We start from the raw sequence: 72,089 nt of genomic DNA on the forward strand, positions 1-72,089 counted from the left end.
TGTAATTTGCTATAAGCAACAGGAATGGACTAATACAGTGGTTAATTTGTTTTATTGTAACATAGTTGGTTGTACCTGTCTGTGGGGTACAGAGTTGAAATTCATTACCTGTGTGCAATATGTTATGCTCAAATCAAGATAATTAGTATGTTCAACATTATACAATGTAACGTTTTTTTGTAGCATTTTACCAATTCCTCTCCCTTACTCTCCCCTTCTGTCACCCCTTTTCCAACCTATGGTAACCTCAGTTCTCTTCTCTCCTTTTGAAAGTTCAATGTATTATTGTGATTGCTGTATATTTCTTTTTAATGTAATTGTTTATTTTTCAGCTCCCACTTACGTATTTCTCTTTCTGTGCCTGGCTTATTTCACATAACATGATTCTCTCTGAGTTCATGTTGCTGAAAATGGCAGAATTTCATTCTTTTTCATGGCATAGTAGTATACTATGTGTATATATACCACATTTTCCTATCCAGTTGTCCATCGATGAACATTTCGGTTGGTTTCAACTCTTTGCTATTGTAAATAGACCTGTGATAAACATGGGGTGCAGGTATCCCTTTGACTTGATGATTTCCATTCTTTTGGATAGATACCCAGCAATAGGATTGCTGGATCATATGGCAGTTATATCTGTAGTTGTTTGAGGAAACTCCATACCATTTCCTATAATGGTTGCACCAATTTACAGTCACACCAACAGTGTAAGAGGGTTTCCCTTTCTCCACATCCTCACCAGGATTTGTTATTTTCTGTCTTTTTGATGATAGCCAGTCTAAGGGTGGTGAGATGATATCTCAATATGGTTTTGATTTGCATTTACCTGATGTTGAGTGATGTTGAGCATTTTTTCATGTGTCTGTTGGCCACTTGTGTATCTTCTTTTGAGAAATGCCTATTGAGCTCCTTTACCCATTTTTAAATTGTATTATTTGGTTTTTTACTGTTAAGTTGTTTGAATTCCTTGTGTGTTCTGGATATCAATCCTTTGTCAAATGCATAGCTTACAAATACTTTCTCCCACTCTGTAGGTTGTCTTCTCACTCTGTTAATTGTTTCTCTTGCTGTGCAGACGCTTTTTAGTTTGATATAATCCCATTTGTTTATTTTTCCTTTGGTTGCCTGTGCTTTGAGGGTCAATTCATAAAGCCTTTACCCAGTCCTACTTTCTGAAGTGTTTCTCTTGTGTTTTCTTTTAGGAGTTTTATAGTTTCAGGTCTTATATTTAAGTCTTTAATCCATTTTCAGTTGGTTTTGTTATATGGTGAGAAGTACAAGTCCAGTTCCATTCTCCACATGTAGATGTCTTGTTTTCCCAACACCATTTATTGAAGATGCAGTCTTTCCTCAATGTATGTTTTTGGTGCCTTTGTTGAAGACCAGCTGGCTGTAAGTATGTGGGTTGATATCTGAGTTCTCTATTCTGTTCCACTGGTCCAAGTGTGTTTTTATGCCAGTACCATGATGTTTTAGTTACTATAGCTTTGTAGTATAACTGGAAGTCAGGTAGTGTTATGCCTCTGGCTTTATGGGGTTTGTTGTTGTTGTTGTTTTTTGCTCAGGATTGCTTTAACTGTTTGGGGTCTTTTCTTCTTCTATATAAAGGTTAGGATTGTTCTTTCTATTTCTGTGAAGAATGTCATTGGCATTTTGATGGATATTGCATTGAATCATAGATTACTTTCGGTAGTATGGATATTTTCATAACATTAAATCTTCCAGTCCAAGAGCATGGAATATGTTTCCATCATTTCGTGTCCTCTTTATTTTCTTTCAACGGTGATTCATAGTTCTCATTGTAGAGATCATTTGCCTCCTTGGTTAAATTTATCCCTAGGTATTCTATTGTTTTGGTGACTATCACAAATGTGCTAGCTTTCTTGATTTCTTTTTCTGCTAATTCATTGTTAGATTATAAAAATGCTTCTGATTTTTGCATGTTTATTTTGTATCTTGCAACTACACTGAAATTATTTATGAACGTTAAGAGGTTTTTTTTTTTTTTTGTAGACTCTTTAGGCTTTTCTGTATATGGGATCATGACATCTGATAATATCTGTATATAGGATCATGTTATCTGATAATTAAGATCAGAGAAGAACTAAATTAAATAGAAACCCCCCAAATGATACAAAGGTCAATGAAACAAAAAGTTGGTTTTTCAAGAAGATAAACAAAATAGACAAACCATTAGCTAGGCTAACTTAAAAAAAAAAAGAAGAAGAGAGAAGACCCAAATAACAAAAATTAAAAATTCAAAAGGAGAAATTACAACCAATACCATAGAAATACAAAGAATCATTAGAGACTATTATAAACAACTATACAACAACAAATTCCAAAACTTGGAAGAAATGGATAAACTTCCGGACACATACAGACTACCAAGACTGAACCATGAAGAAATCGAAAACCTGAACAGACCAAGTGACATGATTGAAACAATAATCAGCAGTTTCCCAACAAAGAAACACCCAGATGGCTTTACTGCTTAATTCTCCAAAACTTTTAAAGAAGAATTAATACCAATTATCTTTAGCTTTTCCAAAAAATAAAACAGAGGACATTCTCCAAACTCATTCTGTGAGGCCAGCATCACCCTGATACCAAAACCAGAAAAAGACACAATGAAACAAAAGAAAGCTATAGGCCAATATCTTTGATGAACATAGGCACAAACATCCTCAATAAAATATTACCAAATAGAACACAGCAACACATCAAAAAATATATATACACCACAATCACGTGGGATTCATCCCAGGAATGCAAGGACGGTTCAACATACACAAGTCAATAAGTGTGATACACCACATCAACAAAATCAAGGACAAAAAACATATGATTATCTCAATAGATGCAGCAAAAGAATTTGTCAAAATTCAACATCCCTCCATGATAAAGACTCTCAGAAAATTGGGTATAGAAGGAAAGTATCTCAACACAGTAACAGCCATATTCAACAAGCCCACCACCAATATCATCCTAAATGGGGAAAATCTGAGCTTTTCCCTTAAGAACAGGAACAAGACAAGGATGCCAACTCTCATCACTCCTATTTAACATAATACTTCCAATACCCTAGGGTGGGTTTTCTACAAAAGCTAGAAATCACTGAGCATCTATTGTGTCTGCAGCTTAAATTTCTCAAGTGATAAGATACTCAAGCACAGGACAGTACAGAAGCTACACTTTCCACCAGATACATTTTTCCTTCCCTGAGAGCCCCCTCTGGTCAGCACAGGAAACACAAGTTCACAGGCATGTGTGTTGAGGACAATGGTGGGTGCAGTGGTTCATGGCTCAGGAAGACCCAAATGGCCTGTGGACGTTTGCTGTGGCACTCCCTCCCTAGCTGCCATCCCTGGTTTCTCTGTGAGATCATGACCCTCTGAGAAGCATGCAAGTGACATGCTGTGTCCCACACTCAGCAGGAGTCCTGAACCAGCACATCCAATGGAAGGCACCAACATGCACACCTTCCTGGGTTACCTGGCTTGGCACAGAGTGCCCAGGGGGCATTTACAGCAGCTTCATGTGACAAAGAAAAAAAGGCCCTTTCCTTTGCTGTCCTGGGAAAGCAGAGTCCTTGCATATTTGAAGGACCTCAGGTTAATCAATGAGCCTGGAGCCGTGATTTGGTGGAGGGGAGAGTTAGGACAGCCAAAAATAAGTGGGAAAATCAAATTCTTAAAGGTCCTAATTCCTTGGTTGTAGATGTCATAATTTTTATGAGGAAATAAAGAGTCCTTAACAGTTTGGGAACCTGGGTGTGGTGATCAAAGTGGAATTCTGAACTGGCCACAGCAGACTGGATAAACATGAGTGATGGGAAGGGATAAAGAGGGGCAGAAGGAGTCTGGGAGGGAAGCTGGAGGGACAGTAGCCAAGTCGGGAATAGTTAAGGAACACTGGCAATGACTGGAGCATCAGGGTTTTGGAAGGTGAGCAGAAATTACAAAAGGAGAAGAGGACGTTGAAAAATCTCTGATGTGGAGATGGTGAGTACGGGGAAATGCTGAGACAAAAGTACTCCAATGAAGGCAAACCCTGGTAATGTGAAAAATCCCAACCCGGTGGAGGAAACGACCACACAACTGACAGGGCAGGGGCTGGTGGGAAATGGATTCAGCCTTAGACTCTGGATGTGAGGAGAGGGAGGGGTCCTGGCAGGTTAGCCTTGCAGGGCTGATTGGTCAATGCTAGAGTCAGAGATGGGTTGGAACCAGTGACACTGTGGGTGTGGATAAACTTTCTCAGGGAGAAATAAAGAAACAAGAAAGAGGTCTTGTCCCTACCAGGAACATGTGCAACTACCCATGATAGGTGTTCAATAAATATTTATAAAGTGGTGACCTAAGTGCAATTATTTCTAAATTCAAAGTCTTTCACTATGTTAGGTTTCAATAGGCTTACAATGCTTGGGACTATTGTGTTTTTCCCCCTTATACAGTTTGGTAATTGTAATTTCTTTCTTTAAAATTATTTTTATTGTATATATTTGAGGTGTACAACACGATGTTTTGCTGTACATATACATAATGAAAAGATTACTATAGTCAAACAAATTTTATGTATCCATCATCTTCCGTAATTACTGTGTGTGTGTCTTAAAAGCACTTAAAAGCACTTAAAATGTACTCTCTTAGCAAATTTTCAGTTTACACTACAGTATTATTAACTATAGTCTCATGCTGTACATTAAATATTTAGATTTATTCATTCTACCTACCTGAAAATTTGTATCCTTCAACCTATTTCTCTCCCTTTCCTTCCCTCAGGCCCTGGAGACCGCTGTTCACATTCCACATATATTTGAAAGTGAGGATCATACAATATTTTTCTTTCTGTGTCTGGCTTATTTCACTTAGCATAATGTCTGCCAGATTCATCCATGTTGTTGAAAATAGCAGCGTATCATTCTTTGTTAAGGTTGAATAATATTTCATTGTGCATACATAGACCACAATTTCTTATCCATTCATCCGTTGATGGACACTTAGGTTGTTTCGATATCTTGGCTACTGTGAATAATACTGAAATGAACATAAGAGCTCTGATATCTTTATGAGGTGCTGATTTAATTTCTTTTTGGTATATCCCCAACAGAGGGATTGCCAGGTCATATGATAATTCTATTTTTAATTTTTTGAGAAACCTCCACATTGTTTCTCATAATGACTTTACCAATCTACATTCTCCCCAACAATGTATAAGGGTTCCATTTGTTCCACATCCTCAACTCTTGTTCTCTCCTAACTTTTTTATAAGAGCCAATCCAATACATGTGAGGTGGTATCTCGTTGTGTCTTTTTTTTCATTTTTTATATTTCCCTAAAGATTAGTAATGTTGAACACCTTCTCATATAACCTTTAGCCATTTTTAGATCTTCCTTGTCAAATGTCTTCAGATATTCAGATCCTTTGGTCATCACACCAAAGCTCAGGCAACAAAAGCAAATAAATAAATAAATAAATAAATAAATAAATAAATAAATAAATAAATAAATAAATAAATAAATGAATGAGTGGGACTGTATCAAATGAAAAAGCTTCTGCACAGCAAAAGAGACAATCAGCAAAATGAAAAGGCAGCATATGGATTGGGAATAAATGTCTGCAAAACATTTATCTGAGAAAGAGTTAACATAAAAAATATATAAGGAACTCACAAATCAACAGCAAAAAAAAAAAAAAATGTCAAATAACCCAATTTTTCAAATAATGGACAAAGGAATTTTGATAGGGATTGTGTTGAATCTCTGTATTACTTTGGGTAGAATGGCTATTTTAACAATATTAATTCTTCCAATTCAAGAACACAGTATGTCTTTCCATTTATTTGTGTCTTCTTCAATTGCTTTCATCAATATTTCATAGCTTTCAGTGTACAGATCTTTTTACTTCTTTCGGTAAATTTATCCCAAGAATTTTATTCTTTTTGATGCTATTGTAAATGGGATTGTTTTCTTGATTTCCTCTTCAGATAGATCACCACCATTGTAAAAAAATGCAACTGATTTGTATGTATTCTTTTTATACCCTGCTACTTTACTATTAAATTAATTTATTAGGTCTAACAGTTTTTTTGTTTTGGGTTTTGCTTTTTGTTGTTGTTGTTGTTGTTGTAGTCATTAGAATTTTCTAAATATGGGATAATGTCATCTGCAAACAGGAATAACTTTATTTTTTTCTTTCTCATTTGGAAGCTACTGTGGATTTATTGAACTGTGTCACCCAAAGTTCATATATTAGAAACTTAATCCCTACTGTAACTGTTGAGGGTGGGAAATCCTATTATGGTAATTGAAAGGTTGTGCCTTGAAGAGGTGATTAGATTGTAAGACTGTGCCTAGTGAATGGGTTAATAATGGTGGTCAGGGGTATGGTTCTGAGGGCTCTCAAATGAGAGTATGTGAGAGTCTCTCTCTCTCTCTCTCTCTCTCTGGTCTGCTATTTCAGACCCCTGGGTCACTATTGCCACCACCAAGATCCTCACCAGATGTGTTTTCTTGGACTTTGGACTTCCCAGCCTCTGAAACTGTAAGCAAAAAATTTTGTTTTCTTTCAAAGTAGTGAGTTCCAGATATTTAGTTATAAGCAACATAAACAGACTAAGACAGAAGCCTTTTATTTCTTTTTTTCATCTGACTGCTCTGGCTATTACCTCCAGTACCATGTTGTATAGAAGTGCTGAGACTGGACATCCTTGCCTCCTTCCTCAGAAGATCTTAGAGAAGAAGCTTTCAGTTTTTCCTCACTGATTATAATGTTAGCTGTGAGATTTTCATAAATGACCTTTATTTTTAGACACCATTAATAAGTGAGGTTTATTCCTGGGATGCAGTTTAACATATACAAATCAATCAACATGATACACCACATTAACAGAATGAAGGATAAAACCACATGATCATCTCAATAGATGCAGAAAAAGCATTTGACAAAGTGCAACATTCTTTCAAGATAAAAACTCTCAATAAAATAGGTATAGAAGGAATTTTTCTTACCCTACTAACAGCTACTTATGAAAAGCCATTATAATAAATCAGTAAAAGCAGAAAGCTTTTCCTCTGAGACCAGGTACAAGGCAAGGATGTCCAATCACTTGCAACTTGTAATGCACAATTTCCAAGGGATGTGGGTTCTCTATGGTGTGAAGTAATCCATTCCACTCCTGTTTATTCAACCCAGAAGATCAGGGATTATGGAGAACATTGGCACATTGAACCCAGGACCCCTGCAATTGTTTAAAGATCTCACACACATAAAAGATGGCTTTGTTGAATACCATCTGCCATCATTCTTCTAGAACATTTGAGTTTCATGAAAGGACATTTTTTCAAAAGATAGGAGGAAAAAAACTATAAGACCATTAAAAACTGTTTACTTTAAAAACTAAAGCTGCTATAGAAGTTTACAATTGCATTGTATAGAAAAAAATGAGCTAACTTTACCTGGTAAAATTATTACTACATGCAAAGATTGGTTTAGCTAAAATCTTTTATCATAGTCGCAGTCAGTAAGGATCTAATATCGAAACTAAACTGGGTAACATCTCTGCTCTTTGACTGAAACGATCAAAGCAGAGACAGAGCCCTGAGTGACTGAGATTCAGCTTGATGTGGTGATAGCCTCCTCACTTCCTAAATCTTGTTGGAGGAGGCTCCTTCTCCTTGGACAGACCTCACTGTGGGCTGTTGGCAGGAGATGCTACAGGTCTGAGGACAGCTCCGGCCCTGATGGCCTCTCAAGGTGGAGGGAAGGGGGCCCTCTCAAGACACAGGGGATCGACCACAGAAGCAAAGTAATGCATTTGTACTCTACCAGCCCGATTTTCTCTGCAGTTAAAGTGCATAAAATGGACCTGCAGCAGCTGTTCCCACACCTTGAACGTGTTACAAAATCGCTTTCCATTCTGCAGTTCTGGGGACACCCTTATGAGATGGGGGTCACTACAGCCACAGCAGAGGCAGAAGAACACACACTGGGCCCAAGTAAGTAAGAAACTTCTGGGTTTGAGATACTTAGTGTAGAACTCTACAAATGCATATACGTTGTAAATTCATGCTGTTTAAGAATATTTAACAGAACCTCATATCTATCTGCTCTCTTATTTCAACAGATAAGGTTCAGTGTATTTCAAACCAATGGAGAAGTTTCAGGGTTTATATTGTTGTCTACAGGCACAGAATTGAATGTTTTTGTCTACACCAGCAAGTATGTCACACAGAGGTGAGCCTCTCCTAGTCTCAGAGAACAGTGTGATGCCCAACGTTCCTAAAAGGGGGCACAGTCCCTCAGGGGTGGTGCTATGATGTAGGGCACTTTAATATTATATTTTTACTGTACATATTTCAGGTGTACAACATGATGTTTTGATATACATATACATAGTGAAAATATTACAGTCAAGCAAATGAATCAATCTTTTTATTAAACTTCCCCTTGCTACCTTTAGACACCAATTTGCTTCTTTTGTCCTAAAGAAAAGGTATTTGTTGAGTGACTACTACATTCACAGAAATCTAAACTATGAATTATAACTCAGAGTATGAGACAGATAAGAAAGTTGACAGCAAAGCAAGGAGATATAAACTAACAATCGTGTACCAAAAGTAGTGCTATTATTAAGCTTGCTATTTATTTGTGAAACCAGTAAAGACTCTTAATTAACTTATAAAAACAATCTATAGAAAAATATAGGGATATTATACTGATTTGTATCTGTCTAAACCAGTACATCTATATCTATACATCACTTACCTGATGAAGTTCAATCCTTAATTCTGCTTGATCTTGGACATAAATCTTCTCATCTGTAAAATGAAGATAAAAATATAACTAACATAGATTAAATAAGAAAAAATCATTAAGACTGGAACTGGTATATAGTAAGCATAAAATAATTGCTATTGTTTTAGGGTAAAGTGCTAAAAGAACTGCGACCCTGATGGTTTAAGAAGCACGAATGTGTGGTCAGTAATGGAGCAAGGGAGCTCTCAGGAGGGGGACTGGGCTCGCTCCTGTTCACCCCTCAACGCAAGAGGAACGATCCCCCTCACCGTGGTCACTAGATGCTGCAGGACATAATCTGGCCATAGGGATGAGGGATTAAAGTGAAATTCCAGCAAGACTCAGAGATAGAAAGGTCATTGAACCAAGAGGCTTAGATGGACTTTTTCTTCCTACAACATTCCTTATTTTCAGAAGAGCATTTTCAGATCACAGAGAAGATGTCATGTTTGACATATACTCTCAATTTTTTCTATAGCATAAAAATAAAGACTTGATTGTTGTGCTGCTTTAAAAAAAAGAAAATACAAATAAAGAAGAAAAGCAATCCCACTTCCCCAAATAGTCAGACCTCCTATATTTAGCCTAGAAAGAGACTCTGAGAGACTCCTCGAAGTCCTACTGAACTCAAAACTAGAGGCAAGGAGGAAGGTGGGTGCCATGTTTGCCCATCTCACAGCCTTGTTCTATTGCTGAGGGCCAAGCAAAGTTCCAACAGAAGAAAAATATGATGTTACTAATACATCAGTTTAAAGGCTCATTGCTGTGTTCTTATTAAGGAAATGGCGATGCAGTAGCTTTCTCTAATTTAACTTAGCTGCTCTTAGGAATACTTTCTGGGAAGAACTACCTAGATTTGTGGTGCTTTCTGGGGCAGGCATCAGAAATTTGCATCTTTGAGAAGTTAATTGAGCCATACGGGATCCAAATTTCAGAGGGTCCCTAGAGCTAGACTCTAACCCACCGAGCAGCTGACCATGTGCAGATAGGCATAAAAAGGGACTTAATCCTGCTGAGAAAAGGGCTTGCAATTTTGTTTAGTCCCATTTTGTTATAATTCTAGTCAGTCCCTGCATAATTCGAAGTTGACATACAAGCTTGTTTAGGAATATTTTTACATGATCATAAGTAAGAGTGAGTCCTACAGCTTGATTCCAGCTTAGCCTGATTTCCAAGGTGTGCGTAGCACGTGGCACTTGAGGGCTAGGGGAACCATATGTGAAGAACCATCATTAAATGGAACACACTAAAAGCAGTCCATTTTATATTAATTTGCAGAAATTAATAAAAATCCTGTGAAATTTTCCTTACTTAAAATGTATATATCATTTCTAAATTAAAGAAAAATCTATGCACAGATTTTTCTCCAATGATAGTGTATATCTGAAACCTGCAGTTCTGCTTAGAGTTTTTTTTTTTTTCCTGTAGAGATATTTTTCATAAGGAGAAGCCATAGTTTAACTTCTGAGACATCAAATCCATCCTTATTCATATAGGGCGTGTGATTCATAAAGACATCTGTTTTAGTTCATCCCAAGGTATTGGCTAAAGAATGCACCGTCTAGGGAATGGTAGGGGAGGCAGGATCTTCAATTCATAGGAAAGCTTTCTTGATCTTGTCACTGGCACTAAACCCTTGGGCTACATTCAGCATAGATGTCCCCATGGAGCTGGGGGACCATACCGGGTCAGTCTCTCTGTCGCCAGGGAAATTGTGCCTCTGAGATCCAGGGTGCCTGTAATTAGTGTGCAGTGTAAGGCTCAGCGCTCTCCTATGTAGAGCTGGAAAAGGAAAGATTCACATGCCTGGGGGGAATCCTGAGGGCCAGCTGAGGAAATAAGCTGGGAAACTTTACTCTGGCTTTTTTTAATGATTAACGTTTCATTACTTGGAAAACAAATCAGTGACATTATGGATTGTGTATCATGATTACTATTCTGGAATTATAACCACTAACACCAACAGGTGGAGTAGTTGCTACATACTGGCTGATTTTTAAAGCCAAGGGAGTAAGAAAATTCCATTGTGGTTGCTAATATGGCCAAGAAAACACAGACAAGTGGGCTATTGGTGACAATTTATTGAAATGATCTTGTCCCTACATTCTGAGGCAAATTCAGTGACACACTAATCTGTACCCCTATTGCACTCCAGACCAAAGCAGTCACTCTGTGACTGCTTTCCAGAAGGTACCATGACCTGACGTCATGTGGGGCTCCAGAGGTCTCGATTCTTCTTAGCCAGATCACAAGTGATTTCTAGTAATACTCCAGCAAAAATTGTCTGAAAATAGCTTCAACAAATTCAGTGAAAGAAAAGAAAACTACTTTGTTATTAAATTCCGTAGCAATTCTCCTAAAATGTGATTCAGTCCTTTCTCATACCTGCCATATAAGGAAACAAATAAAGCAACACGTAAAATGTGAAGTGTTATTTTAAACCAGCACTGTAAAGCCCTTTCACTTCTCGTGTCAGACACTATCTAGGGTCCTGCAAATCACTTTTATTTAGACAAAATGCAATATGAAAGCATTGCCATATTTGTCTGAACTCTCATGCTTTCCTACATGACAACATTCATTTTAGTCCCCTCCTTGATGAAGCTATGAAGTTCCTCAGAATAATTTACTCGGTATTTCTAGGAGTTCTACCAGCTCCCCAAACCCAGATGCATGAGTGGTTCATTTTAGATTAATTATACTCCATGGTATGTGTTATAGTTTGGAAGAGTTAGAGAGTAGGAACTGACCAGACCAAGCCTTGGGACTTTGTGACCACATATCCCTTCCCATGAAAGAGGGTGGGGACTCTGTCCTGCTGCCACGTGAAGTAAGAAAACTGTGAGCACACACTCCTACACAGCTCTTTACAGGGGAAAGGGTGTGGGGCGATGGAGAATGCATCTCAGGTGTGACATCAAAAAGAGATTGCTGTAAAGTTGTCTGAGGTCTTTATATATTCTGGATATTATTCCCTTGTCAGATGCATATTTTGCAAGTATTTTCTCCCCTTCTGTAGGATGTCTTTTCACTCTATTGATGGTTTGCTGTGCAGAAGCTTTTTAGTTTGATATAATCCCATTTGTTTATTTTTTCTTTTACAGTAGGTAGGCGATGGAACCAATCTAAATGTCCATTGATGGATGACTGGATAAGGAAATTGTGGTATATATATATGATGGAATACTACTCAGCCATAAAAAAAGAATGAAATTCTACCATTTGCAACAACATGGACGAGCCTGGAGAAAATTATCCTAAGTGAAACAACCCAGTTACAGAAAGAGAAATACCACATGTTCTCACTCACAGCTCATAGTTGGGAGCTGGATCCATAAATAAACAAATGAACAATAAAGAGAGACAGAGAGAAAGAAAGAAACAACAATCATAGTAATACATTGAACTTTTGGAAAACTGGAAGTGGAAAAGGGGAGGAAAGAGAGACAGGGAGGGGGACTAAGGAGAAATTGGTCAACAGACACAAAGAATGATTGTGTAGTGTAATGATGAATAAGCTACCTATACTGATCAAACCACCACACATTCTACATAACTATTGAAAATAAACCTTGTACCCCACATGTATGTATAATAAAAAAATTTATAAATAAGTAAATCAATAATGAGACTGCTCATGTTGGACTCCTGGCTCAGGTAGAACCTCCACGTGGTGTGGATGGAGCTATGGCACCACAGGCCCTCTTGTGGTGGAGAGGGGGTCGAGTAAGGGGTGGTAAAGGCCTCGTAGATGGTCTGTGCAGGCAGCACATTGGAGAAAAGGGGAACAAGGTGGCTCTGACTAGGGTTTCCTCTCACTTTTACTCTCCTGCTCAGAGGAATTTATGAAGCGGGAGGTCAGAGACCCAGCGTCTCCCTCTAAAGATCTAGCTTCACATGAAAGCAAACTCCAAGGCTGGATAGTAAATATTCACTGGCCTAATCTGTATCCTCCAATGTTCTCCAGCCTCTTGTTCTGTCAAATCATCGTGGTTATCGTCAAAGCCTGTGGTGAAACAGGGTGTGGTCCTCTATGTTGGGTGAAGGGGTGAACAGTTGACCATGTCAATGCTACGCCCACCTTTATAAGCCCACTCCCCTAATATCGACCCTCCTCCTATAAGTATCCCATCTAGGGGTTCCCTCAAAAACACTAGTGGGCACACATATTTGTGGTTTACAAGCCCCTGAAATAAGTCCAAAGTGTACAGTAATTAAAATAACATCAAGACTATTCTGATCCAGAACTAAAAATTCACCCCTTTATTCTATTTCCCATTCCATATGCCGTATTGTTCAAAATAGTCCCTCAGTGATTCTGCAAAGAGATCCAACTACAACATCAAGAAACTACCATAATAAAATGTGTAAAGACATTTCAATGATAAAATTGTAACTCTAAATTTGAATATTGCCCTCCCATTGTTAAAATTTTACAAAGCTGTTAGAGTTTACATATTAAATCCCCTTGGAAGTTAATATCTTTAGGTTAAATTTCAAGTATTTTGTTCCTGCAAGTTACAAGTCCAAAGAATGAAGTTCTAATTTTGTATTCCACTCAGTCTCACATCCAGGGATTTTGCTGCCTTTGTGAAAGGCTAGAAGTTTGCTGGTGTAGAAGTCTGAATAGCTAGGTCTTATTGGAAGTGTTCCTTTTCTATGAAGAATATTTGTTTTCGGTTGTACCTGCCACTGGCTGTCCAACACCGGCACTGATATTTTAAGCCTAGGGCTTCACTAATGCTTTGTGCTCTGTGTTGCACCCAGAATTCAGCCACTTTGCACTCTCAGAAGCACAAATATTGCTCTTCCCACCAATGCCTAAAAACCCAGTATATGGAAAAATTATTTCTTCTTTGTAATTGCTTTCTATCTTTGGCTGCACCAGCTCACTGAAGTCTGTATGGTTCTTAAATGTCTGCTGTTGTCCCTTCATGGAAGAACGCATGGATGAATTACACTGCCCCTGTCATGTCAGTCAAGAATCAACAACTTGCCTCCCCAAGCGCACACAATGTGGAATGGTCACCACTTCCTTAAAACCCACCCTTTTCCTAAGACTGCAGTTGCGTTTTGTTGAAGCCTGAAAGCTTCATCTTTGTTAAGGCCAATAGCCCTCATATCTCTTGAGTTAGTTCAGGTTCTCCACAAAGCAGACTCCAAGGTGGGGTTAGACATGCAAGAGATTTACTGGGAAAAACCTCCGTGTGGGCAATACAGAGTCAGTCCTACAGATATGTTTAAACCCTCAGAAATGGAGGCTGTCTTCTCAGAACAGAGTTTTAAGGGAGAAGAGTACAGGATCCAGGATTTAGCCTTTCAACGCTACCGTTTAGAGGTGGAGTAACTGAAGAGGAGTCTGGAGGATAAGAGGAGAGCCAAAAACAACAAACAAACAGAAAACAAGAGTGGATGATAGCACAGAAGTTAGGAGAAGAGGCATATGTTCAGCAGGGCAAAATCTGTGAGATGAAAAACAAAACAACACAAAGTGACCCTTGGGTAGCAACATGGAGACTGTCAGTACAGTGTAGTGTCAGAAGAACAGTGGTGATTTTAATGGCGTTAGTCTCCTAGGAAACTGGGTTTTTGAAAGCTGGAGATGAAGTAATGGTCTGGAGGCCGCACAGGGAAGCCACGAGGACCCTAACCCCTCCTCTGGATTTCCTCGGGGTCGGCTGCCTGCGCAGAGCATCTGTTCTCCTCAGATTCTGCTTACTCAGTCCCTCTGTCCATCATGAGGAAGCCCGTGGTGCCTTAACCCCATCCATGCTGGTGTGGAAAATTCTACCTACGCCAGACAGAATGAGGTGTTCTACCTTGATGTATGGTGAGTGTGAGGGGAAAATTATCCTCCATTTGAGAAGGGGGGTCTCAATGGGCAGTTATGTTTCAGTCATGAACCTGAGGTTGACGAATTACTTCAAGAAGAGGAGTTCTACAAATCACAGGCGAAGAATTTGCCAGGGCACAGAAGGAATTTGGCAGGAAGGGAGGGTCAGAGGATGATTTGTATTCAAGGGTATACAGAAATGTGCTGGGGAGAGGGTAGGAAGGACGACGCAGTGCCGGAGAGCCTCCTTGTCTTGCTCAAGCGGGACAGGAATGTGTGGCATGATGGGGTGGTTCTGGCAGATGCTACTGTGAGGCAGGGAAGCACTGGCTGGTCAGGTGGCAGGGCTCCCAGTACTCACCCCAGGGCAGGCAACTGCCTGAGGGAGCCTGGGGTGATGAGGCACTTGAAGTCATGCAAGATCACAACTGCTGTCAGTGACACAATTTTATTAATGAACACTTTATTACCCCAACTTCATTCATGATCAAGAAATGTGTTATTTCCTAGCAGTCATATCTTAGTAAACACAGGTCTGTTTCTTTGAATGTTAAATATAAATGATTTTCAGTAGATGTTTTAAGAAATACACCTTGTTCTTTAGTAAGTAGAGCTAAGTACACATAGAATATTCTATTCTGATAACTGAAAGCCAACAAGTAGAAAGCGAACACCTGTATGATGCCCACGGGTCACATCTTGGGAACAGGATGTGGCTTCTCCTTGCACTAACTGCCTCTAGAGAAGCTACTCAGAGGGGCCCATGGGGTTCAGCATTAGTGTCACCTGGGAGCTTGTTAGAAGTGCAGATCCCCAGGAAATCTACCAGAACTATTGCATCCAAACCTTCTAGGTTTGGTCCTGGCACTCTGCATATAATTCTGGTGTTCAAAATAGTATGAAAGTCACGTTCTTGAACAAGAATTTAGAAGCTATTTGAGATCTCAGTTTTTAGAAAATATAAAGAAAACTAGTAGCCCCCATGAAGAAAAAATGCAAACACACACACTCAATTTTGCAATCAATTTCAGGGGCTTCACTGCCACTTTAAAACATTTTTGCATCTTAGGAGAGAAGTTGCCCTGGGACTGTCTCTGTGTCTAGGGAAACCACTAAAATTTTTGAAAGATAAGTATAATTGACACTTTAAGAAAGGAGATAAAATTAAATAATAGAAAATGCTCAATTAAAATGGAAAATGCATAAAAAATGGGGAAACAAAACAAAAACAAATTTAAGGAATAGAGAACAGTTATAAACATGGTACATAATAATCTAGCTATTACAATAATAATAATTTTAAATAAAAATGGTCTAAACACACTAATTAAAAAACAGAGACTGTCAAAGTAGATTAGAAAACAAGACCCAATGATATTCTGTCTATAAGAAACCTACCTTAAATATACAGACGTAGATAAGTTAAAAGCAAGTCTATGAAGAAAGATATGCCATGGTAATATTCATCAAATAAAAAAGCTAGGGTAGTTATATTAATTTCCGAAAAAGGAGATTTTAGAACAAATAAGGTTATTAGTGGTAAAGAAAGGCATTACATAATGACACAATTGTCATTTCTCTAAGAAGATATAACAATTTAAAATGCGCCAGACTATAGGGCATCAAAATGTACGATGCAAAAGCTGATAGACCTTAAAGTAAAAGTAGACAAATCTGCTATTTTAGTTAGATATTTCAACACCCCTTTGGTAGTAATTGAAGGATTAAACAGGTGGAAAATCAGAAAGGTCAACAGATGAATGGATAAACATACCATGGTACATCCATACAACGAAATATTATTCATCAATAAAAAGAAATGAATTATCAAACCACAAAAGCTCATGGATTAATGATAAGTTAATATCGCAAAGTGAAGGAAACCAGTCTGAAGGCTACACACTATGATTTCAATTACATAATATTGTGAAAAAGACAAAACTATAGAAATGGTAAAAGGTCAATGTTTGACAGAGGTTCAGGAGGAGATTGCATGGTTCTAACGGGTGCACTATTGAAAATATTATAGGGTAAAATGAAACTATTCTGTATGATACCTTAATGGTGGACATATGACACTATGCCTATGTCAAAACTCATAGAACTTTATGACACAAAACGTCATCCTTAATGTATGCACATTTAAAAAAATCATTTAGAAGGGTGTGATGGTTATTTTTAGGTGTCAACTTGACTAAATTAAGGAATACATAAAAACCATGTAAAGCATTGCTTTTGAGTGTGTCCATGAGGGTGTTTCCTGAAGAGGTTCGCATGTAAGCCTGAGTTGATGGAGTGGAAGAGACCTGCCCTCAGTATGGGCTGCACCATCCAATCCACTGGACACCCAGAGAGAACAAAAAGGAGGAAAAGGTGAATCTCTTGCTCTATTTCCACTGGATCTGGGATACACTTTTCTCTCAGATGTCCGTGGGCACCTGAACTTGAGACTCTTCAGCTTTCGGTTCCAGGGCTTATGCCAGCAGTACCCCTGGCTCTCAGACCTTTGGCCTCTGACACCATCAGCATCCCTGGTTCTGGGGCTTTTGGACTTGGACTGAGCCACGTTACCAGCATCCAGTTTGCAGATGGCCTGTTGTGGGAATCCTCAGTCTTCACAGTTGGGTGAGCCAATTCCCCTAATAATTCCCCTCTCATATATTTAAACAACTATCCCACTGGTTCTGTCTCTCTGGAAAACCCTTACTGATACATAAGGCCAGACAGCACATGACTGAGGTCAGAATGTAACAAAACAACTTAACCATATATATTACAAATGTATGAAAAAGTCCTAATTGAAAAATCTTGGGAAAATAATTATGACCTAAGTAACTTTGGAACTGAGTGGCGTCTACAAAACTAAAAGTAAAGGAAAGCGTATGTGAGCTGTGCTCTACATGATATAGTTGTTTCCTACAGGGTCACAGGTTAAATATTCTAATACTCCAACACATATGTAATGGAATCCATCAGTTAACTAAATGGATGGCAGATGGTAAGATCCAGGTTCCTTAGGTGGAGTGGGAAGTTACAGACAAACAAGAAGAGAACATTAGAATGATCCATGTGATAATTAATTAGAATTGGAAATATCAGTATAAACCCATGTTTAGTTTGATATAGATATAGATGGCTACATATAGAAATATTTATAGATATGTGCATGCACACATGTTGGTATCCACACATTCATTTCCTTGATCTACAACTAAAAGGGCCTACAAGCAATGACATCCCAGTAGTAATGAACACACCTAGCACCAAATATTGGTTTCTAAGATTATTCTTCATTTAGAGGGACAAGGGCTTCTGGGATAAATGAGTGACCCTATGACTGGGGCAGGAATATACATCATGAGTATAGAGCATTTTGTAGTGCCAGAAAGTAAGGAATGGAAAGAAAGAGAGAGAAAGAGAGAGAGGTAGTGAGACAGAGAGAGAGGATCCTCCATGATTAGGCTCTGTCAAAGAGACACAGGAGCCAACAGAAAGAGCTACCAACGCCCAAAGTTGGAATAACTTGAACAACAAAATAAATAAAGTAGTTTGGATTATAACCCAAAGTATGGAATAAATATTCATGAATCCATATTGACATAAATAAATAATTGAATGAATAAATAAATGGGGAAACAGATGAATCTCCCATGCAGAATAATTTAAAATAATTTATGTAAATACTTCGCCCTCAGGGAGGTAAAGCATAATTCCCCACTGTCACTGTGCTTAGTGACTTCCTTCCAAAGAGCACAGTATGAAAAAGGGAAAAGAAGAGTAACTTTATAGTAGACAAATTTTAACAAACGACCAGCTGATAAAGTATTACAGCAACAGTATTGAGTCACATTGACACTATGTAGTCTTGATGCAATGTGATGAGAACGGCACCTTACCTCCACAGGTTCCTCCTCCAATCACATAACCCCAGACTAATAACGAGATGAAAAGGCAAATCCCAAGTGAGAGACATTCTGCAAAATACCTGAACAATATTCCCCCAAACTGTCAAATCATCAAATCCAAGGAAAGTCTGTGAAACTGTTACATTCAAGACAAACCTAAGGAGACAGGACAACTAAATATAGTGTGGCATTCTAGATGGGGATCCAGAAACGGAAAAACAACAAGAGGTAAAAACTAAGAAAATCTTTAAAATAATATGTAATGTGTGTGTGTAATGTTGTAAAACATGTAATTATGTATAGTGTTAATAATAACATGTTAATATTGGTTCATTAATTTTGACAAATGCACATACTAATGTAAGATGTTAACAACAGGGGAATTGGGTGTGGAGTATATGGGAATTCTCTACATTAACTTTGTAATTTTTCCATAAATTGAAAACTGTTTTAAAATTAAAACTTTAATTAAAAATGTATATCTTATGGAAAAATATTCAATGTTATTTTTGTGCATGCAACTTGTGATGTCAGGACCAACCAAAATCAAGTTAAATAAGGTGGGAGCATTACCATGCAATGCAAAACATTTTAAACTTGACATCTCTTCATCTGCACATGGACCTAACTCTCTTCTCCTCTGACTGACTTTTCTACAAAGACCATAGAAGCTGAGAGGGGCCCAGGCAAGGGAAGGGTTGCTGCGATGTGAGGAAGAGGGGAAGAAACAGCAGAAACTCTTGAAAATGAAAGAGAAAAAGATTTTAAAAAGCCTGGACAGTCTTATGTTGCTGATGACCATGATGACTATATACATATATATGTAATATAAATATATGTGTTATAAATATAGTTTTTACATATAATATAAAACATATGTTAACATATATAATTATATGACATAATATAATATTATAATACATATAGTCATCATTATAATATGATGTATTGTCATATAATTATATATTATATGTTAATATATGTTTTAAATTATATATTATTAAAATATTAGCAATAATATTAATAATAGCAGTCATATATATTGTTATACTTCTCTGGATTGTAAGTTTGAATTTATATTGAAATTACAAATGCATGTAGGCTTTGATCACATAATTTCTCCTCTGAGAATATTCTGCTGAGATTCTTACATATGTGTGAAATGACATATGTACAGTGTTACCCTCTATAGCATTGTTTGTGATGCAAAATGCTTGAAACAACCTAAATGGGCAACAAAGGATTAGTTAAGGTGAACTAACATATAATGGAATACCCTAAACTATAAAAAGGAATTGTTCATCTATGTATATCTTTGTGTCCGTGTGTGTATGTATGTATGTCATATAAACTTATCACCAAAAACTAATATAAATTAATAAATGAGCTAGTCCCCTCCAAGATGGAGAAGAGACAAACAGGGTGTTATGTGTGTGCAGGGGACGGGGTGGGGGGGGGAGTTAAAACTGTCATATTTTAAAAATGAAATGTAAGCACTTTACTTTTTTATTGAAACGTATTGATTATACATATATATATATATATATATATATATATATATATATATATATATGGAGTACAGAGTTATATTTCAATGTATCTAATGTATTCATTGCACACACATGTATGCAATGTGTGATGATCAAATCAGGGTAATTGGCATATTCATCACTGCAAACCTTAATCATTTCTTTGTGAAGTGGACATTTGATCTCCTCTCTTCCAGCCACTTGGTAACATGCAGTAAATTATTATAGATGCCCAGCTTGACTGTATACTGAGAGAAGTTATTTTTCCCATCTAGCTGTAATTTTGTGTTCATTAACTAACCTCAACTATCCCCCTCCTCCTCTCCTCTCCTGCCTCTAGTAACCTCAGTTCTATTCTCTCCTTCTACAATTTCAACTTACTACTTTTATTATTATTTATTTATTTAAGAACTTTATTTCAAGACATATGAGGTAGTGTGCAAAATTCTTCTTTAAACAACATTTCCAGTTGGATTAATCAAAATCAACACAGTAAATACACTTGGATTTACTGTGGTGCCGTTCCAATACTTATTTTCCACTTTCCCTTCTTACTGTTATGAATAATGACTTCAGTCCTTTGTTCTCTACCTTGATATCAGTTAAGAAATGTAACATCCTTGTCAACAATTTGTTAGGGTGTCCTTAAGCCAACTCTGAGTGAAAAAGCAACACAGTGAGTCAGTAGCTTTAAACTCTTTATATAGATTAATAAAATGGTTCAGAAAACAGTACAAAAATTCATTTCTAGGAATGCTAAAAACCCCTGGAATAAGTAATTGCATAGAAAATAGAGGGCTGAAACATAATTTTAACGGTACTGTCAGAGCTTGCAATTACCCTGGAGAGAACATGATGACAAATAAATGTCTTCAATTTTTATAAGACAGTGTAAAGGGAAAAACATGTAAACTATTAAAACACAAGCCCTTTTGTATCTTTAGAAGATGTGAACAAAAAGAAAGGAAATTGACATTAACCACTTCCAGTGATGTGTTTGTGGCCATAAAGAATTATCTGCATGATATTTTACACAAGACTCCGTACATTTTCTCAGAAAGAATAAGCTTTCAAGACAAGTTGTTCTAAGAAACAAACAATGTTATAAAAATAAACTAGAATAAAGTCAGCTGATAAATTATGCCTGGGAATAATAAAAGTAACTTGTCAACTAGAAGTCATACATAAGAAACACAGCTTAGTGAAAGCCAAGGAAAGTTGACTTGGGTTAAAATAGAAAACAAATTATGTCGTCTTTGACTCCAGCCTTATTGTGCTACGTACAGATGAAAGGTTTTACATAACCTCCCTTCCTTCCCCCACAGCGCCTTCATCACACCATGCCCTTCAGGCTGCCAGGTGCTTTGTTATCAGTGCAGTGAATCAAAACATCAGAAATCCCAAAGAGTCTGTGGCTCCAAATATACCAAATTAAAGAGAATTTTTAGTAAGCTCATTCCGCAGCCACTATTATCTCAAACAAATTATCTGTGAATCTCCTGCCCAGGGCATGAATAAAATATCAGCTAAAAATGGCTATTTCTGTGGGAATGAAGGAAGCGAAGAAGGAAGCTAGGTATATAATACAGATTAACCAGCATGTGCGCGCGCGTGCACGCATGCACGCACACACACACACACACACACACACACACACACACAATCTCTTGGAATCCAAGGACGTGATCAGTTTTGACCACTACAAAATGGTAACTGGTCTGTTTATAGACTCTGTGGCCAATCTTTCCTGTCATTTGTATTGCCCGTGTAAACCATAAGGTTTTCCTTGTTTTCTTGCACAAATGGCCTCCAGTAGAAGTGCATTCAAAAGTAAACGTTAGCATATTTGGAGATCATTGAAGTAATGAATCCATATCAATATGATCACATATTGATGAACATTCCAAGCATTTGTTCATTCACTCATTAATCAAATGTCTACTGCATGTCCAGTCTGTGTGGGGCCTTCCTGGAGCTATATACCAGGGATATTAAATGGTTGGCAGCGTTCCTGCCTTCAAAGACTTCACCATCTAGTTATAGGCATGACCACATAATCTAGCAATTACAATACACAGATAGGTTCTGACTGGCAGGGTTAGGATAGATCTCCTTAAGAAAGCAAGACTTTAGATGTGTTAGAAAAGGAGAGAATCGGGATTCAGGGTAAGAGTGGATGAGAAAAAAAACTTTCTGAGCAGAAACACGGTGTGTATAAATACTGCAGAAAAGAGAAAGCCTGGACTGCTGAGGAAGCCTCTAGCTTTGATATAACTGGGAATCAGGGTTTTAGGAAGCAGAATTTGGAGAGATAAGGGTTGTATTATTTGTAATTTTCACAAAAGCAGGATATAATTTACCTTGTCAAAAGTAAATAGGGATGAGATAGCACAGTCACAAAAGGAGGCTGTGAAACCAGTACTATGATCTTGCTATTATAAAAGCAAGACACAGTGCAGGACAGAAGCAAAGCCTGACAGTAAAAACAGGGAGGAAGAGGTCATTTTGAGAGGTATATATGCAGGGTAACCAGCAGGAATTGGGGACTAATCTGATCTGGGATGCAAAAGAAATGGAGTGAGGGATAATGGGAAGGCCCCCAGATTGGGTGACTGGCCAGTGCCACATACCAGATAAGCAATTCAGAGAAAGGGAATATTGTGTGTGTGGGGGGCTGATGGATGGAAGGTCAAAATGTGGGTACAGTACAGTGGGGGTGGGGGTGAAGGGTGCAGGAAAGGGTATGAGTTTGGTTTTAGACATGTCAAGTGTCATTTTCCACAGGAGATCTGCTATGGGTTAAATGTGTTCCCCAAAAGTTTATGTCTTGGAAAATTGATTTCCATGGTAACAGTGCTAAGAGGGTGAGAAATCCTGTTATGGTAATTAAAAGATGGGGACTTGGAGAGGTGATTAGATTGTGAGGACTGTGCCCTTGTGAATGGATTGATCCATTCCTGTAGTATTGGGACTGGCTTTGATGGTTTTAAAAAGAGAGTGAGTGAAAATATTAGCTCTCTTGCTCAACCCATCCTTGTCATGTAATGCCCTGTGTCATTGTAGAGTCACCATGAAGAATAAGGCCCTCACCAGATATGTTCCCTAGACCATGAACTTCCCAGCCTCCAAAACTGTAAGAAATATAAATTTTATTTATAAATTACCCAGTTTCAGGTATTCTTTTATAAGCAGTAAGCAACAGAAACAAATGCAATACAGAAGCTAATACATCATTCATGTAAAAACTGTGAATTAATCTGGAAAATAATTCAACCTGGAGCCAGGAGTATGGTAGATTGAAGGAAGTGCTACGAGATAGTTTACTAAACGTATGTAGAGTCAGATGAGAAATGAATCTAGGATGGAATCCCCAGCAACTCCCACAGTAGGGGTGGAGGAAGAGGGGTCCTCCGCGGGTCTGGGAAGAGCAGTCAGAAGAACGAAAGAAAGAGCTGGAAAAAGAAAGAGGTGGGCTCGTGCCTTCAAACCGGGAGGACACAAATATTTGAGAAGGAGGAGTAGGACATAGGGCCAATTCCTGCTGTGGATTCACGTGAAACAAGGGATAAAACCCAGGGGCATATGACAACCCAGAGGCCACCAGAGATCTTAGAGAGAACAGGTGCATGGAGACCCTCTGCGAGTGAGTGATAAGGAGGTGAGAGAGTTAGAGATCCAATTGAATCTGGAAATTAAAGCAAAAGCTTTGAGCAACAAGGAGAGAGAAGTGGGACTGAAGGGAAATATTTCTGAGATCAGGGGTCTGTAATGGCCTACGAATAGGCTGAAGCAGATCGGGAATTAGAGGGGAGAGGGGGAAGATCCCTGCAGAGTGGGGACAGTTCCTGGGGTGCAGTCACTGAGCAGGCAGAAAGAGTGCACATCAGGAATGAAGGCCGAAGGTCAGTCCCTGGGCTGGGGGACAGACTCCTCCACTGAGCAAGAGGAACGCAGTGATGATGAGAGCAAGTGCCAGAAAGGGTGAAATTAATGGTGCGGAGGGAGGTCCAGGACTTGGGAAGCTCCTGCTAATTCCTCCGTTTTCTTTGTGAAATTATAGGTGAGAGAACTTACTGAATGAGAAGTGTGAAGTATAGAATAATGATAAGACATTGCATGATAGGGATAATATTTTGGAACTCATCTTAATGGGAAATCATAGAGCAAGCCACCAGGACACACAGAAGGATTGTCAGGCAGCAACAAAGAAACCATGAATTTTTAGGGGCCCTAACATATAAGTATAGATGTTATTCTCCAATGGTGCGCACAGGCCAGAGACTGCAGAGGAAAGATTTGGAGAGATTGGGCTATCCAGAAATGGGGTTTTCTCTTGGGGGTGGTGGTGAAGGGATAGTGAAAACCCATCGAGGTCGGAGAGTTGATATAGTGACACGAGAGTGGTGAGTACAATGAAATGTGTGGTCTAGATGGACAGGAAGATAAGATAGGACAGGACTAAAGAGAGAAAGTAAGGCAACAAGATCTTAGGCATTCCAATGAGTTTAGAAATAAATTGGTGGGAGAAGGGATTAGGGGAGATGGGAACATAGAGAAGTGTGGCTGAACAATAATTGAGTTTAAAGGTTCACTGTCAATATCTTAGCAAGCTTTGAATCTAGCTGTGAGAGTTTGAGTCTGCCCACAATCCCTGTGGAACTGGCAGCAGGTAACATGACCCTAACCTCCCCAGGCACAGGCGATGGACCAGGGCAGGACACATGACCCCAGGTGCAGCCCACTGACGATTAGCTGGTCCTTAAGCATATTTTCTTCCCAAGATTGAGAGTCACAGATCACAGTACGTGACTGATGCTTGAGCTGAAAGGTCATGTAGCATTGTGTTCACATTGTGTTCATGCTACAGACAGTAAGGGATGCTGGAGGAAAAGCGAAGGGGAGCAAGAGCTATGGATAAGCAGAGACAGGAGACCTACTGGCTGAGAGGCACACAGACGAGGCTCTAATGCCCTCCATCCTAGCTCCAGTCTCCATGAGGCCTGACAGACTCTGATGTCCCACGAAGCTCATGAACCTTTAGCTTCAAGCCCCTTCACACACACGGACCCCTTCCACGGCCCTAGCAGTTTGTTTCTATAGTAACATGTTTAAGCAAAATTTGTAAATTAAGATATTAATACTGCAGTTGTCTAAAACAGCATTCACTTTCCACGTGTTTCTATCACACTATCCACTTGCTTATTTGTCATACACGTTTATGAAATCAGCTTTGGTGAGGCTGACTATTGAGCAAGGGTTACATCTGGTCTGGGGGTGTGGAGATGTACATGTGAAATTCTCAGTTATGTCTGTGTACACTTAAGCTATTGTCAGCCATTGCTGTGTATAAAGAGTACTCAGGAATATGTTTTCCTGGAGCTGTGATATGACAGTACAGGTGATATCATATCAAACGGTGATATGAACATGTCCAAAAGCTCCAAGATTTAAAGCATGTGGGTACTGAGAAGGAAAGAAGGCTTAAAACATACAGAGCCAGAAGCTAGTCTCAGGAACGTTCTTCCAACCATCAGATGTGATCAGAGGATGTGGGTCTCGATCATGCCTATTCAAGCAAGTTCAGGTAAGTTCTACCTTTTCAGGAATAAACTCAAGAACACAACATATAGGATAATAAATACACTATAGATATTTTCACTTTTCAATGGGAATTGCACAAACTACCATTTATCAGAATCTGAATATAGCACAAAACTACATAGCTTTACTAAACAATTTAGTAGAGATTTTCCCAAATTTGACAAAACCAAAAAATTGACCTGACATTGCCGACAATAAGTTGTGAACCTGAAACAAAATTTTTAAATTATCAATGACACAAAACCAAATTTCAATCAGCAATTCTAGAGGAAATAATTATCATCACAAGCTCACTAGAGAAAATGTTACAAAATAGTTTTCACATGAAGAGGATTTAAAAAATACAGCCAAAGATAACAAGAAAAATATTGTGGAAGCATGCCAGGAGGTTATAAATAAAACATTCAATCATTGCTATTTTCCTACATCTTTTGGCGTTTCTAGTATTTTCATATTTGTATTTTACTTCTTTTTTATCTCATAAAAACATTTGCTTTTGTTTCTGTTTTGAATTCTTTATTGTACATCAGTATACTTTAAGAATGTACTTTATTAATATACTTTATATTAGTATACTTAAGTATACAGAATGAGTAAGCTCCAGGCCCCACAAACCTGGATTCACCCCTAGACCTAACTATTCCTGACCATCACCCTGTCCCCTCACAAGTGGAGAGGCTCTGATGAAAACCAGGCTGTCTCAGGTAATGTGGGGACACAGGACGGCCATGGTCACGGGGAGCTGAAGTGGAAGAGAAGTGAACGTCCACAAACAGAACAAGGACTCACAAAACACAGGTGTAGGTTGGGTCACTCAAGGGTACTTACATGTTTATCAGTAAAGCAAGGCTATCAGATGGTCTCCAATCAAAAATCAGTACTTGGGCTATGATCTTTTTAATCTTATTGTTTGGTCATTTATTCAGCTATAGAGAGATGCCTAACATACACTAGATACTATATTTGTGTGTGGGTTTGAATCTGTATATGTGTGGATGTAGGTGTGCTATGTTTATGTATATTTAGTGTTTAATTATCCTAATGATCTATTTTAATTTTGTTAATCCTGGAGCTTAAGGGTTTGAGGAAAGATTGATAAAGACAAGGAACTATAAATATGAATAGAGACTTCAGCAGATTTAAATATTAAGGAGAAAGTGAAGTAAGCCAACAAGAAAATAGTTAGAGTTTGCCATTTTCAGTACATTGTCAGGGATTTAATACAGATATTTTTATTTGTTTATTTATTTATTATTACATACATTTAAACTTTTTATATATAATAAATTTATTTGTTTATTTATTTACTTATTTAATTTTAGTGGCTGGTCAGTATGGGGATCTGAACCTGTGACCTTGGTGTTATAAGGCTGCACTCTAACCAACTCAACTAACCAGCTAGCCCTAATACAGAAAAATTTCAATTTCTGGACATCTGCATATAGACTTCATTTTTTGTCTTCTGGCTTTAGAGCTAATTATTTAGGATATACTTGGAATCCCACCCACTCCCCAAATATTTATCTTGCCTGACATGATCCTGATAGAAAGGATCCTCCCGAAAGCACACACCAGACACACACAGTTGCCTGCACACACACACATACTCATACCCCTACATGCCACAAATCTTGGGGGATCTTGGCAGCAGGATGCGTGAGATCACCAGAGCCCAAAAGCAGGCAGAGCAAACACAGATTGTGTGGTGAGGTCCTGGTTTGGACTCAATAGAAGCATCCTTCTGTACTCACGGTCCACGTGGAATCCTGATTTATTACCCCAAATCAGGAGCCCATCAGGAGAAGCAGCGTCTGTCCAATTAGGATGAGAGTTGATAAGAACTTTTCTTAGTGATCACTTTCTCTGATGGTTTGTCTTTCTTCATTATTTTAAACCCACTGGTCAGTTACCTCAAAAATGTCCAAGACAGTAGTGTCACACTTGATGGATGTGGTTTATATAGACACAGGCGGACAGTTTTATTCTGTATGTGATGGAGCATGGGAGAGTGTATCAACACAGGTATATCTTTTTCCATATAAATGTGTGTGTGTGCTCCAAAATCACCAGGCTTTCTTTGTTTCTTTTATATGACACTTGTTTATGCTAACAAAGCTGAAATCAGGAGGTCCGGTTCATCCAGTCTGAACCTACAGTTCAGTTTCTCAAATGACAATAACTCTCTTTAAGGCAGAAGAGGTATGTGCCTGTAGCAACCTGATGAAACAGAAGATCTATATTCACTTAGGGTTTTTTTTCTTGCTATAATTTGGAGAAGTCACTTTAACAGACAAAATATTTATCACTCTATGTCCTACACTGAGAGTTGGAACTTAAGAGTCCCCAGGAGACATCTAGCAAAGCATTAGAGACATGGTTCACTTCCAAATAAACATCATATTCGTCATTTACTGCTTGTTTTTAGTTATAGAACAACTCACTCACAGAGCAGCACTGGGGAGGGCATTCAAACTGTCTAGCAGTGGACAGTCCTTGTGATGAATGCAACTTTACCATAAGGATGATGAAAATAACTTATAATTGAATTAGAATCTCAGGCAAAGTCTTTCCATCAATAATTAATAAGTTGCTGGGTCAATAAGATAGCTGGTTGTGATCAATATTACATCATAAGGCAGTAATTGCTGAGCACTTCAATATAATTTTAAAGATCCAAAATGGACTGTAATATTTCATTTCCCAAAGCAGTAAGTCAGCATTTTGCTGAAAGATGAAGTTGTATGTAACTGCTTAGTTATTTGCTAAGGACACTGAGAAAATCAGTGACAAAACTGGAAATACAATTCCTGTCTCAGAATCTAGTGCTGTGCTTGTTCCACAGGGCATTTATTACTAGTAACTCTATCAGCTTAGGTCAGGCTATGGGGAAGCAAACAAAATGACCTTACATTAATGATTCTCAAAGTGGGGTGCCTGGAGTAGCAGCATCAACATCATCTGAGAGCCGATTAGAAATGCAAGTCCAGGGGTTCTTCCCTGCACCTACTAAATAGGAAACCCTGGAGGTGGAGCCCCTAAATATGTACCTTAAGAAACGCTCTGGGTGTTTGTGATGCTTGCCAACATTTGAGAACCAGTGGCACACAGGAAATAATGATAACACCAGAGAACAAGGAGTTACACATGGTCATGCCTAGCTGATTCTGCTATCGTGACCCCAAAAGATTGAGATTTCTAAATAAAGATCAAAAGAACTCATACTACAGCTTACAGTCTAGAGGGAAGGAAGACAAACACATAATTACACAGATTTTGCAAAGGCAAAGTAGCAGGTGTTATGGGATTCCATAGGATCTGGAGGAATTCTTTCACGGGTAAATGAAGGGAGTGACATTTGCTTGCGACATGAGAGGTGAGTAGCAATTATCCAGGTGGTGCATGGCAGAGAACCATCCAGGTAGATGATCGTTGTGAAAGAATTAGGTAATGAGAGGAGATACTGGGAGTTTTAAGAAATAGACTTAAACAAGTAAGTGGGGCTTCATGAGCAAAGGCTGAGTGATGGGAGAGAGTTGATGGAGTAAATAGAGGCCAGGTGAGCTAGGCTGATTAGACCCTAAGATTTCTCTCCCTGAAAATTTGAATATTAATAGAGAAACAGGTTAGATTTTTTGTTTGCTTGCTTCTTATTTTTGCTTTTTGCTGTTATTTTGGTTGCTGCATAGAACGTATGCAGAGGAATAAGGATGAAAGAGCGGAAAACAGGAGACAATGACGTTCATCTAGGTGAGTGCTGGTGGTGGTTTGAAATGAAGTAGCCCGTCCAAAAAATATCCATGAAGTAAAATCAACAGGACTCCATGTATTGGATTTGTGAGGTGAAAAAAAAAAAAAAAAAAAAGAGGTTCCTGAGCTATGAACCATTGCTGATTCAGAGAATTTTTTTTTATATTAACTAATGGAATGTTATTTATCCTTGGGAGTTCTTTGCAAATAAATATGCCACACACACACATGGCTAAAATATGGTGGATGGGAGAACATTGGGTGCAAGTTACATGTTCATTATGAATTTTCTTGAGATACAGAAATTCAGTACTGAATTTCTAGTTGAGCAAGCACTTCCAATTTTTAAGTTCATTGATAATAGAAGAGTTTATTGTGAAATAAAAAAAGTATTACCAAAGAATGAAAATAAATAAATGCTAAATTCATTGAATCAGGAGTGTTCAGGTTATTTTCCACCTGTTCTTGAATGGATTTAATGAGGTGGGATCAGTTCTCAGAGTATGACCCCTTTGGACCAGGAAAGAGAACCGAAGGACTCACAAAGTAGAGGGTCAGCCCAGGTGGCTTTCTTCTAAATAATCCACCTAAACCATCAGGTGCATCATCCCCTTGTTTGAACAAGGATGGGGCTGGAAAATAAGAATATTTTAAAACCATATTAAATGATGCTGATGCAGGTGGTTTGAGGCTCTGAAGGGCAAAGATTGAAACTTACAACTATTATTTGTTTACTTATCTAGTTAGTTAGTATTCTTTATTGCAAATGACAGATAGCAAAAAGACATCCCCATTGAGATTCCCCATTGAGAATGGAATGGCACTGTCATTAGCAACGTCAAGGAGAGGCCCTGTTTCTGGTGGGGCAGGAATGGCGACTGAAAGGAAAGAACTTTCTGCCTTCAGTGGAATAGCTGCACAATATTCCAATGACCTTAAAATAACTTTCTCAAGATTACAACATAGTTACATAGCTCAAGGAAATTACTCTGGAGTATATAGAAATTGTGGACAAAAAGGTGTCATTGAAAAGTCATTTGTAAAAGGTTTTCAACAATGTAATGGTGTAAATTTGTACCATTCTGCTATCAAGTTGTAGTTTATTCCCAAATAGCATGGAAATTCCAGTTACTCTCTGAATCTGGGGTTATTCAAGTGGGACCTTGTGCCTGACTAAATGTATGAGACAGAGCGCTTTCATTGAAGACTGTCTTAGTGTCAGTACTGACATTTTCTATCCCCAAGCTATCACCAAGATCCAAAGTTTTGATTAAGGTCTTTGTCACTTTCATCTCAAGGTAGGTGTAGAAAGAGATGCTAGAATTCAAAGACTTATTCAATTTGTTCCCTAAAGGGATTGATAACTATTTCCAATCTGAAAAGAACCCTGTGTGAGGTTGAGTATAGAGCATAGTTTAAGTCTTCCTTGGGGATTTAAATCTCATGAAAAAGTCTCATGATCTTTTTCATGTTTTAGCTGTGTGTGTGGCATATTTCTTCACCAAGAGCTCTTGAGGGTGAATAACATTCCGTTAGTTAATCTAAAAATAAAAATCCTCAAAATCAGTAGTAGATTATAACTCAGAAACGTTCAAAATAGTTTGGACTTGCTGAAAGTTGCTCAGGATTAAAAAAAGAAAGTGACAACTTAAAATGCATGCCTTCTTGAAGTTGGGGGAATTAAGAAACAGACCTTTACAAAACATATAGTTATCTACAAACGACGGAATTCAGAAACTTTCTTGTATTCCAAAGGCTGCAGTTGATAGCGAATAACCAAAAACTAATTTTTGTTTTTAATTCAAAGCTAGTATCTACTAATTATTGCATTTTTATATGTCCCCAAAATGTGACTGAATGCTTTACATATATTATCTCATTAATTTTTAAAACAACAGTATTAATTAGGCATTATTTTTTCCTTTTTTTACAGGTAGGGAAATAGAGCTTTAAGAGGATAAGTATCCTGCCTGAGTTTACACTGGTAGAACAACCTACTACAGAATGCTGTCTTTGGTTCTATTTTTGTTAATTTTTAAAAATCAATAATTGAAAAAAGTGGAGATGTCATAATAACAAAGGAGAAAAGGCAGAATTCCAGATCTAAAAATTATCATTCAGTTTAAGGGGAAAAACACCATCAGACTTTCAGGGATCCAATGTCACTAACAAAACCATTTTTTTTGTTTGTATGTAGCTAGTTTAAATAAAAAATAAAAAAATAAATAAATTCTAATTTTCAAGTCCCATTGGTAAATACATTCCATCCTGGACTAAAACTTGAAACATTCAAGACAATTAAGTCTCCTTATTCTAATTCCAACTCAGCAAGCACCCTTCTTATTCTATATAGGCCTGTCTATGTATAATTTTTAAATCTAATTAGCTTTGAATATTTTGACCATGTATTTCCAAATGAATAGCTGTCAATTGTCAATGAATAGCTTCTGACTATGATTTTGTTTTCCATGCAGCCTGATGAGAGAGAGAACATGCTGACAGACCATGACAACACAACAATTTCCAGTCTTCATGGGAGTTAAATGATATTGCAAAAGCATGAGCAGGCGTTTGCTATCCACTCCAGATATGCTTATTGTGCATGCGTCAGTCTCTCTCAGCCTGATGTCCTCAGGCAACAGCAAGATGTTCACGAAGCAGAGGGTCAACCAGTTGGCTTTCCTCTAAATGGTACTTTTAAACTCTGGGTGCTCCTTGGACTAGTGCCTATTGTATATACAACAGGAATAACGTCTATGGTATATACAACATACTCCTACTCTTGAGCCTTTCAAATTTGGGAAGTAGGCAGAACCTGTACCTCCCACATTTACAATTAGGGAAGCTGAGGCTCATGGAGATGAGTGTACTTTAGGTCTCACATTCAGGGCAGAATCTGGAACAAAGACTGTGTGCTTAGGCAGAGCTCTTTTACACATTCCATGTGACTCTTCACTTAGTCATCCTTTTAGGGTCATCCCTGTTTCTCTAAATTCTCATGTGCCTCTCATGTGTTCAAGAACCTCCTGGGTGAAGATCGTGGTATCATTATTATTATTAGACAGAGCCCGAGAATATGCATATTTTATAATCCCAGCTGATGATGAGCATATACAAATTCTGAAACTCACCGAGCACCTTCATGATATTCCAAACAGCTTAAATATGAACAAAATATGAAAAAATATTACTTTAAAACTGTTCCTTCTGACTGGAGACTCTTAATCATTTTTGTTGTTTTGTTTTTAATGGGAAAAGGGAAGCATGGAATTCAGTCAACATGAACATTAAAGAGAGAACTGGGATAAAAAGAGATAACAGAAAGTCAGCTAGCAGCTTGAAGAACTGTGGAAAACATAAAGATAGTCCCATAGAACTTACCTGGCCAGATTTCAAGAGTTTTTCCTGCCCCAGGTTATGCCTGGGAGATGGACTAATGGGGTAGGAAGCATCCAGTGTCACAGCCTGCAAAGCAGCCGTATTGAAGTCTGCAATGCCAAAATGCAGTCAGTAAATTGGCATCAGAATGATTTGCTTTTGTAAATTGGATATCCAAGACCAAAAGAAGTTGAAAGTGAAAGGTGGGGTAAAAACCAAAACTTCTGATCAAAAAGGCTATAATCAGGGCCTGGCTAGTCAGCCAAGATGTGTAACCTTCAGGTATGGAAGGAGGACTGTAATGAGTATGAAAACATCTTTTCTCCAAAGTCTCAAGGCTGACTATGGTTACAGCATTTTTGCTTATAACATTGGTTCTCTTAACACAAATGATCTCCATACCAGCCATGCACCAAAAAATAAATAAGTAAATCACAGAGGCAGAGGCTCTCTGCCTTGGAAGCTGGTATGTTGGTGAATCTCAGATGTGAACCCACTCTTCATGTGCCCTAGCCAAACAAGAAATGAGAAGAAAATGAGGCCCTCACTGAAGCTCCTGTGGGAGGCAAGGGCTGGTTCTCTTTTGTTCTTAAAGGGGCTATACCTACAGAGCAGGAGAAACAATCCCCTTGGTCCTCACAACATACATGAGTGTTGGTTCTCTTTTTACTTCAAAGGCAAGACCCAGTTGCTTTCTTCTTCCTCAGGTGGTTGCTCTCAAGCAAATTCCTCTTTTAAGACATGTTTTCACCACCAAAACCCTGTTGAAAAAAACACTACCATGACAAAGGCATATGCTGTTAATAGGAAAATCCAGGAAGACCATACTAACCCAAAAAAGGCAGGACTGCAACTTGAGAGCTGTCAAAGAACGTTCACTGACCAAACCAGGTAGAGCTGCATCAATGCATAGGACATTGTGGGATCTCTACAGAAAATTGCAGTTTATTAGTTCACCCCAAGGTAATCAAGTATGGAAGAAGTATCTCAACTTAATACATTTTCAAGTCGTGGAGAGAAACCAGAGTGACAATCAAGGTGGTGGTATTACCAGTGCCATGAATTTTCTCAGAACACTCCCTTCTGTTCTATGAGTTCACTCATGAGAATAGAATGTCATCTAGAAAGTTGCTCAGTGAGCAGAACTGGTTAGAATGGAGAAATCTGAATGATTCACAAGAGATATTTCCATCAATCCATATAAGCTTCAAAGTTGGTTATCTGTCTGGATCATCAGTAGCAATGCCCTAGTATCAAAGTGCCTTTTCCCTGGAAGAATCAGGGTAAATCTAAAAAATTCTTCAACCATTTTCTTAACCCCTTAGAATCTATTTAAACTTTTCCCATCCTCACTTTTTGACAACAAAATAATTATTGCACTGTATTATGCTACTGGGAATGCTACAGTTTTCTTTTCCTTTATCACCCTGTGTTTTTCATTATGGGCACCCTAGTCCCATGGACAGCACAATGGAAACCACCTGTCATGAAAGTTCCTTCTACCTCCAGTTCGTGTCCCTCACTGAGTGTAGACTTCTACTTTCCTGGTTCAGAAGTAAACTTCATCTCACCTAGAAGCCTCCAAATTCCATGAGCAACTTTGGAAGCCCCATCTCTGTGAATTTCTTAGTTAAACTATATTTTTGAAGTGAAAACAATGTAAAAGAGCATCAACAAGTGGGTCATCATGGCCAACACTGATCTTCCTCTTGTCTGATGGTTGTGCCATGACCCTTCTTTCTTAGGAGCATAAATATTGTTCCTTTTCACTCTCTGTGCACTTGACAGGATTACCTATTTTGCATTTTGATGAGGCAGGGATTCATTCAAAATACTGAAATAAACAGAATACAATGTTTATAATCACACAGAGGCAGGGAAGTCTCTTGTCTGTGATGGCATATGGAGTCCCCCCACACTGGAACCCAGGAATCATCAGTCCATTTAGCAGGTCCTGGGGGTATGTCTGTGAGGAACCCTAATAGTAGGAATGGCCCAGAGGCATCGTGACAGAATTGCATATATCTTTCAGAATTGATTCTTCCAGAAAGAGTTGCTATCTTACGTTTCACTCTAAACATGAATGAGCCTTAAAAGCAGCTCAAGGTATTTTGGGGGATGTATGTAAATTATATGTCCCACATATTTGATCTTGAGAAGAACTAAGCATTTGAAGGTCAAAATAACCTTGCTCTAAAAGAGAAAATAATAGTGCTCACAGGTAGATGAATCAGAAAATTCCAACAATTACGTTTACTAAACCTCCACATTGGAATATTCAATCAGCCTGCAATACATAACACTCTACAAACTCTCAACAAATTGAAAACAAAATAAACCACATTACCCTTACTACAGATAAGGTTAAGTTGGAGGTGTCTCTTGATCTGAGAGCCAAAGGAGACTGTTCTAGAATTCTTGGACTTAGACTGACTTTCCCACCCAGTCCCAGGTAATGCTGGGCTGGGGCAGTCCCAGCTGAGGGACTGTACAGTAAGACTTGCAGCATAACAAGCCATGATGATCTCATGTTGTCCCTGGATAGACCTACTCTCAAGGCAGAAAAGAGCAGAACCCAGCTGAGCATGCCCAGTTACTCTCCCCACATTGACAGGAAGAATCACTTACCTCTGGCAAAGACAGATCACATTTATACCACATGGAGTCTATTCACAGGGAGGAAACTTCAGGAGGCAGGAGCAGGTTGCCCCTAACAACCCACATCTATACAGACACGATTCCATCCATATTCTCCTAAACACCAGAACTTTAACATATCACTAAACGGTGAGATTCCATACCAGATTAGGAGAAGATGGTGATGTTGTCATGTTTCACGTCGTATGTCAAAGCTAAGGCTGAGATGATGCAGGACGAGGAGATGATGTGAGATGTTTCGTTTGGATAAATTAGGTATTGAGAGTGGTGGAAAGAAGGCACAGCCCTTCCTAGTTAAAATCTGCAATGAATCATCCAGGGCCAAGACCAGAGTGGCAGTACTGTCTTTAGAGAGTGAATGAAAGTGTGAACAGACTGCCAAAACATACCTGAGGAAAAAACCAACCCCAGGCTCACACCGGGCAAGATGGGCAAACATGTTGGAGAAGCACTTCCTGCTAAAAGCTAAATCCAGACCTTGCTCAGAGGGAGCAGGCTGGCTTTGCAGGCTGGGCAGTCCCTAACAGGAGGGAGAGTTGGTGGCACTAAAGAGTCACAGCTTGCCTTGCTGAAACAGCTGGCTTTCTCTGTATCTGGTCCACCTCTTTTCCAGACTGACAGATGCTGCAAACCCAGACTTCTGCAGAGTGACACTACCCTGCTCTGACCTTCCTCTTATTGTTGACCTCAGATAAGGTCCCCGACCTTCTACCTGGGAGGGGCTTAGCTGTGTGAACACAAGGAGGAGGGCCACGTTCTCATTCTTATGCTGAAAGTGTTTTTGATCAAACCCACTTCTGTTGCAGGTTTATTGGCTTGGCATGTCTCTTTTTTTTTTTTTTTTTTTTTTGTCGTTTTTTCGTGACCGGCACTCAGCCAGTGAGTGCACTGGTCAGTCCTATATAGGATCCAAACCCGCGGCGGGAGCGTCGCCGTGCTCCCAGCGCAGCACTCTACCAAGTGCGCCACGGGCTCGGCCCGGCATGTCTCTTTTTATTTGTTTATTTATTTTTTAATTGAAACACAGTTGACTGTACATATCTGTGGGGTACAAAGTTGGATATCAATACCTGTGTGCATTATATGACACTCAAATCACAACAATTAGTATATTCAACATTACACAATGCAATCATTTTTCGTAGCCCTTTATCAGTTCTTCCCTTACCCCCAGCCCCCTCCCCCTTCCCCAGCTCTGGTAACCTCAGTTCTGTTCTCTCCTGAAAGTTGAATGTATTTTTGTGATTGTTGTGTCTTTCTTTCTTTTTATTTATGTTTACATTTTTAGCTTCCGCTTCTGAGTGAGGATGTGGTATGTCTCTTTCTGTGCCTCATTTCACCTAGCATAATTTTCTCTAAGTTCATTGATGTTGCTGCGAAAGGCAGAATTTCATTCTTTTAATGGAGAGTAATATTGCATGTGTATGTATTTTCCAAATTTTCCTCATCCAGTCATCTATTGATGGACATTTAAGCTGGTTCCACCTCTTGGCTATTGTAAATAGTGCTGAAATGAACATGGGAGTGCAGCTATCCCTTTGCCATGATGATTTCCATTCCTTTGGGCATGCAGCAATGGAATTGCTGTATCATATGGCAGTTTTATCTGTAGCTGTTTGAAGAAGCTCCGTACTGTTTTCCACACTGGCTGCACCAATTTACAGTCCCCCCAACAGTGTAGGAGGTTGCCCCTTTCTCCACATCCTTGCCAGAATTTGTTATTCTCTGTCTTTTGGTAATTACCAGTCAAATTGGGGTGAGATGATATCTCAGTGTGGTTTTGATTTCTGTTTCCCTGATGCTGAGTGATGCTGAGACTTTTTTTATTTTCATGTGTCTTTTGGTCATTTGGATGTCTTCCTTTGAAAAATGCCTATTAAGCTTCTTTGCTCATTTTTTAATCTGGTTATTTGTTTTTTATTTGTTTTATATTAACTCCTTGTCGGATGCACAGTGTGCAAATATTTTCTCCCACTCTGTTGGTTGTCTTTTCACTTTGTTAATTATTTCTTTTGCTGTGCAGAAGCTTATTAGTTTGATATAATGCCCTTTGTTTATCTTTCCTTTTGTTCCCTGTGCTTTTGGGGTCATATTCATGAAGTCTGTGCCCAGTCCTACTTCCTGAAATGTTTCCTCTATGTTTTCTTTTAGGAGTTGTATAGTTTCAGGTCTTATATTTAAATCTTTAATCCATTTGGGGTTGATTTTGGTATATGGCAAGAGGTATAGATCTGGTTTCATTCTTCTACCTGTGGATGTCCAGTTTTCCCAGCACCACTTATTGAAGAGGCAGTCTTCTCCCAGTGACGATGTGGCATGTCTAGAGTTGGGAGAAGTTTCTTGATGTCCTCTAGCTAAATATCACAAGGAACATGCTTCTGGTCAAAGAATTAAATTTTTTGGTTTATTGCAACAAGGGAGACAGCACACCATGGAGAAGCTTGGAGCATCTCAGAGGGCTTGTTGAAAGTAGTAGGATTTGGATATGTTATTTTGGAAATGGTTCAATGAGCCATGATTTTGCTCCAGATAGGTGCCGTCAGAAAGCAGAAGTGATCTTGTGATAGAGATTCCCAATGAATCTTATCTAGTAGGTGGGTGAAAGCAGAAATCAGTCATATTACCTGGGAGAGGTTGATGTTTGGTCGTATTTTGTGGTTTGGGCAATGTTCTTGCTTTTGTCTGTGTTCAGATACAATTGCAGAGAAGTCTTGTTTTTCCTTGCTCCATCATGGTCAAGGAGTGGCCTTGTCTTATGTTTTATGAAATTGTTTATGTTCGACAGGAGACTCTCCTGACTTAGCTCATAAATACATACCTGCTTCAAGATGCTTTTTAATTACTTACAGTTTATGGTAATTATGGAGGGAATACACTCCCTTAAAGCCACTCACGGAATCTCTTTCCCTTCTCTCCCAACCAGCTCGTATATCATATGACATGGCATCCCTCTTCATCTCTTGAAACAGTAACAACAATAGTAATCGAATTGGTGTTAACTCACACGCTGGGAGGCTGCCTGTGCAGGCCTCTCCACACACTCTCCAGGGCTCTCCCAGCACATCCCTTTTGCTGGCCAGCCTGTGGCAAAGTCCCTTTAGGTGAAGAGCCAATGGCACCCAGTTCCAAGGGTCATAAACACCTAGAGACGTGTTAGAGAGCTGTACTCAATATCTTGTCTCACAGACAGAGGAGGGAATTCTCGTCAATTCCAGGTGCCCAAGAGTCAGCTCTAGAGACGGTGCCTGGAAAGTCATCATCACCTTTCCACCATGCTCATACGTAACCTGGGACTTAGCTCCGCTCAGCCCAGACTCATGAATTGATAACTTTATCATTGGGAGGGAAAATATTTGCTGGCACAAATGAATAAAATAAGCTGGTGGCAGTTTCAAGGAGAAACACTGAAAACACACAGCAGGCTGGAATAATTTTACCAATCATTAGATTTGTTTACTCTATAAAATACGCAATTCATTCAGAGTAATTAATCTGAAAGGGAACATTAGTTAGAACTTATTTATCACGTTCAGGTTCCTGAACAACTTAAAATCATACCCCATAAGAAAAGAAATTAGATCTGAGGTGATCAAACAGGAATATTCTGTGGATTAGGCACATCTATAGTTTCGTGCAACAGCTCAAGCATCCTCCTCCTCTGCTGCTTAGTCTGCTTTTCTATTTCTCTCTGTCTTCCCTGCCCCATTGCTCTCCAGATATATGCGTGTGGGAGAATTGTCTGTGCATGCTTCCTGTGCCAGCGTCCAGTGCCCCTAAAAAGAAAGCTAGGGTCTTGTCATCTCTCAGTGAAACAGTGAGCTGAGGAGTCTGACCCCATATGCCTTTCATTCCGCTGCTACTGTGCTCATGGGGACCCAGGGGCATGTCGTGTCAACTCATCCCTTCAGCCCATTCCCCTCCAATTTCAATCCAAGCTCAACTGTTGATGACCGGCCCCAGTATTTACTGTTTAAACTCTGTTGTTCACACAGTTTATCAGGTGATCAGGAATCCTGCTTATTCAAGATCATCAGGTGTGTGAGCCCCAATCTCATTGCCCATCACTCCGGTCCATGCACCCCACACTCCCAGCACACAAGATTTCCCACTGGTCCTTAGACCAGCAATGTTCTTGGAATCTCTTTGCTTGGCAGATGCTGTTCCAACTGCCCAGAGGACCTTCCCACTTCTCCTGACAACACCTGAGCAACTCTTAAGGACCAGACTAAATCTTACCTCCCTTTTGAGATCTTTCCCAAGGCCCCTGGTCTCTTCATCTACTGTCTCTCACGGCATCTTTAAATGTCTCTATGAGATCATGGGCCACAATTACTGTGATTATTTGTGCACATATTTTCCTCTGTCAGGTTACCTACAAACTCTGTATGGCCTGTGGGAAGAGACATGATTGTCCCATAAATGAATATCACCTGAAATATGCTCTTCCTATGAACATCCATAGCATAGGACTTGTTAGGACTTTTTCTTCTACCTCATCTTGCCATAATATGTTGTGTCTCTGTCTGACACTATTGTGTCTCCATAATTTAGTCCAAGATCTAGTTTACTTTCTTCCATCTTGCTTCCATGATGTTTCATCATACTTTCTTCAGATTACAAAGAAGCCTATATATTTTTTTCTCTGTGCAAAGTAAAATATTTGAGAACAGAAGCAGAGAACAAGAGACTTATTAATTTAAAATTGAGCCCAAAAAAGCAAGTATGAAAATGTATTCAAGGTTTGAAAGTGGGAAGTTCTCTCTATATTCTCTTGTGTTCACCTACAAAGATGATTTTTTACCAATAGTAGTTTTGGGTGAAACAGAAGCTGAAATGAACTAGTGACCCAAAATTCCACTGAATTTTTGAAATTCATCTTCAACATTCTTATTATTTTTCTCCTTTCTCTTCACTTTCACAAAAGAGGGGGCTATACCAGATCCTGTATTTTTTAGACTTACTAGAGAAACAGAACCCATGAGAGAGAGAGAGAGAGAGAGAGAGAGAGATGGATAGATAGACAGATAAAGTTATTATGAGAAACTGGATCATGTTATTATGAAGGCTGAGAAGTTGGTACCCAGGAGAGCCAATGGTATAGTTCTAGTCTGTGTTTGAAGGCCTGAGAACCAGGAGAGTCGATAGTGTAAGTTCCAGTCAGACTCCAAATCTGAAGGCAGGAAAAGTTCAATGACCCAGTTTAAAGATGGTCAGAGAGAAAGAATTCTTCCTTACTCCTTTTTTCTATTCAGGTCAGATCTTTAGCAGATTGGATGTGGTCCACTTACATTTTGGAAAGCAATCTTCTTTACTCAGTCTACTAATTGCAATATTAATCCTATCCAGAAACACCCTCACAGATACACCCAGAATAATGTTTTACCAAGTATCTGGGCACCCCATGACCCAGTCAAGCTGACAAATGAAATAAACCATCCCCAGTTTTTGTGAGAGGTCATAGATTGATTATAAAAATGCAAAGATAAGAAAATAGGAAAACAAATAAAAACCAAATCTCCTTTCCTTAACTTACATGTTCACCATTTCCAATCCTCTAGAACAGGGTTTCTTTATGTTGCTCTATTGATTTGGGGGATGGATAATTCTTTGTTGTGGGACTGTCCTCTGCACTGCAGGATATTTACCAGCATCCCTGGCCTCTACTCACTAAATGCCAGTGACATCTCTCCCCCAGTTATGACAATCGAAAATCCCCTGAGGGGCAAAATTACCCCTGGTTCAAAACCACCTCTCTAGAGCCATAGTTTCAAACTGTGTGTTGAGTTTTCTGGAAGCATTAGAGGAACTCACAGGGATACCAAGGCAGATCTTAAAATTTCTAGGGAAACAGAGTGTCATTTGTCTGACACCACAGGGACTACTAGTCTGAAGTAGTTCACAGTTTTAACGTTAAATCACTGTATTAAATTTTGATGACATCCCATATTTGTGAATCTGAGATTGGGGAATAGCTATGATAAAAAGTGAGTCCTGAGTAAAAATCCAATGTAGAACAGCAAATCAAGATGACAGGATCCAATCTGATTCCAAGGTTTGAGAATTTGTTCAGTGCAATAGGTGCTATCTCATCAGAATTCAAATACTTACAAAGTTGCTTAGACTTAACTACACAACTAATGAAACAGTAGGCTTCTATTTTTGCCTACGAATTCCATGAACAAATAGCTGAGGTATTACAGGTACCACAAACCAAGACAGTTTGAAACCTCTGCCCGAGGTTGAATAAATGTGGCCATTCCTAATATGAGGGTAAGAAATCACTATTTGTATACATTTTCTTACAAATTGTAGCGTGCATACAACACCAAACACAATTTTTGTGGGAAGTATTTGAGAGAATTTGGACATAAGTAGATACCATAATTCTCTTAACCAATTTGTGTGAAGATGAGTCGAGGGAGCTGGTCATAATTTTGGGATTATGACTGAGCCCAAGGACATTTTGAGGGCGTTTGCAGGACTATTGTAATTGGTGATCTCTTTTAGCATCACAAAATAATGTGCATGATATTACAGAGACCCCAGCCCATAACCTCCCCTCCCACAAAACACACTCTTAATATTTGGCTTGAGATTCAGTAAGGCACTTGTAGAGTATAAAGAAGCAATCGCCCTTTAAAAGGGAAATAGTTGAGACAAGGATAAGGGAAGAAGTATTATTGGCCTTAGGAAAAGCTAATCAAAAGTAGGTGTCAAAATGGATGAGGAAAGAGAGAACACCCTGAAACTGAGAGGGAAAAAGTAACATTAGAAATGCATGTTAAGAAGATATTTCAAATCTTCTTTCTGCCTAGCTAGAAAAGACAGGGTAGCGAAATACAACAAGGGGTGGATTGGAAGAGAAAAGGATCTAGGAGAGGCACGTTTTAAAAAATGTTTCACCTATATTAAAGGAGAAAGTATTAGAAGGAAGCTGGATACAGTTGGGAATAAGCTTTCATATCCTGGCTGAGCTGAATTTAAGGGAGAGGTGCTCTAGCAATTAGAAAAGTGATGAGGAATAAAACAGTACATGCACGAAAATTAACCAACCAGCTTTGGTAAATCATGTTTCCAAAGATGACAGCAAACATATCTGCAATCCCATCTGTTCTTTTGCAATGTGACTTACCACCCCTGATATAGATTTAAAGCCAAATTTCCCTTCCCTTGAATCTGGGCTGGACCTGTGGTTAATTTGAACAATGGAAGGTGATGTAAGTCATGTCCTGGAACTTCTGAGCCCGGGCATTAAACAGACCTGTAAGCTCCTGCTTTAGTGCTCTAGGGGAGGCTGGCCATTATGTAAGAATTTGCATTAACCTGAGATGACCATACTGCAAGAAGACCAACATCCTCATGTGAAGATATGAAATAGGGAAGAACCAAATCACGACCCCAGATAAGCTCTCAGCCAACAGTCAGGAGGGGGCTGTAAGAGTGAGGCCATTTCTGGTGGAACTTCTAACTCCAGTGGGATCTCTCCAGCTGATGCCACATGGAGCAGAATTGAGTTGTTCCCACCGAGCCCTGGCCAAATTGTAGAATTTTGAGCACATCAGTGTTGTCTTAAGCCACTACATTTTGCATGTGTAACTTGAGGTTCTTTAGCCTTGAAAGACTATGCATAGAGAGATATATATTAGTAGTGGTAGGTCTAATTCACTGCGCTCTTAACTCCATTTGATTTACTTAAATGAGCCTCTATCTCTGTATCAGTTAGGGTCCAGACAAGAAAATAGGAACCACTCCAGAGATTTCAAATACGGAAAGTCAATACAGGGATTTGTCACACATTAGATGGAAGAGTGAGAAATGAAATGAAAGGAACACTTGAAAGCTGCTACCATCCCTGAGCTCAGAAATGGGAAGAGGGAGAGTTACCAGAACCCAGAAGCTGAGACCATCCTATGAAGACTGCTTGGAGGAAGCTGGGACTACAGAAGGTGAGGTTGGCCAGTAGGAAGAAGAGCCACTGAGAAGATTCAGTCTTCTTTAAGACCCCCTCTTCCTTCTTTGAGCCCCACTCATTTTCACTGGAATGATGCATGACTGCAGAGATTGGTGAGTGGAAAAACGGATCTGATTGGCAAACACCATGTTACACGCAGACTCATCCATTCCCTGAGACAAGAAAAGTCTGATATTGGTTCACAGTCATACTCTAGGCCTTGTTTTCCCCTGAAGCTCCAGTCCGTGTACGAATTCACTTCTGATGGACTAAACTGCTGGGCACACTGCCCGGGCATGTCTGCAATGCATTTCAAATGTGCTGATCTTGTCGTGCTAGAGTGACCCTGTTGTTGGGGCTAGGGACATGGTTAGGTGATCCTATAAGTGGGAGCCCCATATTGTACAATTACATTCCTTATTGAGGAGTTTTGAGGTAAGCAATTCCTAGAGCCAATTATTTTATTCTTTATTTTCCCAATCCTTTATTACTTACTCATTTCTTTGACATCTTCCCAGAAATTTCATATTCCTCTTGGACTGACCTCATTAAAATACTATTGTCATTCAACAAAACCCAAGGGGTGCAGGTTTGTTTACTCAAATTCCTAGGGTGTGCACCCTAAGTCCAGGCCAGGAGAAAAGATGGGGAAGCCACATTACGAGTTAGAAATAACACCTGTGAGGAATTAGCCCTTTATCTGTCAAAACTGGGTGGGCAGGGACAGGGAGATAACCAGAAACAAGTGATGAAAATCTTACCCATGAACCTGAGTGAAATAGGAACATGCTGGAGCAACTGTGTAAATCCTTTCCTTCCTAATTGCAGTTATTAAATTCTGCCTCATGCTGGTGGGTTATTGATATTTTTATGCCCCATCCTTCATAATCAGTAATCACTTTACACAAAAATATAGGCTGGTCAATAAGAAGAGCCTTTTCAGACCATTAAATGTGCTAGTCTGATGTGTATTGGGATGTCAGAATCTTTAAGGACAAAAGATCAATTTCATTATTGGATCACAGTGATAAAAGTAAATAAAAAAGCTGTGAATCAAAAAAATAAAAATATTGTTGTTAAACTATAGAGCCAGTTGCTTTATTAAGACATACTTGATGGTTTAAGACAACTTCTGCATTATCCTAGTTTTATATTTTGATGAGAAACTGATTTTTTTATAAAATCATCACATTGTGCCATTTTAAGACCAAATATTCTTTATCCAGAACAACGTTCTAGAAAATTTTCTGTAGAGAAATTAGTCTCTTATTATTATTTCTTTAAATTTATTTATTAATATTATTATTATTTTTACATTCTCAGATGTTGTTGTGAAGCAGTTGAGGGGGAGGGAAAGAGGGGAAGGGGAGGAAGGAGGGGGGCGAGGTTGAGACACGTGACACCCCCTTCATTTTGGTAGGGGAGACGAGGGGGCTCCCTGTGGCGGCTCAGTCATTGCTAGGCTGGATGCAGATGTCAGGAGGGATGTGGCTGAAGCCCTACTCCCTGCCACCTCACCTTGGGAGCCCAGGGTATTTCCTGCAGTGGCTCAGTGGTCATCGCTGGGCTAGGTATGGCTATTGGGGGGGCCGTGACTGAGGTGCACAGCCCTCTCCCATCCCTGGTTTGGGAGCCCAGGAGCTTCCAGTCCTTCTAGGTTTTTTAGGTGTTTTTTGGTGATGTGAGACCTTTCCTAGTTAATATCAAACTTTGTCTCTGATCTGTGGATATTTTGTTTTTTCTTTCGGTTCTATCTTAGATTATTAGCTACCCCCACCACTTAAACTCTGCACTGGAACTAATTTGTTGTCCTTTGGTTACTTCTAAAATGGGGGAACTTCCTGTTGGGACCAGCACTTGGCCCCTGTGGTTGAGCTAAATTGCTGCTTTGCTGCTGACTACCTGGGGAAGGCTTTTTGTGCGGCTCAGGTTTTAACTGCCGACCTTGTAAGCACTTCGGGGTCTTGTGAGGTCTGGTGCACCTGGGTTGTGTGGAAACTCTGGTCTGAGCCTGTGTCTTTTCATCAAACCGCACCTCCTGCAGTTCTGTATTCCTGACTAGTCTCCACTGAGTGGTCCTGCACTGATCAGGGGGCAGGTCAGCTGTCCATGCTGTGGTGCAGTGTTACCCTGGTGGCCTGTCTCCTCCACTGCCTTCACTCCAAACACCTCCCATGGGATGGGCCATGCTCTGGTCCCTTGCAATGACTTACTGGCCTCTGAGTGGCTCCTTTTATCAGTTGTTGTGTTTCCTTACTCCTCTGTGGGTCCATGGGAACCTCATTAGCAGTCTTGCTGGCCTGGGGGCCACCAGGGCCCTCTTCTCCCCTGCCACCTCCAAGCAACTTCATAGGAAGGGCACAGCAGCGGTTTTTGCCAGCTCTTGCTCCATGAGCTTACTAGCTCCAGCCTTGAAATGGCCAGGGCTCAAAATCATGGGAGCGATCCTTTCATTCCTCTCATCGTGGCTTGTCCTGCCTTCCTGAACTCCATAGGTCTCTCCTCTTCTCCAGACCTCTAGTGGCCCCAACGTGGCTGTTGTTGCTTTATAAAAGTTGTAAATTGGTTGATTTGTGGAAGAGAGTGATGCTGGGGACCATCTATTCTGCCCTCTTCACAGAAGCCTAGTCTCTTATTGTTTTCAATGAAGCTCCCACTCACACATTCATTTATTTTATTTATTCATTTAATTTTTTTTGTGACCGGTACGGGGAACGTAACCCTTGGCTTGGTGTCGTCTGCACCGCGCTCAGCCAGTGAGCGGACCAGACATCCCTATATAGGATCCGAACCTGCAGCAGGAGCGCCGCTGTGCACCCAGTGCCGCACTCTCCTGAGTGAGCCACGGGGCCGGCCCTAACACATTCATTTAAGTATTGAAATTTGCCTTGGCCTTTGGAAGCACTCATCACTGACCACTCTACAGAGACCAGGACAAAACAGTGCAGAGGAGGACAAAGAGGGGCATGGACTGTCAAGCCCACAGCCGGTCAAGCTTCGCAACGAAGCACAGCTGGTAACACCCTGTTTGGAACATCTCCTACCAACAGGATTATCATAGTCTCCTCTGTTTTCCCTCCTTCTTTAGTGTATTGGTGTTACATCGCAGAGACTGAGGAAGGAATAATGAAAGGGAGGTTTAAAACACTGCCTCTTGTTGCCTTGTGAAAAAATGAGGACCTGCTCCCTAAAGAAATCCTGCAGAGCACCTGTGGGGTAGAAAAGCTAAAATCACCCCTCCTAACATCCTGCTTTCCTTCAGGGCACTCTGTGACAATTTATCTCTATAGTAGCCACCACTGTACCCTCCTTCCACCACCAATATCTTTGTACTCTCAAGTAAAAGTGACATAATCACAAATCAGAAATTTGCAATTTCTAGGTGGACAAAAAGCTTAGCAGCGGTGGTACCGATCCAGGCTGTCCACGGGTGGTCTTCTTTGACGCTGTAAAATGAGCATTTCATTTCTTACCAGTAATGATGGTCATGATGATAATCACACAGCTCTGACGGCACACTCCAGTGACTAGCCTTGGCGGTTTTTCCAGTTCAGAAGTCAGAACATTTATCTCCACTTTCAAGACAATTGTTTTCTTGAAAGTTAAAATCACATAAATCTCAAAATAGCGAGTAAAACATGAAGAAGGTAAAAATGAAATTTTTTTTATCCTAAATGGGCATTTCCCACAGACACAAAATAATTGCAAAGTCTTTTAAGCCAGTCATGGAAATGGTCTAACTAGTCGGTCCAGACATTACTGAAGGCTTGGTTTCCATTTGTCTAGCTGGTGGGTTCTCAATGGGTTCACTAGAGCTGAATTAGGGGCACCAAGCAGGGAAGTGAGAGCCACCTTTCACTAGGACTTTCCCTGCATTGGATGTTGGGTTAAATCTTTACATAGAGTTTCAACATATATCTTAAAACAACTTGCGAAGAAGTCATCATCATCTGCATTTCACAAGTGAAAATCTGAGCCCTAAAAGATAAGTGGCCTAAATATGTCTCCTACAGTGGCTGAGCTTAGATTTGGATTTGGTTAAAGATGGTTTCTCAGCTTCTGTTCCTTCTACTACTGTGCTGGGTGGTCCCTGAGGCCAGGACTCCAAGGGCAAAGGTAATAGATCAGTCAGAGTGGTCACAGGAAGCCCATCTTCTCTCAATACTTCCACCCTTTCCCTGACCATTAAGAAAATGGAACAAATCAACAACGAAAACAAAAGCAGAAATAGAAAAAAAAGAAAAAAAAAAAAGACCAAAGAGCCCATGGTTTATCTCCCAAAGGGATATATCATTAACTTCTTTCTGTTGGAACACTTTTAATTTTGAAAATTTTGAAAGGTCAAGTAAATATCAAATTGAAATGGGGAGTTGAATTTATTTTTGTCAGCATTAGAGCATAAATATTGCTACATTTTGTAAGGCAAACTTTCTTTGTGTTAGTCTCATCTCTGATGTTATACTTTATTCTACCAAAATGAAACTGCTTTATTAGATCTTTATTTTAAGTAATGTTGATGAACATCTTTGGGTCTAAAAGATACGATACTTTTCTCTCTTTTAGTGACGACCTAACTGCCAGTTTGGGTAACAGTGTAGATTATAATGTTATTAATCGTTAGGCAATTTTGTCATTGGGCAAACATCAGAGTGAACTTATGCAAACCTAGATGGTACAGCCTACGACACACCGAGGTTATACAAGGGTGCTTCAAAAAGTTCATGGAATGATTTGCATTATCTTTTAATTCTATTTTTCCATGAACTTTCTGAAGTACCCTCTTATGTCACAGCCATTGTAATCTCATGAGGCCATCGTCGTACATGCAGTCTGTTGTTGACCGAAATGTTGTTATGCAGCACGTGGCTGTATTTTGAAGCTGGGAACTGAGATTCTTCTCAAGAGTGAGTTCCAAAAGTAGCTTGTGGCAATTCTTGTTTCAAATGAATCACAAAAAAATCTGAGAGTAAATATGTTCGTCAAACATAAAAGAAGTATGAGAAGTGTCTGTTTCAAGTTTGGCAATAATCATTTCCAGAAAGAAAGTAAAAAGGTAGTTCTCTCTGAAAATGACTGGGCCTGAGTTTTCCAGATATTTATAAATATTCTAAAGCAGCATCACTGAAAAATATTTTACAGTATTTAAGAGCACTTTTCTCACTCCATAAAGAAGTACTCCTGAGCTAATTTTTGCTTTCCAATGATTTGGGCTTTAACTTAAACAGGATTAACAATAGCACTGGAAAACTGATTTTAAAGTCCGGACTGTTTTTCCAGGTGCAATTTTTTTTTTAATGTTATATTTCTCCAAAAGGAATAAATATCTATATTTTACTAAAATAGATTTTTTTAAAGAAAGGCATTGATATGCAAGTGTGAAAGTATATTTAGGAACTATTTCTCCTAATGAGAAGAGTAAAGCTCAGAAAGGTCTATTTGTATGTCTTTGGCTGCCCTGTGTCACTGCTTTTTGCTTTTTAGCTGTCTGTGCAGATGGCACTTCAGACGATCACCTTCACTGTCATGATTGTTGTAGTCCATTTTGTGCTGCTAAAACAAAATACCTGAGACTGGGTAATTTATAAAGAACAGAGTCTTATTTCTTACAGTTCCTGAGGCTGGGGAGTCCAAGATCAAGGGATCCCCATGGCAGAAGGTGGAGAGGCAAGGGGGGTGGGGGTGAACTGATCCTTTGTAAGGACACCACTCCCATGATAACAAACCCACTTCCTTGATAATTCAGTTAATCCATTTATGAGCCTTCATGATCTAGTCATGACTTAAAAGTTCCACCTTTCAACACTGTTGCATTAGGGATTAAGTTTCCAGCACATGAACTTTAGGGGATACATTCAAACCACAGCAATGATTTTTCAGTGTTAACACACTGGAGTTTACATTACACCCCAGATATATCCCTACGTATCTTATAATTTGGTTAAAAATTGTTTTGAAAGAGAAAAGTCAGAGTTTAATAGCTCTATAAGTTTACGCATAAAACTTTATTAATTTATTTACAGCTGACTTTTTTGTGATAATGTGAGGGCACAGCTTTGTTTTGTTCTAGAAGTACGTAAATATATAAAAGAAAGACAGTTTCTATGATTCTTGTGCCACATTTTAACTGGAATGGGAATAAGAAAGCAGGAAACAAAAGATTATCCACCTATATACTACTGAAAGATTCATGCCCGCACCTTCCTGATGATTCAGGAAATTGAATTTAATCACATCTATGAATGAGTAATAGACTTCATGCACGTAGGGCTGTGCCATGAATTTTGGTAAGCTCACCCATATAATACTGCTAGAGGCTTGAAAAAAAATTCCCTACCAATTCATAGCACAATGCAATATTTGTTTCCATTTATAAAACTTTGGTTTATCTATTGACCTTGTTTTCTATGAATAGAATATATGTAAACAGATGCCATAATTTGGCCAGTTTTAAGAGCATAATATGCTTGCATGTTTGAAACTTTGCAAGCCTGTTAGAAAGTGTACTAGTTACATAACATTTACTTTATTTTATATAGGCTTTCATTTTTAGTTATTTTATTTAATAAAAATGTTTAAAATACTTGTTTCAACAACTGAAGCATACATGCACAATAGTTTTGAGAGTAGATTCATGTAATATTTTTCTTCCTGAATCTCCAGTGTGTCACACATATCTTTCTATAAATTTCCATATCTTTATTTTCCCTTAATATTTACCGTGAAGTCATGGAGAACATATGTAATCTGTAGATTGTAAGGCATATCAAGGGTGAAAGTCTAGGGATTCAGTGAACTCATAGCATGTCAAATCTGCGAAAATTTCCCATAGTGATTTCATCAACTGAAAAGTACCATGTACAAAAGTGCAATAAAATCAACTCATAACAAGTACTGTGGCTATGAACACATTACTTATTCTACCAAAAATTGTAAAAATGACTCAGGTTTCTTTGACAGTACTATAAGCAGTATTAATTTTTCTGTTTTGTACTTATACATATAAAATAGATTAATGGAAACATAACTAGTGAAAAAACAAACAAGATTAAAAGTAACATAAAAATCACTGCATAGAAATCCTATTATCTCAGATCTCTATTCTTTACCTTATAGATTGTATTTTTACATTGCTAGTATATGTCAGATGATGTGTATGGTTATAGCTCTGAAACGAATATGATTCATTTTTCAAAATCTGACACCGTGATCTGGACATGAATGAAATAGAATTAAATGCATAAATAATGCTGACCAGCAGTGGATCAGTTCAGAAATCAGACCTTTCCCTTCCGTTAACATGGGGTAATTTACTACATGAGAGATGTTAACCGTAGGGAGGAATTCTAAATCCTCAGGAATAAATAACAGCTGGGCCATAACTAGAATGCGAACGTGTTATGTGCATTATCCCTGGCATTCCCTGGGCAGAGAGAGCATGAGCAGGTTGCAGTCAGGTCTGATACCTGTGAAAGGAGAGAGGGAAGGAAGGAAGAGAGCAGCAGCAGCCTCAGCTGCAGGGCAGCTCTGAGAAAGGCTGGGCCTTTCAATGGGGGGTCCATGACAAAGGTTGCACTGGAATTTTCTATCAGGGGGCAATGCCCATTCATGGCCTCAGCGTGAGATCAGTGGAGAGTCTCAAGGGTTAGAGCCAGAGGCTGTTGGCCAGCTGTGCTCCTTATGGCTTGTTTTTTGAAGTGAGGTCTGAACAGTACCTCCCATGGCCACCATAGAGAATGCATGTGTGACTGCAGTAACACATACATAATGGTATTATAAATTATATAAAAGTGCACATATGCCAAATTTTAAGTAAATGTTCACTCCAAGTTAATCCAACAAGTAACAAGTAAGTGAAAGAAATTAACTACTAAGTGCTATTTATCTAAGGTAAAATGAATTAGCAGCTTAACAAACACATGAACATTACTCACTTTTTTTTTGAAGTTAAAGCAATTATTTTTTTTAGGAAGGCATCTAATTTTTAATTGAAATGTATCCATTGTACATATTAATGGGGTACAGAGTTATATTTTAATGCACATATACAATGTGTAATGATCAAATCAGGGTATTTAGCAAATTCATCATTGCAAAACGTTATCATTTCTTTGCCATGAGAGCATTTGAGCTTCTCTCTTCTAACCATCTGAGAACATAAATAAATTATTGTTAATTACAGATGTCTAGCATGACTGTATACCACTAGAACTTACTTCTTCCATCTAACTGGAATTTTGAAACACTTGTCTCAAAGCAGAATTTACACAGAGTAAGTTTATAGGGTTTTTTTTTTCCCCATGAATTTTTTTCAAGCATACATTAATCTGATTTTAAAAGGGACACTTTTATTTTTTTCCCTCAAAAATTACTCATAAACACCTGTGTGAATCATTTGTCATTTGGGAATCAAAGTCACTAAAATATTTGAAATTTGAAACAAAATCTATACTTTTTGTTTTAAGGATTTGCAATCCAAAGATATTTGAGGTATTTCTTGATGGTGATATATTCTCTTGGCAAACGGAATGACCACATGTGGCTGAAAAAAAGTTGTTTTTAATAAAAAGGCTGATCCTTTTACTCTGTGTAATATCTTCAAGCTGTATGACTGCAAGGGACAGGGAGAGATTTTTACAGATGGTTTCTCAAACCCTAATAAACCTGAAATGTCATGGAAGGAAGCTTTGTGCCTGATGCTTTAATGCCACTAAATATTTTGTTTGTTTTTCAAATCACGTTATTTTGAGTAATCATTCCTGACTTTATCTTGGATTATACCATAGAGAAAAAAGGAAACCAATTTAAATAAAATTGGTAAATTATTTTATTTAAAAACTTTGGTCAATTACACAAAAGGTAGGAAATACCCAGAAGAGCCTAAGAGCTTGAAATCTAGGACCCTCATACTTACTACTCAGCACCGATCTACAGAATCTAAATGTATTAACCTCCCAGCAGGTTCCATGCCAGAAGACCCGAAAAGTGAGTAGGGTTATTTGCTTTAAAATAATGCTTTAAAAATTCCAATATATATCATATTTCAGCAACTGAGTTTAAAGGATAAGGACTATACATAAAGCCGTAAACAAATACCGGTGAAAACACTATTTGGATGATAAGTGCAGAATATTCATACACACACATTTCATATATACGTGCCACATACGTATGCATATATACATATGGTGTGAATAGATGCATAATTTTAAGAAACAGAATATATTCTCAGTGTTCAAAGCAGGACTAAATGATTCTAGTTTTAAATTGTTATCCCTAAACACACATACATTGGGATTTGTACCCCTTCACTTCAGGTTGACCACGTCTTAGCTATTTTGTTCCAGGAAAGTGGGGGTCATTCAATACAACTAAAACTTCTTGAGATTCATAGGACTGGTGCTCTGTACCCAATTTTGAATATTAGGGTTTCATTCTTTCCCTCAAAGATGTCCCCTAAATTGAATTAGCTCCAGACTCCAATAGCCAGTCTTTCTGATAGTCACCATTTCTCCCCTGGTGTGCTTTGAAAGCTTGCTGAACCAACCCTTCCCCAGCATTGTGATAGGAAGGTCAGGTGACACTCAGTGTCCATGACCTCATGCAGCAGCCCAAAGACAACCAAGTCTTTGGCCAACAGTGGGGCAAACCAAAAGGTCACGTGATTTACACCATGAAACTACCGAAAGCCATTGGAATTTGTGGTACTGTTATCTCAACAGGTAGGGGTGAAACTAGACCTAAGATTAACAAGCACATTGAACTTTTCCTTTGTAAGAATTTTCACTTTCTTGAGATCTCCACCCCAGAACTGGGAATATCGCTTTCTTATGCTTTCTGTTTTACTACAGGTGTCTTTCTATAGTGGCCACATCATCCCTTATACTATGTGTTGAGTCTTTCCTAAGAGAAAGTCAACATCCTCAATCAAATTTGGAATTCAGCCAGAATGGCCTGATCTGGACCTTTAGCCCTGACCTTCACATCTTTATGGGTTGCCTGGACACAGTCATGACTGGCATATTTGCTTGTTTTCCATAGGCTACTGTCACTCTTATTTACAAAAAGAACTTCTGAAGGATAGCATTTCTGCCAAAGGGTTACTCTAAAATGAACTAAATATGGAAAAATATCCACATAGTGCTGCAAATGCCTACAACCCACCCCCTAAATACTTTCATCATGAGAAATACAATATATGTAGGCTTCCCCAAGTCAAAATACTAGTATTAAGTATATTTGGTTAAATGTCATACATATCCAAAAGCATTACCTTTTCACATCTTCCTTACAGAAAGAACATTACCAGGACTGTATTATAGGGCCTTAAAGATTGACAATTTTAGAATTTATCACACTGGTATTCCTGCATGAACTGGTATTTCCAAAAGCTAAATCCCCACTTTGGAATCATTCCTTCATATTCAGACCTCCTAGACTACTTCTTATGGGTGTGTTCTGGAGTGACTCTGGCTTAGTCATTTGCCTTTTCTATCTTTTAGTCATATAAAGTGAGAGTGATGCGATTCATTTTAAAAATTAACAGTTTTAGACTAATGCCTTTTAACATCTGTCTACAACTAAACTTCTGTGAGGAAAATCTCCCTTAAGCTGCGAAAATACTCTCAGGATAAAGCATTTGCTTGGAAAAGGAGAACACAGAAAAATACTCACATGTACTTGAGAGCTGTATTAATAAAAGCAGATTTATTCCCCAGGCCCCCACTCACCTGCTCTCAAACAGGGCAGGTGGCTGCACATGGGAATGTTGCTTCCCCCTCCACAGAGGCTGCAAGGACTGTGATCTGAGAAGTAGGGGTGAGGCCCATCTCCACCTGGCCAGGTGAGGGAGGACTAGGACTAGGTATCCACTGTGTAGAAGCCACACCTGGGAAAAAGGATCCTCAGGGGTCCCTGGCTCATTTGAAACTCACCTTCAGGTACAAAGGGGTGTAGAGGCATTTGGGGGCATTTAGATGATGGCTCTCCACTAAACTAGGAACACCTGGATTCCCTTATTTACTGACTACGAAAGAGAGATCAGACAGCAGATGTTCTGAGAAACTGCCAATCTGGACTGAATTGAACTGATGACTTGCGGAGGTGGAATTTACTTTACTAACCTCCAGGGCCAACAGGATTCCTTAGCACTATTTCCTTTCTTTTTCTTTAAAGCACAAATTCAACTTAAAATGGACACCTGGCTGGTTTACTCAAATCAAGGCAAGAAAAATTCACTGGGGATACTAGTTTCCTTGACATTTTAAAAGCATTTAGAATTTCCAGTTCAGGTTGAGAAAAACTAGAACAATATTCTGACAAGTGACTTATCTCAATTTATTGAGTTTCTACATATAAATAGAAGCAAGCGTGCACACATGAAATTAAATTCAATAAACCCCAAAGATCTGCAACTTTACACACAAATACACATATGTATGTATGTACGCAGGCACACCCACACCACACACATACACACACACCCCATAAAGAAATAGAAAATTCTTCAAAGTAGAACAACTTACGGGAATTCCAAAGTCATTTCAGGAAATACGCTGACAAATCAAAGCTTAGAGATCATCTTGGAGGCACGCCACTTCCTGGGCAGGCTCTTCCATCTGGAATTATTCCTCCCTCCTCTAAGCCCATTTTAGTTTAAATCAACTTTAAGGCCTTAACATCCTTAACACCAGTGCCATCTCCTCCTTCCTGTCCTCCCATTACTGGGCCACGTTAAAGTCTGTGTCTTGGAACTCCACTTGCATCACTGTCCGTATTATTATTTAGATTTTAATCACATGTTGTTCTTCTGTGGACACAGTCCTATTCCCTAAGAGCCAATGTTGCTGAGTAATCATTTGAACTTCTGATCATTTTTCTAACGGCTGGTTCACCTACAATTTACCACTCTTTGGTTATTTTTGCATTTTGAAGTTCTTACTTGATTATCATAATCTTTTGCCATCTTAAGAACAGTTTAATTAATCAGAGCACTTTCTTCCTTATTTTATTATTTCATATTTGCCACATCTCAAAAATAAAACATGTGTTGGTTTTCCTTGCTGTATAACAAATTATCACAACCACAGGGGCTTAAAACAAAGTGTACTTATGATCTCACAGTTTCCGTGGGTGAGAGCATAGGCTCTGGTGAGCTGGGTACACTGCTCTGTGTCTCACCAAGGTGCAGTCATGGGGTCAGCTGCTTTCTCATCTGGAAGCTCAACAGGGGAAGAATCCACTTGTGTCCAAGTTCATTTGTGTTGTTGGCAGAAATGATTTCTTTGTGTCTGTTTGATCGCAGGCTCTGACATTTTGCTGGCTGTCTGCCAGAGGCCACTCAGGTCCTGGGGGCATGGGCAGTTCCTAGAGGTAGCTGCTTGTCTTGCTGTTTTCCCCAGCATGGACACTTGTTTCATCAAGCTGGCAAAGAAAGTCTTTTCCTTAAGGGAGGGCTCAGTACCTTTTTAAAGTCCTTTCATCTGATTAATTCAGTCCCACTAAGATAATCTCCCTGAGTTTGATCAATTCGAAATCAACTGATTTGAGATTTTTAATTACATCTGCAAAGTCCCTTCACCTTTGGCATATTCCTTTGGCTAGAAGGGGATCACCGGTCTCACCACACTCAAGGGGAGAGGATTACACAGCCAGAGAGTGGGACTCATAAAGACTGTCTTATCCTGTATTTGGCCACAATCTGCCTTCTGCCCCCAACAATCTGTTGCTTTGCCCTCTACGGATTTGTCACCCCTCTTCCCCTGGGTGATGGAGATGCAAAGGATTACCCAAAGCCCATCTCTTCTAAGCAGTGAGAAGCCCCAAAGTGGTTAATCTTCCAGAAGCCTCAAGAGTGAGGCATTCCTCCCCTTGGGAAATTAACCACAAACTGGGGTTCTCTTCCTGCATTTATTTTCCAGCCCAGGAAGTTACAGGAAGAGACATCAGTGGGGTTATAGTTTTAACAATATAGGCTGGTAACTTTCAGTGAAACAAGCCAGATGACATTCCATAAGGCAATTAAGTGAGCCACCAACAAAAGCCTAATCTTAGCAAACATTCCTTCTCCCTCCAGCCGCTTCCCAGTAACTTTACATATCAATCAGTAACTAGTCTGTCTTTGAACAAGCAGCCTTGCTGTGTTACAACTCTTCATCTTACAACAGAGACTAAATAGCCTGGGGAAATTTCCTGTTTCTGGCAAGGTCAATATTTGAAACTACGAGGCTTTGGAAAATCAGGCCCTGTGAAGTACATTTGCTTATGCATATTCCACATCCCTTCACCTTTGGCATATTCTTCTGGCTAGAAGGAGATCACCAGTCTCACCACACTCAAGGGGAGAGGATTACACAGCCAGAGAGTGGGACTTATAAAGACTGTCTTATCTTGTTATTGGCCACAACCTGCCCTCTGGCCCCAACAATCCATGTCCCTTTCATGTGCAAAATACTTGCCTAAACTATAGTCCAACATCTCATAATCTAAATCAAATCTAGGTGTGGGTAAAGCTGCTGGGTGAAATCTGCTAATAACAGCTCCTGGAGCAAAATTTCTTTCCATCTGTGGAGCTGTGAAACTAGAAAGTTGGTGGTAGCAGATATGAGATAACAGCCTTGTACTGTAATAAAAATGACCATTCAACAGGGGAGAATGGAAGGTATAAAGGAATCACTAGCCTAAAGCAGTTCTGAAATCCAACTGGGTAAATATGGGGAACCTCTTGATTAGGTTTTAAGGCCTGGGAAAAATTCTCTGTGATTTTGTGCTCTTGGTTCTACTTCCTGAATCACTCATTTTTTTTCTTGAAAGTATTGCGTGTTTGCAGCTAAGTAGTTCATAGTATGGCCTACATGACTAAAATTGAAAGATACTCTTAAGAGTGGATTTTTTATCCATTCTTCTCAAGTGTTAATCTGTAAAGAGATGCCCATCATTATACACACAAATGATAGCAGTAGTTAATTCTTTTAACTACAATAAATGCAATAAAACATTTGAAAAGATAGCACAAAAATGTGACACATCCTAACAATCTCATTTATTAATAGAAATGCAAGAAATGCCACATAAAATAGTAGCAAATGCATTTATAAATACATGCAATAATATGCAATGTGTATCTAGCATTTATTTCAGGAATATGAGAACAATGTAACATTATATCAAGTAAAAGGAGCAAATCTAAGAGATCACCTTCAAAGTCCATACGAAAAAATTTTGATATTCCTTTCTAGTTCCTTACCATTGACTGATGGAGTTTGTGACTTTGCCAGGATTACAGGATGTGGCATTGTGTAGAAAGAATAGTTAAGAAAGTCAAAGGTGAAAGCCTCTAGAGTAAATTCTATGACTATCCACACAGATTTTTTAATTTTAACAGAATCCTGTACCCTGATTCAAAGAAGACACTTCAGGGAAGCACGGGATATGCTACATTTACAATACTGTGCAACTTTCATAAGATTGTTTTGTAAATAAGACAAAGGACAAAAGTTTATTTTTAAAATATTTACGATTAAAAAACAACCTATAATAATGGTTACCAGAGAACCTAAAATAATGGGGGAGAGGAGGAAAAGTGGTGGACTAAGGGGTACAAAACTATGCTATGAAACCTAAATGAATCATTATGCAGTATATTCATATACTGAAACAACACACTGTACCACACAAATATGTACAAGTAAATGTTAAAATATTTTGAATAATAATAAAAAAATCTACCACAAAAAATAGTCAATGCGACTACCATGTATTCTTTAAAATTCAGTCCAGGAAAGAGGGGTATAAAAGTGCTGAAAGAGAAGTCAGGATCCAAATGGAAAGTGTGAGGGAGTAGACATAAAACAGAACCCTTTAACTTGGAAGTATTTTCAATGATGTGTTAATATTCAAAAGCTAAAATTTCTACACTTTGTTCATTATTCAAGAATATGAAAAATTGAAGTTAGATTTACTCTCATTTGTTATTGGGTTTGAAAACATTTGTAGTAGTTTTATTCAAATTAGCATTCCTCTGAGTCACCAAAATTGCACCAGTAAAGACATATAGATTAAGAAAACAAATATATTAGTGGATTGCCCCTGATACATAAAATATCTACTTACCCAAAGTATCATACTGTTTTCCAGTAATAAAACCGAAGAAAATACCAGTCTTTGTTTACCAACTTGGATTTGTCAATCACTGGGCTTATGGCTCACGTGCTGTGATGTGGCCTTTTCAGGCACCAGTGACTTTACAAGGTCGACCTTGACGTGCCTCCATCAAGTTACTGCAGCTCACCCAGAACAAGGGTGTGTGTTTGTTGTTTGTTTTGATTTTAGCCTACAGATTTCAAATCAGCCATTTATATTTATAGTGAATTAATGGGATAAGGTTAACTAGTTACTGTAATACATCAAACTATTTTAATTCTGATTAAAAAGAAAGAATAAATTTAGTGCATTCAGTTTGCCATCAACTATTTCTACACCAGCTGCTAATGGGAAATTCAGCTATTTTCGGGTCTACACAGAAAGAAGGCGGCCATTGCACATGAATGCTGTGTTTAGTGATGCTCCCTTTTCAGAAATAATAATTTGGTGAACATTTTTTGAGTGCTTACTATGTAATCAGCACTGTTAGATGTTACACGTTTCATGTCACATTACACACATTGACATAACAGTCAACTGCTTGAAGTAGGTATGATTGGTGTCATTTTACAAATGAAAAAGCTGAGGCTTACTGTGGTGAAGTAGCTTGCTGATGGCTACATCTAATCATGGCAGAATCTGTATATCAGTCCAGTTGCATGTGACCACAAAGTAGTAGCTCTTACTCTCCCTGCTAGACTCCCGAAATACATGTGTCCTACTCCTTCCCAAAACACATCTATTGCCTCCCATTGTTCTTGGAATAAAGATGAATATCTTTAAAGAGACACCAGGCATTGTCCTAACGTCCTTCTCCAGTTTCCTTCATTTGTGCTTTCCATGGCTCTCAGTGTTCCAGCTGCAGGGCCTTTGCACATGCTGCTCCTTCTAACCAAAAATGCTTTTCCCTTTCAATTTTGCCTGCTTCAATCTCACTTGCTGTTTATACCTCAGCCCCATCGCAGCTTCCACAGAAAGAATTCCCAGACCTCTGGCCACGTCCGTCTTCTCATTGTAATTTCTGAAACCATCATACATCATCAGTCTTTCATCTGAATTTTCCCAGTTGTAATTTCTCATGTACCTGTGTGACTGCCACATTGTTGCCTCCCTGCCTGGCTGCAGAGCCCACACGGTGAGGGCTGTAACAGTGCTTACCCACTATCACCTTTCCTTCTCCAGCACAGATGTCAGAAATAGCACATTGGTAGGTAATGAAGACATACTTGTTTAATGAATGAATAAAAGGGAACATTTAGTGGGTAACAATAATTTCCTTTTCTTCTTTTTCATGTACAGTGGGTAAATTTTCTACCACAAAAAGATACTAGAAAGAAAATAATGGAGAGAACAATTAAGGCAAGAAGAGGGAGAACAGAATAGTTTCATGATAATTTTATAGAGGAAATATTTGGAAGGGTGGAACCCCTCAGATGCCAGCACAAGAAAAGTATCAGCATACAAGGGATCTTCAAAAAGTTTATGAAAGGATTTGTATTATCTTTTAACTGAATTTTTCAACAAACTTTTTGAAGTATCATTGTGCTTCCATTGGTGTTTACAACAGTCACAGAAGCCGTGGAGGAGTCAAGCTATCCATGCATTACTCATGGGGACCATGTCTCACATAGTAACAAATGCAGTCTGTCCTCTGTATCCCCAGGTTCTGCATGCATGGATTCAGCCAACTTCAGATCAAAAATATTGGTGGGGAAGGGAAAAAGCATGTGTTCTGAACATGTACAGACCTTTCCTTTCTTGTCATTGTTTCCTAAATAATACAGTATAACAACGATTCACATAGCATTTACATTGTATTAGCTATTATAAGTGAACTAAAGATGATTTAAAGTATCCAGGAGGATGTGCATAGGTTATATGCAAAAATACCACACAATTTTACATAAGGGACTTTGTCATCTTTGGATTTTGGCATCTGTGGGGTATCCTAGAACTAAACCCCTGCGGATACTGAGGTACAACTGTAGAACAAATGGACAAGACCCTTCCATCATATCCTAACATTTTATTCACCTCATTTTCCAACCAAATCAAGCAATGGGTTTATGACACTCAAAAATGATTTGGGGAGTACCAAATATTGAAAAAGCAATGTTGACACAAGGAGGTATTTAAACTGATGTGACCTTAGAGGAAGGATATGATAATAGTAGGGGTTGTTTCTTACATTTAGGTCTGCATCTTTCTAACCATGAACTACTGCTCTAGGACTGAGATTCTTTCTCAAAGTAGAAGACAAATGTACTTACAACCATGTTCCAAAAGAGATAGACGTGGTACCTAGCCAGTATTCATATTAGGTAAAACATTGATGTATAAGAGAAGGGAAATCTAGATGCATGTCTAATAGTGACAAACTAGAAAACTCCATATTGCTTGCAAGTAAACTAAAATATTGAATAAAGCTGTGACAATCAGGCTTTGGTAATTTAAGTTCCTTTTATTATTTGTTGATTGTTCATCATGGAAAATATTATATCTTCACACCCAGATGATATATCATTAATATTGGGGAAATTGCAGTCTTAAAATAAATTAATATGAAAAGCTATATATTTACTGTAAATAAATATAGTTTTTCATTTCCATAACAACTTGCCTGACATAAAAACCTTAAAATTACTTTTTGAAAAGGTAAACTGATACAAATATTAGAAAAAAAATTTACATTAATTTGAACATTCAAAACTAACTCAGATTCAATCCTAATAATCCCATGTTTGGCTGTTTATTTATTTTTTGAAGAACAAAATAAGGATGAAATTTTTAAAATGTGTTATGTCTATGGACTGAATTTTTGCACCCCACCCCCACTTCCAAATTCATGTATTGAAATCCTATTCTCTGATGTGATAGTATTTGCAGACAGGGTCATTGGGAGGTAATCAGGTTTAAATGAGGTAAGAAGGTGGAGTTTCCATGATGGAACTTAGAAGAAGGGGGAATGCCCTTAGAAGAGGAAGAAGAATCTGCGTATGTGTGTGTGTGTGCGTGTGTGTTGCCATGTGAGGACATAGCAAGAAGGGGCCATCTGCAAACCAGGAAGAGGGGCCTCATCAGACACCAAATCTGCAGGCACCTTGATTTTGGACTTCCCAGCCTCCAGAACTGTGAGCAATAAACGTCTGTTGTCTAAGTTATTGGTCTATGAGATTTTGTTATAGCTGTCTGAACTGACTAAGAAAGTCACTTTCTTGGTTAAATTATCCTCCAATCATTTATTCAATAAGCATGGATCATGATTTTCACAACACCATTTTAGGCAGATACCATCATCCCCATTTCATCAATAAGAAAATCAAAACTAATCTCATAGCTGTAAGGGTAGGACTTGGTTTTGAATCCAAATATGAACCTTTCAAGGCCTTTGAGATGACTTATAGCCATAATAAGCTCAAAGTGCAAAAGGTACATAAAGCGGGTGAGAAATCTGCCTGGGCAGAAGGATGAGATTGAGGCAGGCCAGGGAGGGTGACCTGTTCACCAGGCAGAGCAGCGTGGGAGAGAGAGAAGCATTGCAAAAACACAGAAGGTGAAACTGTAAAGAACATTCTGAAGTTACGGCATAATCCAGAGTTGCCAAAGTGCCCAGTTCAAGGGTGGGGGTTGGGGACATAGTGGAGCTGAGGGGACAGCAGGAGGGAAAGGGGTGAAGAGTAAGAGAGTGGCCGATGCTTTGTGAAATACAGCGTCGGTGGAGGGAACAGGTACTAACGATCCCTGCAGGTAAACGTTGACTTTCTCCATGGCTTTTGAATAGTACAAGACAAGCACATCATCAGATCTGTGATTTAGGTAAACCCTCAGGCAATAGAAAAGATGCTGAGGACTGAACGAAGAATATATGAAGAGGAGAAGGAAAGAGAGGAGAGGAAGGGGATGGGAGGAAGAATGGGGAGATTTGGGGAGTGAAGGAGAAAGAATGGAGAGAAGACGACTGTGGAAATGACAATTTTAATTGACAGAGAGGAGTGAGTCTGGGGGCTCCGAAGCTCCTAGCCTAGTCACGTCCAGTAAATCTTCCAACAAAGACAGAGAACACAGAGGTTTGGCTGAGAAGACACCTTCAGGTTAAGGCATGTTAGATCTGAAGTGTGATAAATCGAAAAAGGGAGCGATCTAGCAGACTCCTAAATTCTAGTCTCCATACAAGAAGAGCACTGAAGAGTAAAAATAAAGATCTGAAAATTCTCTGTATGTTAACTGTCCTTTAATGGTGACTCAACAAGTGTTCAGAGAGTTGATGAATGATTAAATTAATTAATGAGTAGATCTATGGAATCAGAAAAGTTCGTGACTGTCCTGGCCAGGGACAATATGTAAAAGAAGGAAAATAGATTATTCCTCTGATGGATTTGAAATGTCTAGAACACAATGAAGTTAGCTTTCTGGTTTTGATTATCCATTCCCCTTGGCTAAGAGTGGGATATGCCTCACCAGAATGTGTAGGACTCTGGGTGAATCTCTGGTTCCTAAACAAAGGGTATCTTGCAGAAGTAAATTGTGTAGATTTCCTTCAATATTCATGCAAGCTGAACTCTCAAATTTATTTGTTAGTGCATTGTTTGGTATGCAGAATGTTTTTCCCCAGTAAGAGGAAAATTATAAACGAAAGTTTGCTTCAAGTTCAACATGCAAAAGCCAAGTTAACTATGAAGTGGCTGAAATATACTCCATGTCTAAAGAATAGTGTTGGAACCAAAATAAGTTGGAGGTTACAGGACAGGATTTCAGGTGCGACGTCTCTTATGGAGCAGGCAGTTCCTAGGAATGGTGTTTTGTAACTGCAGACTTGCCATCCCAGCACTAAACCCATTCACATTAAGTGCAAAGAATTGTCATCAAATTGCAGGTGTGAGCAGAGAAAAACACAAAAGTAAAAATGATGTCAGTTGGATATGAGGAAGAGGTCAGCGAGAAAAGTACATGCAATTTCTTCTCCATTTTGAGATATTTTTACAAACACTCATTTCTTTGACCTCCATTTTGCTGGTGAGAGTTTATAGGCACATTGGGTTTCACTTCTTGTTCCAGGTATCAGGCAGGTAAAAGGAAAACATAGGGAGGGAGCTACCTGGAGGCAATGACAGTTTAAATGCATCCGTTTGGTGTGCGTACATGGGTGTGTATATGGCACTGTTGTTGTTGACGAAATCTTTTGTTCCTAAAGTAAAAAGGAAAGCCCAGAGTATTGTTTTCATGTTGCACATTAGACTTTTTATTTAAGGGAGGATAAAAAAAATTCAGATGACCCCAGCAAGGGCCAGTAAATTTCTGTAATAACAAACTATGTAAAGCAAAATTGAGAACCCCGTCTGTATCTCATAGGATACTTATTAAAGTACCCGTCTCTTGCAAACTCTCCCCTAAAATTATCCACTACTGTTTTATGGTGACTGTAGAGTTTCTCCTTTTCATACCAGTATAAATAGGTTGTGATACATTCCTTGTAGTAACACACAGTTATCCTGGTTTTCTAAAAGTACTTAAAATTATTCTTTTTTAATGTCCCCTGTGGGATCTCATTAATAGTTTTCCCTATTTCTGATTTTCTCTGGTTGTTGTGGTATCATGGATTTTCCATAGACATTCCTATCCAGAAGAGTAACTGGGGCCCAAAACTAGAGACCAATAATCAAGCAATTAAGTAATACTGTCTAAGAAAGCAAGTGAATATAAACTTATGAAACGTTTGTGTTTATTTGTTTTTTTGCATGTGCCTGCCAGAACTGTTAGGTGCAGAAAATGTGCTTTATAAATTGGAACCCCACCTGAAGCAACCATGTAGCCTGGGATTGTGTAAAATGGCAATTTTTCAAGAAAAAAACCTGAGTCTACAATGCTATGTCAAGGCCAGCGTACAACCCCTCCACCAAAAGCTTGTAATGGTCAAGGTCTCCACCAGAGCTTTGTAATACACTCACATGGCTCATGTTAACCACTGTGGAGACAATGCCATTTGTGTAGATCTTAAGATTTCTATAATATGTAGTATAGCTGCACACCTGTGTCCAGAACCATAGTTTTAATAGATCCTATGACAGCCAAAGGTAACTTTCTTCTGTCTAGATGGTTCTCAGGAGCAGCAATTGAATCCTGGGAATCAGCACGTGCACGGAAAATGCCATTCTGAAACATTTGTGTTGTTTATTACATGAAAGCTTATGTAACTTTTTAGGACAACCTTCACGCTCTGCATTTTAAATTACATAAAAATCCATCATGTCAGATAAATATCATTCCCGCCAACACAACTTGTCCGATTCTCAGTGGGATTTGGTTTTCCTAGTTTCTTAGTAAAAATCCTACACAGCTGATTTGTGTCTTGGGGTTTCAGCCAGACTTTCTAGAACTTTATTCCTGTGAAAGAGCTTTCCAAGCAAATAGGTAGAATAACCAACAGAGTTCAACAGCTAGAGAATGGGGCTACCTGCCCTTTTATTCATCTCTAAAATATCTAAAGTTAACCTCATTATTATGCTTAGAAATGTAATACCTTACAGTAGTTAACACCTCCAAATTTAAGACATACATACCTTGAAACTATAAACTCACAGAATGAGTTTCTTGATTGTGTACTAGCTTTCCTTTTTAATGACTGCTGGTAGTTTTAAATTATCAAAATTCAAATATTAAATGCCTCAAAACAAAAAAATAAATATATGCCATACATGTGATGTTTAGGGGAGATACTTGCTGTTAAAATAAGCAATATTAGCATCACAAAACTTCTAGTCCAAGACCTGATACACCTGTTTGTCTCTCCTCTTCATGAGATTTCATTAAAGTGATAGTAAAATAATTTCTAAAAGGAATAAACTCCAAATAATGAACAAGTCTAGAAGGAAAATTTCAGCAGACAGAATGATTAGACGAGTGTTAAGATGGAAAGAGACAGAAAGACGGAGGGTGTGACATATATACAGTGTATATCTGTGTCAAAAAAGTGGCTCATAATTCTCAGACCCAGCACTTTCTTTTCACAACAAAGATTTTGTAATACCCCATTTATGATAAAAAAAAAAAGTGTAAAAAAGGTAAACAAACCGTAAACAATTTTAAAAATAGTAGCATCTTAACTGTAGCTGGAAGGAGAAATACAAAATAAATAATTTATAACCAATGATATAACTTAATTTGCAAATTCTCAGGTACAATTCTACTGGAAGCCTCAGTAAGGTTGTCAGAGGCTTGGCATCTATATATAATAGTGTGAATCCAACAACTTCAAATAAAACATTCAGACAGGTATATTGCTTTTTCTGCTTACATACTACAAAATTTTGCCTTTAATTTTTGTATTTTCTAAAATGTTAAAAGTCTGAACAGAACAAATCCCTGGTTTTTGAAATAGATATGCTCCTTGAAAATTCAATGTGTATTAAAAGTATGTTTAAATTTATAGTTTCTAATAAAAACACCGATTTCCAAAATTCAACAAGAAATTATTAGCACCCTCAAAGTTCTGAGGGAAAGTTTTTTAATCTTAGAATTCTAAAGGCAGGCAATCTTCCACACAAGGCAAGAATAAAAATATTTTCAAATATGTAATAATTCATAATAGCATTTCCTTTCTTATGAAGCCATGTAAGGAAGTACTTTGACAAAATGTGAGAGCAATCCCTTATAGGGATTCTGGCCAGAACCCATTCCATCCTCGTGGCCTTAGGAGCTCTGGCTTCAATACTTACAAACTTTCCTCTGAACAGGTTGCTTAGCAACTGAGGAAGAGAAAGGAAAAGAATGCTATACTTATGTAAGATAAGGGCAGTGACTCCAGCAACCCCAAGGATAAGCAAGAGGATGCTGTGAGGTGTGTGGGACTATTCCACTTGCACAGCCTTTCTCTCTTTAGCATAGCTACACTTTTGTCTCTAAATCCCCTATCAGCTTCAATTCTTCCCTACTGGGGTTACAGAGAAAGCAACTGCTCAGCACTCAGATTGATACTCTGCCTATTTCATTTCCTGTAAGTAACTCATCCATTAATAATAATAATACTAATATTAATGATAGCAACAATAATAAATTCCTTGTAAACCATATGGAGCTGCCTGTTTCATTCTTTGCTTTCAGAATATACCTTCTCAGTTTGGTGGGCATTATACTGTTGGCTCACACTCGGACGGACACCCCTGAAAGAAAAACAAAGGGAAATTGAGAAATGAAAAGAAAAGTGCAGGAAATTTGCAGTATGAAAGGAGAGCCATTGGTCTACAAAGCAATCAGCCAGATTAGAGTCAATGGCTTACATCTTTGGGGGCAAAGGGAAAAAGGTGGAGGAGACAGCACTCAACGAAATAGTACCATTGAAAGGTTGGGAGACTGTGAGTTAATTAAAGACAGAACATACAAGGAGGAAAAAGGGAATTATAAACTCAATGAAAACATAGAAAGGTTTTTAAGAAACCTGTAGTTCCAGTATTAATTAACTGGACTCACTTACTGTAAAAACTATAAAAAGAAAATTAAAAGATTTTAAGCAATGGATTAAAAGGATGAGAAAGTAAAAACATAAGGAACTCGCTGAAAATGACATGCAGTTTGTTTGTTTGTTTTTTCTGTCAAAAGAAAAAACATGATGGCAACCAGTTACTTCAGGAAAAGCCAAGTGTGTCAAAGTCAAAGCACAAACCTGTATGAAACGCAGCACAATTTTTAGGCAACTGCTGAAGAAAAGAAAATCTTGAGTTGACTGCTCGCTTGTTCTTCAGCTACAGAACAGCAAGTTCTTCCTTCCCCATGCAGAGATGTTGATGCAAACCCCTCTTTGTGTCTATCATAGTGGAACCCTGTCTGCTGCAGCCACACAGGCAGAGGTGCTGAATTGGATCTTGCAGCAAAGTCTCCAGAAGGATGGGAAAGTGCCAGATGTTGGACTGTTACTTTTGATGTGGTTACTTTTAATGTGCCAACTTGCCTAGGCTGTGGTGCCCAGCTGTTTGGTCAAACTCTAGTCTACATGCTGTTTTGAAGGTATTTTGTAGATGTGATTAGTATTCAAAATCTCCAAGGAGATTACCTTGGATAATGTGGTGTTCTTCATTCAAACAGCTGAAAGCCTTAAGGGCAAAAACTGAAGTTTCCTCTAGAAGAAGGAATTCTCAAGAATGTAACATAGAAATCCTGCCCGAGGCTCCAGTCAGCCAGCCTGCCCTACAGACTATGAACTTGCCGATGCCAACAATTGTGTGAGCCAATTCCTTAATATCTATCTATCTGCCTATCTATCCATCCATCCATTTGTCTCCTCTTGGTCTGTTTCTCTGGAGAATGAACCCTGACTTCTACCCTGTGTTTGTAGGCATCCTCTCAGTGATTCACCTCATCTGGGTGAAAATTGGCTTTTTCTTAGGTCCCAAGTTACTTGTGCAGGAGTCAAAGCTCTCAGTAATTTGGTTGGATGAGTCTTGGTGGCATCACAGATCTCAATCCAAAGAGGTGGAAGCCTGCATTCACAGAAATGCTTTCCAGAAGGATGTGGGCATGTGGGCAGTGAAAGAAGAAAAGACAATGGGTCTCCCTTTCTCGTCCTGCAGATCCAACTCTGTTTCAGGTCACTTCCCTTTTCACAGTGCCCTTGCTTCTGGTGGCCTTCTTGCCCAACAGTCAGTGCTTCTTATTTTTACATTTGCTCTGGTAGCTCCTCCAGCTCACTCTCTACCCCGGCCCTTTTAATTGTTGGTAAAATAATTGCTCACATATACTTTTTGCTTTTTAAAATTTTTCTTCTATAAACTTGATCAACCTGAATTGAATAGTTAATATCTGAGAGAAGAAGGAAAATTTAAGGGTCTTTTTACTTTTTTTCCCTATTAGTTCTCCAAGTGCAGGATATTAATAATTCCCCTTATTTTTTCTTAAATTTTTGAGAATCTATACCAAATGAGAAAAAGTATTTGACTCGATTATGGTGCAATTGGACTGGAGTTTGTAGCTTCATTTACCATTACGAATAAAAAAAAAAAATTGCAACTCAGTCACTTTTTACCTGCTACTGTGATTTCTCTTTCTGGGTTGACTCACTCTTCCTGTGATTCTCTACCTGAGGTCCTGTCAAGATGACCCTGAACTTGGTCTTCTTGCTGAAGCTCCTTTTTAAGGGCTCTAAAGAAAAGCAACATGTTTGCCAGGAATGAAGGCAAGGGGAGCTCCCAAGAACACCAAACTCCTAACAGACAGGAGATGAAGAGAAACATCATTACATGATCTAAATAAGAAGGAGATAAGTGAGACTATACAATGTCACCAAGATAGACAGTGCATGAGTTATTTCTCCTTTCACATAAATCACAGGCCTGTTATGACTAGAGCTATAATCCTCTTTGAATTAAAGTCACTTTAGTTGGTGTTTGGCTGAAATTATGTCCCCCATGTACCACATTTGGGTGAAGAGGATAATCCTCACAAAAAAGCCCTGAAAAATCCACTTGATTCTAGACAATAGGACAATTTCCAGTGGTAAGACTCCTCCAGTGTTCTATACCCACTCTCTTTGTGCCCTGAAAATCCTCTCAGAGCATCATTGCAGAAATGAGATATTCCCATGGTGAGGATGGTGTCAGACTGAATTTCTGTTTTACAGCTCTACACAAATTAGGAAAGGAAGGAAGGAAACAAAAAACAAATAAACAAAAATGCTTGACTTGTGAATTCTAAATACATGAAATCTAGCTGCAAAAAGTATGTATATATTTTTTTATCTTAAATAGCCTTCAGAAAAGTTTAAATGAATACAAAGGCACACTTTGGGGCAGTAGTTCTCAAACTTTAATGGGTACTAGTCACGTGGAAAAGTTGTTAAACTTTGGACTGCTGGGACTGTCCCCACTGTTTCTGATTCAGTAGGCTGGGGTGAGGCTTGAGAATTCCAGCAAGTTCCCAGGTGATGTCAATGCTGCTGTTTTGGAGATCACACACTGGAATTACTGATTTAGAGAGTGACGCCATTAAATGACATGCTAATGAAACAGGAGATGCTCATTTCCCCTGGAATCAGGTTTCAGGTCACTTCCCTGGGTCTCAAACCACTCCCCTAGGACTCAGGCTCCACCTTAAGTCCTAATAAACTATGGTGGCCTCTAGCACCTATTTTTGGCATCAGCGCATGGAGATTGAAACCTCAAAGGGCACATTTATGTAATTTCACTGGCTAAGCACGCTCAGTAAAAAGGAATTTATCCCTTGAATAACCTTTTGGAGGTGCCAAAGAGTACCAAATATTTTCTTTTTTCTCTCTTTTTTTTTTTTTTTTTTTTTTTTTAAGATGACCAGTAAGGGAATCTTAACCCTTGACTTGGTGTTGTCAGCACCACACTCTCCCAAGTGAGCCATGGCCCGGACCTCAAATATTTTCAAATATATTCAGTGCATGTGGTAGAATTTGACCAATGTGCATGTTCTAAAAGAGACCAACTGAGCATGTGCAATACTTGGTTACAAAACTTGGAACCACCCCTTTTATCAAATATTCATTAGATGGCATGAATATGTATAGATAGTGAAGCTATAAAAGTCAAATCCAGGAAGAAGGCAGAGCTGCGGCTCACTCTTTCCAGAGCCAGCCCACACTTCACCTGAGGTATGCATTTCTCTCTTTTTCTATCAGACTTGCATTTAGCAGGCTGCTGTTCACTCTAGAGGCAGCCTGCACTTTGTGAATGTGTATTTCTTACTTTTCTATTCAACTTGTCTGTGGGCCCTGCTCAGGCTCTGGAGCTAGGCCTCACTTTCTCTGGGAAGTCTGTACTTCTTATCCACAGCATTCGAATAGTTTTCACTTTATACTGTGACTCTGCTCTTGAATTCTTTCCTGTGGTCGAGTCATGAACCTGTTAAGAGTACGGGGTGGTTGGGACTGGCTATTGGGCAGCCCAGACCCTCTCCTCTGGTATCACTATCCCTTTCATGAAACACAAAGGAAGAGAAAGTTCTGTTCATAATATAAGAAACAGTATTATGCTTCTCTTCAAAACTTTCCCTATTAGCTTCAAGATTATTTAAGAGTTTACAGAAGTTGCAAAATAAACCCAAAGAAAGGTTTAATTCTCTTGCTAAACTTGTTACTCCTTATTCTGGATCCCAGCCAGGAAGACACTAATGTTTAGGGATCTTCATATTTTACTTGAGTTGCTTGATTTTAGCTTTCTCTAAAACTGTTAAATAACCAGTTGGTGGTTGCCTTATTTTTATTCCATATTCCAAAAAGAGGAAATAAATTAATGATTTACTTTGCTTTCTTTCATTTATTTTTTCTGTAATTAACTTACATATTTTACTGTTTTTATTTTTCTTAAGAGAAAAGTTTGGCTTATTCAAAATACTTTTCCATTATTTCCATTAGTGCAACATTCAGTTTTCTCTGTAAGTGATTAACTTAGTAATGCATTGTCTCTATTGTGTTTTATTTATTTATTTACTTACTTATTTTGACACTTCATTTCCTTGGAATTACTCTATCCAGCTCATTAGGCCTTTTCAACAGGACAGAAAAGAGTCTTTGGGTCTCAGAGTTCAAAGTCAGCTACAGTAGCAAATGCTTGTCAGTTTATCTAAGGAACCTGCCTTGGTGCTCAAGGACATGCTAGCACCTTGTATGCCTTATACAGTATCTACTTCCACATAAATTACACACTACTGCCTGCAAATACAGGTAGTAATTTCTGTCCATATCTGAGTAATAATGGTTGTATTGTAAAGAAAAGCCTTGAACTCTCAAAAGGAGAGAAAGAACTGAAGTTACTAGAGGTCGGAAAGGTGGAGGGGGTGGGAAGTAAGGGAGGAGTTGGTAAAGGGCCATGAAGAATGATTACAATGTATATTGTTGAGTACATTATCCTGATTTGAACATCACATATTGTACATGGGTATTGATATTTAACTCTGTACCCCATAGATATTTATAATCAACTATGCTGCAATAAAAAATAATAATAAAAATAAATATTAAAAAAATACAAAAAAAAAGAAAAGAAAAGAAAGAAAAGCCTCAAGAAACAGTTGTGAAATCACTTAGGCTATGAGAAACTTTATGAACTTGAAGACAGAGGCAGATGGAAATCAGACTGAAATCTGTCCCCTGCTGGGGGTGGCCTATACCAGAAAATCTGAGTGCAGATCAGCACGTCATTTGCACATGTTAGCTGGGTCACAGGTGTCTTCTGTCTTTACGGCTGGTCCTTCCATGCACGCTCGCCCTCCTTCTTTCCCTTGCCTTTGCCTTTGCCCCATCTTCAGCTTTCCTGTTATTTTCCTTCTCCACTTAAGATCATGACCACTTGAATTCCTTGGAGTCTTTCTTCCTATGTTGATCCTACAATTTTGCAAATGTTACATACAGCTTTATATAGCGTGGTGAGTAACAAACTTGCTTCTTACACTTACTGAAAACCTGACCTGAATATGCTGTGAAAAAAGCTAGTTTTTACAATTGTTTTGAGCACTTTTAAACTATACTGAGCACCAGAATCACTAGAGAAACTGTTGCAAAACTGCAGATAACAGGGTCCCATCCCCCCGAGAAATTT

The sequence above is a fragment of the Cynocephalus volans genome, chromosome 2 (assembly GCF_027409185.1).
Source record: "Cynocephalus volans isolate mCynVol1 chromosome 2, mCynVol1.pri, whole genome shotgun sequence".
Classification (NCBI taxonomy): Eukaryota; Metazoa; Chordata; class Mammalia; order Dermoptera; family Cynocephalidae; genus Cynocephalus; species Cynocephalus volans.